Source organism: Talpa europaea (genome assembly GCF_964194135.1).
Source record: "Talpa europaea genome assembly, chromosome: 5".
NCBI classification, from domain to species: domain Eukaryota; kingdom Metazoa; phylum Chordata; class Mammalia; order Eulipotyphla; family Talpidae; genus Talpa; species Talpa europaea.
The window spans coordinates 17838370-17910458 of NC_140071.1; the positions used below are offsets into that span (position 1 = coordinate 17838370).

The 72089-nt window shown below is 37.5% G+C and overlaps 1 protein-coding gene across 1 annotated transcript; it reads right to left on the reverse strand.

The window, feature by feature from the left end:
- Nucleotides 1-315: 315 nt before the first annotated feature.
- RANBP3L (RAN binding protein 3 like) lies at nucleotides 316-43876 on the reverse strand (the record flags this gene model as incomplete). Its single annotated transcript, XM_084233061.1, has 15 exons — nucleotides 316-359; nucleotides 2256-2445; nucleotides 6074-6216; nucleotides 7844-7964; nucleotides 9767-9897; nucleotides 10273-10375; nucleotides 12714-12798; nucleotides 13890-13990; nucleotides 17754-17878; nucleotides 18122-18193; nucleotides 19237-19311; nucleotides 20131-20208; nucleotides 21026-21065; nucleotides 21892-21950; nucleotides 43789-43876. 15 exons carry the CDS (start codon nucleotides 43874-43876, stop codon nucleotides 316-318), a joined length of 1455 nt encoding a protein of 484 aa, XP_084089187.1.
- Between the last annotated feature and the right edge of the window lie 28213 nt (nucleotides 43877-72089).

Below are 72089 nucleotides of genomic sequence, written 5' to 3' on the forward strand. Positions count from 1 at the left end.
GTGATGAATAGTCCAAATTGGTTATCAAATCCTCTTCTAAATTAACTTCTTCAAAAATGGTAAGTTTTAAACCTTCAAAATTCATATATTTCTTAAATTGACATTTTCTTCACAATAATCAAAACATTTAACCTCACAATTATTAGCCCACATAAGAAGAAAATTTTACTTGCAACAAGTTATATTTCTTGAGCTTTTCTATAAAAACTCTTCAAGGAATGAATAGGATCTTCTCATTTATTTAGGTTGGCTTAGTATTGTCAGTAAGGCGACCAATCATTTTGTAGATTCTGTCATTTTATTAGTAGGTAGTGCTCATGAACAGGCAACCGATTGTCTGTGAGTCCACCTAGAGGGATCTGTGATATAAATTTAAAAATTGTATTAAACAATATTACATTTAATCTTGAATACAGCTGCACATGAATAGTCATGAATGGGGAGTGGGAGGAAATGAAGTACATGGAATCTATATTTTAGCAATAACATTTGGAAATGTTGCCAATTTTAAACATGACGTTTTCAGGTAATTAAATCCTTCCTTAATTCATTGACAACCGAGTTTTAAAAATTAGACTTTTCATTTTATTGCTTCCTGAATATTTTCTTATTTTTTGCAATACCTCCTGGAAAAGGTAAGTGAAAAGTCTGGGGGTAGGGAGGGTTGGGAGGCTTAGTGGGGACAAAAGCAAGAGGAATGACAAGAGTCAGGGAATCTATGTGATTGACATTTACTTTATATTATTTCCATTGTTTATCATTTTGTATTAAGATAATTACATATTAACATGTCCTAAAATACAATAATATATATATAACATTTGTTGATGAATTTTGTCATTTAATCCTTATTTCTAGTTAACCTTTTTAATGAGCACCAATTCATTTTCAGATAGGCTCCATTTTATTATTGTCCATATAAACATGGCAATATAAAATATAATTGTATTTGCACATTTCATACATTTCAAAGAACAATAAACCACTTGTTTAATCATAAGGGAAAGCAAGTTCATTGAAGGTTCTGGCTTCACTGCGTCAAGCAGTTTACAAATCCGATCTGTACGCTCTGTGCTTTTTTTCTTTATTACATTTTTTTTAATATTTATTTATTTATTTATACAAGCACTGGGTACAGTCAGAAGCGGGAGGGTGAGAGAATTCACCAGAGACAGAGTGGGGAATAGAACAGGCAGAGAGACAAAATACACTGCTGAGGGGAGCAGTGGGCGCAGCAGTAGAGATCTGCGCACCATGTGGGACCCTCACCTGGTGGCAGGGGATCGAACCGGTGCTACAGAGGCTGTGGGCAGCTTCGCAACCCAGCGCTCAACTGCTGCACCACCGGGGAGACCCTACTTGATTACACTTTTAGTATTAGGGTGAAGAAGATACTTCATCAAGTTCTACACATGTTCTTTTCCAGATAAATTACATATGACTAAAGTAGCTTTAATATATGAAAGGATTAAAAGTTAGGAAAATGCTTACTAACACAGAGTAAGTATATATTACTCCATCTGCTGTAGAACAGAAATCAAGGCTAAATGAAGCTATTTCTGAAAATACTTGGATAATTATCAGAATAGCTACATCTGTATTTACAAAACTGGGCTTAATAGTTCCTTGACAGTGTTTTTCTCCAGTCATAATGACGAACTATAGTTTTAAATCCACACATCAGGATAAGCTTTGAAACCTTAAAATCTGTTAACTACTCAACCACTCAAATATGTTTCACTTCAACTTTGCTCACTTTACAAATCCTGACACAATAAAAGAAATGGTACTTTTTGTTCAAGGAAAACAAGGTCCTTGAAAATGAAGCAATCAAATTCCAAAAAGGGAATAAACAATTTTTAGTGTTTCAAGATAGATATAACTGGTTACTCTATTACATGTATTTATAATTCTCCTATTAGAGTCAATAACGGGAAAATGAGAACAAGCCGAGAGAGACAAAAATAAATGGTCAGTTTCAGGGTAGCCATGTAATACTCCGACGTGTAAATATGGGCTTCTATGAAATTCAGTGCATGTGAATGCAGGTAACACAATGAGGCTGACTTTTGGTAAAACCCAAATGAAGGCCATATATATAAGACTGATTTTTGAGATCCAAACAACTAGGGCTCCCACCACCACCTACTTTAAACAGATTAGCTTCACTTTAAAAAAATCTATTCCATATAATAGGATTGTGTATAAGATTTCGTTCTTAAACCTCTGACCAAAATGGAAAAAAACTTACTTACCCGATCTGTTTTTAGTGACTTTGATAAAATCATCCTCGTCCTCATCACAGCTATCGCAATTTAATTGCTGGAGGACTGTTTCTGACTGGCATTCAACTTGACCTCCATCTTTCTGTTTGTCAAAGCTTCGAAGTGCAACAAGACGATGGTGTATGGCTGCATACAGATATCTTGTATCTTTGGCACTGGCCTGATGAGAAAAATTGTTAAGAAAAAGAACTTTATAATAGCCACGTTTTATAGATTTGTAGTATCTCATAAATCTAGACTGTAGATAACCCTGAAAACAAGGATGAAAGTCAATTCATCTCGAAGGAAATAAAATCCGAAAGCGAAAAATCTTATGAGAGAGCCCCATTTGTGCATTTTACACTGCAAAAAAAGAAATTTGGTGATTTAAAATTTGGATTTAAGCTCAACCTTCCTCCACCATATTTTGCACTGTACAAAATTAGAGGATTAGGGTGGGGGAGACCTCTCTATTTTTTAAAGGAAATTGGAAGGAAAGTAAGGCTTTGCCAGCACTGTGGAAAATAAAACTCACTGGAGCCATCTTGCTGGGGCACATATACATGTCAGAAGTCCCTGCTCCCCATACTTCCCGTACTCTGCTACTGGTATGGTTGCTTTTAATATAAAAAAAATGATAGCAACAATAACACTAGTGTAACATTTACATTATTCTCTTTTTATATAGTCCTTACAATAGAGCTATGAGTTAATTTTTTTTCTACTTATTTTAGCAAAAGTATATAGCACAGGTATTCAATATGCCCTTTTTTCCCTCTTCCGCTTGCACAAGAGGAAATGAAGGCTCAGAAAAGCACAATGACTTCACCTAGCTGGCTGGCAATTGGCTAGGACCTGAACTCCAGGCTTCTGTCATCCAAGTCAGTGCTCTTGAAGGTAACATTATAGTTGTTTACATTATACTTTTGTATCTTCTTTACAACTTCAAAGAAAATCTGGGAAAACTTCTCCATGCTAGACCTTCAGAGAGCTATTGAACATTTCTGAAACTAAAAACTGAAGGTTCAACTAACAACATAACAACTGTGGGGGAAGAAAATTAAATTATGTATTTTCATTTGCATGTCTTTTTTTTTTCATTTGAGGATTTTTTTTTTTTTTGTAGTAATGTTTTAGAACACTATATGATTTAGGGGAATTGCTTCACACCTCAGGTGCATGTCACCACACCACACCCAACATCAAAGCATCCATAATCCGCCCCCCCCCCCAACTTTGATTCCACTCCATTTCCCCCCTCCCTCTAGTAGTCTCATTCTGCAGTCATATTTCTAGGCTTTGTTTTGGTTTAGTTTTGTCTCTTCCTTTGTTTTACAGTTTCTCTATATTCCATAGATGACTGAAACATATATCGTTCCACACACGAGTGAAAGACAAAAACTGTCCAGTGTTTGTCTTTCTCCTTCTGACTTCCTTCACTTAACATATTCCCCTCTAGTATCCATGTGCATGTTTTTAAGTTGCTTTAATTACTTTTGTGGGGAAAAACTAATTACAAATTAAACACTTTTGTTTCTTAGATTGTGTTAGATATTACAGAATAGCTGTTTAGTAAATATTTGTTGATTCTTGAAAAATTTTTTTTATATTTTGTGCAAAGGTGTGATTTTATTTAGTGAGTTAATAAAAACTATTGAGAGTATTTGTAATTAAAATATAAATGCTATTGTGATGTCTTGGCTTTCTAACATTAAATTTTATTTTATTTATTTTTTTAAATAATAAATTTTATTTTTATATTCCCCCATACATTTGCAACCCCCCCATTCTGACCCCAATCCCTCCCCTCCCGCCCCCCACCCCCCAAAAAGTGTCTCTGGTTCATAGTTTTTTGTTGATTTTGATTTTCACTTTCTTATAGTTATTCATTTTCCTGGTCCCTTATTTAAGTTTTCTAGATTCCTGCTATGAGTGAGACCATCCAGTATTTTTCTTTTTCTTTTTGGCTTATTTCGCTGAGCATGATCCCTTCCAGTGCCATCCATGTTGCTGCAAATTGCATCTAACATTAAATTTTAAATATACCTTTCATAAGTCACTGTATTTCCTTTTGCCAAATTCATTCCATTGTTTACATTCAAGAAATTCAGAATAAGAAGTTCAGAAAATAAAAGCATAATACTAGATTTTTGAATAAAAAATTCACAAAGTATTTAAAAATTATAATTCCTGGGAAGTACTATAAGTAAGTGCTGGTGTGGATGAAAATTGGTTCAGTCTTCTGAAGAGAGATTTTTTAAGACAAGTCAAAACCCTTTCCCAGGAAAATTAACATGTATGTACACAGAGAATTTCTTCCCCTCCTTTGCAGAATTTATAATGAAGCATAGTAAATTGCCTAAGTATCTAACAAGGTTGGATTAATGGAATAAAGTATAGTCCATAATGAAATAGAATTCTTTTCACCCATTAAAATAATTTTTGAAGAGTAAATTACTATTTAATGATATGAGAACACTTTTTCTTTGATAAACATAAAGGAGGTTACATGTGTGTATTTCATAACTAAGTATCAGTTCTTTTACCTTCTTATCAGCTTTATAAAGTCTATGATTATTATCTTCCTTTGGCAGATGAGTAAGATCAGGTTAAGGAAGACTAAATAACTTGCCTGTCATACTATATATAGTATGTACAGGGTATGTACAGCATTATCTATATGATGACATACATGTACACACTAAAATGTAAAACCAGTACAGACTATCTCTGCAAGTGGAATTTTGGGTGATTTTTTATTATAGGTTGTTTTGTGTATTCTTTTTAATACCCTATAATTTTAAGAAGTCATCATGGATCAGTTATTGAGTAGCAGAACCTAATCCCAGTAAACAGTCTCAGCCTCAGTCTCAATGTCTGCTTTACCCACAGAAATCTGAGGGAGGAGGAGGGGTCTTGGTTGGCTGAGTCTCAAGAATTATCTCACTACATAGTGAACAGGGTTTGGGCATCATCTCATTCTACCTACTTAATATTCAACATCACTTACACCTAACAGGCAATTACTGGTAGTTAATAAAACCTTTGGCTTTTCATCAATGGGCACTTGCCAATTTTTTTTCCATTACTTTATAGGAGTTCATTTACTTGTATGGCCACCTTCTGCCAGAATCATTTCGGTACTTGGCTTTCTCCTGTCTTGTGGGTCTCAGCCCTTAGGGGAAACCCAGGACTTACTCTTACGGTATTATTCTTGCCAGCTCTTTCTCTTGTGCCTGGATCTTGGATTTGAGGTCAAGGATTCCTGCTGCCGGGAACAGCTGAGGCTGTGTGCTCCTATTCTGTTACCTTGGAGACTGACTCATGTCCAGAATTGGAATTTACCATTGGATGGATTACTTTAACTTGCTAGCTCTGTATTTTTCCATTTTGCACTGGTTCCTTTCCAGTGATCTCAAAGTCTTCTCAAGTTCAGCACACAGTATAAGCATCAGTTTGTGCATTCTGTAGGCCCCTCGGAGCCAATCCGGACAATAGACTCTTTAGCAACTTAATAAGATTATTGACATAATTTCAATAGCAAAGAAAAATGTAGAGGTGTGACGTTATCTATGAATGCAACATCTTGGGGAGAGTGCCAATGATTACTATAGATTTTGGTGTTAAGCTCAAAATTGCATGTAAAATTCAGGGCTTATTTTAGACTATGAACAATCATAATGAATGACACTTTGCCAGTGGTTCAGGTTTTGTAATAAAATGCAAAAAAAAAAGCCCAATAAATTAGCAATTTCAGAGATCTATAAATATATTAAGGTCATCCTCTGCCACTGAAATTTATCACTTACCTGAATTAAAAACACTTTGATGATACAGTCTTCTAAATCAGTAGCTGTTATTCGTAAATTTTTATGGTTTGCTCTTTGAATCTCCATTTGAGCCCAGAGTTTGCTATTTAGAATCAGCCTCAGACTGCCTTGATTGCGCATAACTAAAACAGGAAGGTCAAGACATCAGACTACAGAACAGCATTCCTTAGCCTTCAAGGGGAATTTATCATGTGTGAAAGCAAAGCAAATCTCGTAGCTGTTTGTCAGACCACATTTTCACTATTAAGTTATCATTTGATGAGGTTAAAATTTTGTTTTCAAGTTGGGCTTTATTATTCAAGAGGACATTTTCTGGCTGACATGCCAGATTGCATTTTTTGCTATAACATTTTAAATAAAGTTTAAAATTTTTCAAACTTCTTTGAGGACCTAGGAATCTGAAGAATATTTATCTAATTTTTTTTTTACAATGTTAAACACTGAAATAAAAACCATAAGCATTCAAACAATAGACGTAAGTAAACCATGGTGTAGCTATTGAAGATAATCCTATTAACCTATTAAGAATACTGAAGAAATATATTTATCGATGAGGAAAGGTGATCATGGTATACTATGGAAAAGAAACAAAAATCAGCCTATAAAGCAATGTAAATACCATGAACCACAAATTATACTGTAAGTGTGTACATTTATATCTTCAGAGAACAAAGCGTAAAAGAATATTCTGTTAACATAGGCTATGGTAGAAAGATAAGCCTATGAGTGATTTCAATTTATTTCTTTTTGTTGATCCATATATTTCTCTTTTATAATAAACATGTATTCCCTGTATAATAAAAAGAAAAGTTGTGAGTATTTTTTTGGGGGGGGGCAGGTGATAGAAGGAGAGGAATTAAAGCAGTAGAAAACAACTATTTGCAAGCCCCTGTCTTGGGAATAAGAGTAGTTAGTTAGGTTATTTAGAAACCTGTTTGCCAGCTGCAGAACTAAAGACACTCTTCCTCTTCTCTTAGTCTGAATTCTCTATTCCTTACCTGTTTCTTTGGCTTGCTATCTAAAACTCAACAAACACCCATATACCTGGGTCCAACTTTCTACCTGTGGTCACACCTAAGCTTTGAATGCCCAGTATTGATCCATCCTTCCTTCTCAGATCTGTGCCTGTGTTCACTTCCAGTTTAGGCCTCTGAACAATGCCCAGTGTGTGTCTTTGGACATCTAAACCTTCCTGGGTCTCTCAGTTTCACTAACTCCAGATTTCTAACCATAACTCTGCCTGCAGGAATTAATAATTTCACATCTTTTTCTCCTTGAAAACTTAACTTTCATCCTAACCTACACACCAAATATTATCTTTTAGGAAAAACTATTTTCACTTCAAAAATAATTTGCTTCATATACTTTCAAATAATAGGAATCCTTATTCATAATTTTTTAAAATAACAATAAGAGTACTATTTAGGGGTGTGCTGGGATCTGCATTATCACTTCATTCATACACTCACTCAGTAAGTCACAGACTACTCTTATCCCATTTAAATTAATGCATCTGGGACAGAGATTAAGTAACATGTCCAAAGTCACCAGTTAGTGATGCAGCCATAACTGTGACATCTGACAGCAGAGTCTGCTGTAAACAGGAAGCCCCTATCATCAGAAACAATGTTGTGCTCAGTAGTTTGGTTTATTGACATATTTCATAACACATCTCCAGAAAATGATAGGATCCATATTGGAAATTTTACCCTAAGAAATAGTGGCTTCCTTTACAAAATGATTACTTACTTAGTCTTGACTGGAATGTCCCACAGTCAGTGCTTGCTGTGTCATTCAGCCTCAAAGCTCCTCTGCCCCTTTCAATCCAGGACTGTGTTGTTTTGTTGAATATAAAAAGCTTGCAATTGATCTAAAGGACAATTTTTAAAATGTCAAATATATACAAATTTTTTTTCAAAGTAAATTCTTTCCGATGCGCTAACACTTTTATCTGATTTACTAGAATAATCTTTGTTTATGATTTAGAAACCAAATTGTAACATTTATTTAACTTTAAAAAAAAATTATTTATTTATGCATACAAGAACTAGGGTACAGGCCAGAGGTGTGGGTGGTGAGAGGATTCACCAGAGAGAGTGGGGAGCAGAACAGGCAGACTGACTGAAATACACTGCTGAGGGGAGCAGTGGGTGAGGCAAGAGAGGTCTGCTGCATCTATTTAACTTTTAAAAACATAGAAATCTTGAATAGTTCAAACATAAAAAAGGAAAACATGTTCACTGTAAAAAGTGTCCTCCCAAGTTTCCCTCTGCTAATTTCTGCCAAATGTACAGGTAACTGTTGTTAATATTTTATCATTCCAGGGAGATTTGTATGTATGTATGTATGTATGTATGTATATACATATATGTAAATATATATGTGTTCCCATTTTTATAATTATGGCAAAGTACTATGGTAAAATATCACAATACTTTCTTTCTGTAGCCTTTTTTTTTTTTTAGTTTAATTTTTTAAAGATTTATTTATTTATATAAGCACTGGGTACTGTCAGAAGTGTGGGAGGGTGAGAGAATTCACCAGAGCCAGAGTGAGGAGCAGAACAGGCAGACTGACGAAGTACACTGCTGAGGGGAGCAGCAGGTGGCAGGAAGGGTCTGCGTGCTATGTGGGACCCTCGCCAGGCAGCTGGGGATTGAACTGGTGCTGCAGAGGCTGCGGGCAGCTTTGCAACCCAGCGCTCAACTGCTGCGCCACTGGGGAGGCCCCTCTGTAGTCTTTTTTAAATCAAACTTAATGTTTGAGTTATTCATTTGAAAGAGAAGGAATCATGAAAGTAATTTTTGTATGCTTAAAAATTCCAAAGAATATGGCTGAAAACTAGGATTCAATTCTTTAGAGTAACCTATTATAATACTGTCTAGTGGTTCTAAAATATTACTCTGTGAAAGAATCACCTAAATGATGTCAAAAGCATAGTAAGCCAGACTTCCACCCCTAGCAATTACAATAAATCTAGGGTTAATCTGATCTAAGAGGCACATATAAGTTTGAGACAAAGTATGGAGGAAAAGGAGGCATGGAATGTTTGGGGGAAAGCAAATGTAGAAAGGCAAAGGGAAATCCATGCCTTTGCTGGAAATGGTTAAGTTGTAATTACATTACATATGCCTAGATTGAGAAGTGAGTGAGTCAACATTTAAATCCTGTGTAGGATGCTATAAATTATATCTGTGAAATTCTTGATTTAAGTGAAGTTCAAAACTTAATTTAATGAACTTTGCAAGGAGAACAACGTTGTTTTTATTATCTTGAACTGAAATCAATTCATTTTATCAGTGTTTGGGAATCTTCAGTGTATACAGAATTTCAAAAATCATATAATAACATTGAATAAAAAGTAGGCATGGAAAGTATAAAACAAAGGTCTTAATTTTTGTTTAAGACAGAGTCCACGGCTGTCTTCTTTTAGGGGACTAATGTGAATGGTTGTAGCACCAATAGCCCACTTTTTTGCAAATTATACACCAAATGTAAGAATACAACAAAACACTGGCTTAATCTTTGGACGTCTCTTAACATTTTTACTTGAGCCTCTCAGCCTTCGTTAAAACTATGCTCCCTTCTTTTTTTTTAGAGATGTCCCTCCTGATGGTACTTTATACGAGGTATGTAAGTGCTACCTGGGAGAATGATGCAGGACATACACACCTGTAGCACATTATGTTCTGCCTCCTCCCCTGTTATAGCCTCAATTTTCTCCAGCAAGCATTTTGATGATGGTTTAGAAGAGAAAGCAGCAGCTGATTCAATTAACGTTATATTTTTAATAGAGTCTGTTCCTAAGAGAAAATAGGAGGGAAAACACATAAAAAGCCACATTTTCTCTGCCATGAACGTTCTTTTTTTTTTTGTCCCTACTATATATGTTAACTTAGCTTTTATGACAATGAATGTTCCTCCCAAATCAAGATATTTAAATTCAAATAAGTCTCTTTAATGATTCTTTGTATCATTAGTCGAACATTTTTGAAAAGCTTACATATCATATAACCACATTTTTTTAATAAAGCCACATTCTTTAATCATTACCAAAAAAATAAATAAATAAACAGTTGCTGTTGTTGTAGTTTATAGATGTTAAACAAGTGACATGACATGGGAAATAAGGAATAAACTAATTGAATCAAATGTTTTACAAATGAAAGAATTCTTACGTGAGTTTGGAGAGTCCATAGGAAATTTTAAAGTGAATTTGAATGGCTTTTCCTTGGTGTACACATCATTTTCGAGTTGAGGCTGGGTAAGTTTTTGCGTACCCTAGATGGAGGGCAAAGATGAATTACCTAATTTTATACCTAAATATTTGCAGTAAGTAAGCCAAAAGTTACCTTTGTTCTGTTTCAACATGGCAAACAAACCCAACTGCTATGTTTTTGTTTCGGGCTCCAAACAACCTAATCAGGAAACTCCTTCCTATCTTTTGAGAACCTTGCTCTGTGCATCATCTAGTTATGGCCAGTTTGCTTCAGATGGATCTATATCTGGGGACACTGGCAGAAATTCCAGGGGCCCCAAAGGAGTTTATGGTTGTTCAGTGTTCCCATGAAAGGGGGTACAATTATTGTCTCTGTTTTTAAGGTATTCAGTCTTCCTAGCAATTCACTCTATCTACTTCATTAAAGAAACAAAAAAATTAACTAGAGAACTTACAGGCTATTTCAGAGGTCTGTATAGAAAGAATTCTGACTTTTCCTATAGGACAATTTTTGCTAATGATCATTTTTTTTGGGCTGCACATGTAGGGCTCAGCACAAGTGATGAAGTCAAGGCCTGCTTGCATAAAGACTGAGTAATTCCTCGGCTATGGAAGACACAGCTCTCCCTCTGGAGAACAGGGAGAATTAGAATACCATTCAGAATTTAGCTTTCTAGGTTTTCCTTATAATCTCAAGACACTTTTAAAAGATTTATTTATTTATGCATACAAGAGCTGGGGTGCAGGCCAGAGATGCGGGGGGTGAGAGGATTTGCCAGAGACAGAATGGGGAACAGAATAGGCAGATCGACTGAAATACACCGCTGAGGGGAGCAGAGGGGAGACAGGAAAGGGCTGCTGTGCCATGGGGATCAAACTCGTGCTGTGGGGACAGCACGGCAGTGCCGCGTCTTAACCCCTTGCATCACCAGGGAGGGCCTCTCAAGATATTTTTAGATTATTTAACTGGACATCAAGACATTTTGTTAAGCTTGATAGAGAAGGGTGTAATTCCTTCCATTTTTCAAAAATAGAAACTAAAACACAGAAAGTTTAATGATTTACTCTAAAAGCCTATGGTCAGCTAACAAAGAAGGAGGCATCCTGGCTCCCAAATCCCAAGGCCACAGAATTGATTACAGGATTAACTAGAGGACAAAAACAAGTTATTTTTATAGCTCCTGTTACCCTTAGGATGTTATTAATTAATAGCGATAATAACTCAGTTTTCTTTGTAAGCCAATTTTAAAGTGCGCGTAGAAATTGTATATAGACGTCTCTGCAAAGCAAATCCATAGTCCCAACTGTAGTTCATTTGTACAGTTATCTGTCTCCCTTACTAGATTATAACCACTTGCAGGCACAGAGTCACCTTTAGCTTTGCATAACACTTACCCAAGTATTTTTCTTTTTCTTTTTTTTTATATATATTTTTTTAAAGTTGATTTTTTTTAATAGAGGCATGTTTTTATTTATTTATTTATTTGTTTGTTTTGTTTATGCATGCACTGGGTACAGTCAGAAGCGCGGGAGGGTGAGAGAATTCACCAGAGCCAGAGCGGGGAGCAGAGCAGGCAGAAGGACCGAAGGACACTGCTGAGGGGAGCAGCGGGCGGCAGGAGAGGTCTGCGCGCCATGTGGGACGCCATGTGGGACCCTCCTCCGGTGGCCAGGGAGCAGCCGGGGATCAAACCGGCACTGCAGAGGCCGCGGGCAGCTTCGCAACCCAGCACTCAACCGCTGCGCCACCGGGGAGGCCCTAGTATTTTTCAATTCTGGTTGCACATTGGAAGCACTTGAGACCTGGACTCACCCACAGAAATTCTGATTCAATTGGTTTAGGGAGGTATCTAGTACAAGAAAGCCTTTAAAGGCTTTCTAATATATAGATGATTCTAATGATTCTAATATATAGTCAAATTTGAGAGCAATGCCAATGCTTTATATGTCTTAAGAACACAACATATGCTCATTAAACTGAGTCAAATGCTGAAGTGGAGCCAATGAGGTTTGGAAAATATTTAAATGCCTTTTTTAATGAAAACTGTCATTGAAAAATTATAGTAAAAGATTATTACCTGTTGAGTTGAACTAACTATTGCAGATAATTCTGGGATTTTCTTAGGTACCTTTGGTTTGACACAAGTCAAAGTATGGCTTAATGTTTCTTATTGGTAATAATGTTATAATTATACAATCCCTCCCCTCTGTGGGTTCCTATCCTTCTAACAACTGGAACTTGCTTTCCAGCACAATCATTCTAGTTAAAGACAGAAAATGTGCCTTTGAACCAGAGATTAAAAAGCATGTTCCAATTTAACATTGTTTTAATGAATTTGTCTTCAGAAATTTGAACTGACAACCCTTGAGAATAATAGAAACATTTGCCAAAAATCTTACCAAAACTCTTTCCACCATGTTTTCTCCAAATACGAAATCAGAACTACAGCTTTTAAAAGAATACTTATCTTCATTTGGTTGACATCTAAGGAAAACATAGAAGCATTTGCTACTTTAAATATATGGAAAAAGCCATGTGGTAAGGCCATAAATACATGTGATTTATAGATTTATGTAAAACACAAAGACATCTACAGATAACTTGTATTCATCAGAAGTCAATGAGATACAAAGGAAAAATTGAGAGATTGGTACTTGCAGGGATACATTCAAAATACAGCTATTATAGGACTAACCCAGACCTGTCCACACAGGTCTCATGCCCTGAACTGATTATTTGAAGTGGGATGTCTGCCTAGTTCTTATCTTTTGGCTTTTTCACCGCAGTCATTCCAATTTCTAATCTACACTCTCCTCTTACCCAAGTGATTAATGCTTTTAGCAATTGCAGGTCACCTGGGCAAATCCAAGGCAACCTCTCTTGTCAATTAAATGTGAGTATATATTTGTTTAGTTGGCTTTTTCTTCCCAGAGACTTCTTTTCAATGTTAAACATGTCTTTGCATGATGAGAAACTTGGAAGGCACCCAGCCCTCTCTCTGAGGACCTGAGGATGGGGTGCTCCAAGTTCCATGCCCCCAACCCCCCCAGGCACAGCACCTGCACAAACTCTCATCAAGTGAGTCTTTTTATGTCCTGAGCACTTTTAATCCTCTCTCAGATCAAACATCCACGCATCCATGGTGATTCTAGTAAATATTAACTTTTATTTTGTATATTTATATTATTTCTTTATTTTCTATCCAATTTATGTCAATAAACTATGAATAACGTCAAAAATAATTAAAAAGAGGGAAAAAAGAATGTCAGAGAAAGGGAAGAGAAGGCTAATCTAGTAGCCAGATAATTAATGCCTAACTAAATAAAAGTTTATAGTTCTTTGAAACATTCTCATCTACACCAACAAGATAATCCAGTATTTAATGTGAGAACATCTAAATATCAGAGATGTAGTGAAAAGCAATTTAAAACTTGTATTCTTTATAAAATCTCATGTCAAGCAGAAATCATAGCAATTTATCAACACACTGTCAAAAAATATTTTCTGTAAATTGTAATGATAAAAGAAAGCAAGAGGGAGGAGACAACACTTCTAGTTGCTTGTTATGAACTTACCCTACTGATGTAGCACCTAAAAAACTCTGGTTAGGAGAGAGCTGGACTGAAATTCTGGCACTTGGTAAATTTTCACTTAGAAAATAGGAATTCTCAGAAATCTGAAAGAAAATAAATCCATGAAAAAGGTCACTTTAAGTTGCTTTATTTCAGAAGTATCAGACAAGGAAACAATAGTTATATTTAAATATATTGGAAACCTACAATGTTTAAGTACTGTCCTAAGCATTTTATAGGCATTATCTCAAACATACGGTTCTATACACTTTGTACTTCTATTATCCACATTTTCCAGATGAGTAAACTGGTTTAAAAAGCTTAAATAACTTGGTCAGGCTTGTGCAAGGGCAACCAGGAACAGACTTGATATTTGAACCTGTTCTGACGCCAGTGACTATACACTTAGTCATAATATTCTGATATCCTACCTCCTCTTGTTTTTATCTTTTTCACCAAATGGAGAGTAATTTCTATTTCTAGATTAGAAAATCAGTCTTTCCAAACTATTTAATGCCTAGAGACACTTTAAGAGCTTCAGCATCAAAGCCACTTAGTATCAGAGGAAACTCCATTCATCTTCATGTGGAAACTTTTAACCCATAACTTAATCAATTAGTTACTCTAGCTGATGTGCATACACACATGCACATAATCTGTATGGATGTGGAACAGAAAGAGCGAGCAATTTTAGGACTGGCAGGAATCCTAAAAATGAGCTGATCTAGTGTCTCCAATGTTTTGTTGACACTTCCTTCCCCACCCAGAAATTTGTAAAGATGTTGCAGGGAGTTTATATGACTCTAGAAAGATCTGTTTTCACTTTAATTTTCATATTGAACAATAAAAGTAATGTTGGGAATTTTGCCTTTATAACAGAATCTGTAAGCTGACAAGTATATATCAGGTCACCATGTGCCTGGTTGACAGACCTCAGGGCCTGCTCCTGCTCAGTCACTCAAGTGATTTCTCTCTGTCCTCACTCTTATGTAGCAAACAATGGTTTTTAATGTATTTCTTAATTTAGATGCAATAAGTGACCATTGATTAATAGCAGAGTGAATAAAAAATTGTTCTAAAGTTGATATAAAGTTCAATAAAGAACGTAAAAATAGGTCTATAAAATTCACCTACAGGTAATTTTTGCTAAATCTGTAAATTACATTTATTTTCTCAGAACTCTTGCACAGTATAAAATTCAATGATGGGCATATCCAATTAGGCTTTCTGCTAATTAGGAGTAAGTTCTACTCATACCCTTAGTAACTGATGCAAGAAGAAATGCTGGCAAACATAGTCTGAAGTTTTCTCTTATGCATTATCTTTTAGTAAGAAAATACAAAAATCATTTCATATTTAAAATATGCAATATTTAAAAAAATCATGACAAAGAAGAAATACTAATTTACTTTAGACATCATAGCATGGAATAATAATTTAATCTATAATCTATAGCACAAGTTGTTCCAAAGTCAAATGCATTGTAATATTTTAGAAATTCATCAGCACATCATACTTTTTCTTACATATTTTAAAACAAATGAAACAACATTCATAATTTCTTAAGTAGATAAAAACACTAATGTAATATAGTGATGATTATTAGATTATATTTAATTGAAGACTTTTAATAATACACTGTTTGAAATTTAAAATGTTTTACTTAAAAATCATATCTTGGGCCTCCCTGGTGGTGCAAGGGGTTAAGTCTCAGCACTATGAGGCAATCTGCAGTCACTATAGCACAAGTTCAATTCCTGGCCAGGGAGCTAACACACATGGTGCAGCAGACCTCTCCAGTCTTGCCCGCTGCTCCCCTTAGCAGTGTATTTCAGCCAATCCTCCTGTTCTGCTCCCTACCCTATCTCTGGTGAACCCTCTCACCGCCCCCCCCACTTCTGGCCTACACCACAGCTCTTGTATACATAAATAAATAAATCTTTAAAAAATCATATCTTATACCATATATCACAGCATGAATAATGAAATGACTTATATATTCATAGTTGTTCTCATGAAGTCATACCTTACAAAGAAAAATATTTGGAAATATGAAATACTGGCAATTGCCGACCAAGTTTGATCAGTTTATGTCACCGATAAAACAAAGAAGATTGGGCAGTTTGTCCAAGAATGCAAACATAGTTAGATAGTGACAGGGATAGGATTAGTATCAATCTGATTTTTTTCATTGAATTAATGAAATGACTATTCCTTTAACACTTTCATCTGACCCTGTCCTTACAGTCAGTGTGGAAAAATAAAACAAAACTAGATGACCTAAATCTCAATAATTTAGCAGGAAACAAATGACTGATGGAATAACTGTCAAATTCCAAACTACTGACCTTGTGTACTATTCCACTCCAGTGTCTGCTTCTGGAAGACACAGCTAGACCCATAATAACAGAATATTCCTAAACCCATAAGGATGTGGCCTGAGAAAAGTGGATACCACCTTTGAAAGGCTCACAGTGAGTGATTCCCACTACAACAGCTGGAGTAAAGGATCTTATCTGTCTCCAGCGGCATCCCCAGCTCTCCAATTACCCTACGCGGCAGTTCCCTGCTCCTGTTATTCATCAAGATGGGTCTGGAGCTAAGTCAGGTGTGATCTAAACTGGCAGAGTCACACTAGGATGTCAAGCAGTTGGAGATGAGGGAAATTCCTGTGCTTTTTTTGACTTCGATCCCCCAGCCCAGGCTACCAAGAGGGGGCTAGGGAGGAAGAGAAAGGCACCATACCTAGTACAGGAATCTGTACATACACACCGAGCATGGTCTGCACGTCCACACTACGTGACTAATGATCTGTTTTCTTTAAAGCTTAGATTCCTGCCCCAGTGATGCTGGAAGGAGTGCTGGACATTGACACCATCAGATGTACCAGGGTCAAGAGAACTGAGAAGCTGATAACATACTCTGGGGGCTGGATGTGACAAGTACCAAGAGCAAGTGTGACAGGCTGTTCCGATAAACTGATTCAACTGTGACGGGCTGTTCTGATGGGCTGTTTGCTTATGACTATTTTGTTTAACTCATTAGAACAGGCTAGCTCAAGATGAGTTGGCAGGATGGTCTCTCCGTTCTCTCATATCAATGGCCATGAGAAAACAGTCTCTTCCGGGTGCTCTGCCCTGTCTTCTCTCAGATCAATTGGCCAGTGATCTGAAAAATGAAAGTGCTTATAGATTCAACTCCTGTCTCTGTTTATTGGCTTTTTAGTAATGACAGGCCTCCACGTATTCTCACAGTGAAACCCTTAACTGCACTAAGATCCCAAGGGTTTCCATGACCTGGGGGAACCCGTAGAACTTATGGTTTATACTCAGCATTCAAAAAAGATAAACACATGCAATTTGCAGCAACATGGATGGCGCTGGAAGGGATCATGCTCAGCGAAATAAGCCAGAAAGAAAAAGAAAAATACCGGATGGTCTCACTCATAGCAGGAATCTAGAAAACTTAAATAAGGGACCAGGAAAATGAATAACTATAAGAAAGTGAAAATCAAAATCAACAAAACACTATGAACCAGAGACACTTTTGGGGGAGGGGTGGGGGACAGGAGGGGAAGGATTGGGGTCAGAATGGGGGGTTTGCAATTGTATGGGGAATATAAAAATAAAATTTATTATTAAAAAAAATAATAAACTTAGAAAAAACCACAAGACTTGTTCAGGGAACAACTCTCCAATTTAAGAGGACACATTTTATAAGGTGTGGTTTTTTGCTATCTAGTCTGGCAGCGACATTAACAACAGAACAAAGATCAGGCAGTCCCTAATTCTGGATGTGGGGGCCACAAACAATCACAAAAGGGAGAAGGGGAGGTTGAGGTCTGCTCTACCAGGAAGATCTTCTTACCTTTTCTCTAGTCTTGCAGGATTCCAATGTTTCGTGTCTAAATGTTTTTATTTTTTCACCCCTTGGAGTGAGAGGGGCCTGCAATATAGCAGGTCTCAGAAAATGTTCAAAATGCTTCACAGGACCTTAAAACACCAGAAATAAGGGTCAATGTTTTTTTGCTGAAATACTTCTCCCTCCTTATTTTTGACTAATTTGATATTTTTTCCTAAAGTCACAATTAATGAGATTAGTGTTAATAAATCAAAATAATCTATAAAATACCCCCATGTTTAGTCACTTAGACTAATATACACATACACGGATTAAAATGTAGATGGTAAGATGTAAGATTTCTGAGAATCTTGTAACAGAGAGAAGCTACATACCTTGTTCTTCCCTATTCATATTAACATTCCTTTGCACAAGAGTTGATGTCATAAAAACATTGTTTTTCCTCACTACAAAAAAAAAAAATCAGAAATTTAAAAAACTGTCAGTAACAGTCCTGTACTAAAGTCGCCAGCAGATGTCGCTGTTGGCACTAACAATCCTCAGTGCACATGGGAGCAGCTGTTTCTTCTAAAACTGCATGGTGACAGGGTGAGTTCTGGTACGCAGTTCTGTTTACTCTCAAAAATGTAAGTGGAAATTAGGTCACCAACAGAACAGGAAGTCTCATTTATTTAAAATCATGAGTAGAGTACTCAGAGAAATTCTACAGATTATAATATTTGAATTAGTAATATAACTTCTGTGTGCATTAATACATATTTCTCAAAAAAAGTTATAAACTGTTAGCAGGTGATGTGCCACTCTTCACTCCTCAATGATTCTTAAAGTAAACATGACCATTATGCTGGTTCACTAGTTTGAAAACTGATTCCTCTGGGTAGAGAGGGATCATTTAGAAGGAAGTGAATAGTTTGAGTGAATAGTATTTTTTATTTCTTATTGGCAAGTCTAACTGGGAAAAGACAATGAGTTTTCCAGTAGAAACAAAAATACACAAGAATACAGATAATTTTAATATAGAGAATGTTCCAACCATTTCAAATATTTTATTATAAGGTAGTTTTGCAAATTTCAAATAAAATGATGTTAAGTTTTAATTATTAAAATGTTCAAAAAGAATCATATTCTAAATTTTAGAATAAAAATCTCAAGCTTACAAATTTTGAGTACAAATATATATACTATAAACTATATAGATGGACAATAATAAATTAAAGCAAGGTATTTTGAGGGTTGCCTCATACAAAATAACAAACTCTATGAAAAAACATGAAGTTCAGACTTTCCACCAAAAATAAACAGCTACAATGTCTGGAACTTGGAGTTGTAATTCACAAGGTATTTTTTCCATGCATACTTAGGCCCTCTCTTTCATTTGACACTAAAGTGTCAGCATTTTATGTTAGCTGAGAAAGCAAGCTCATTTTAATGAGAATGGTTCTTAAAAAGTCAGAGCATCAGACTTGAAGTTCTAGAACTTTTTTATTACCTGGCCCAGAATGGGGTAAGATGGGGAGATCAGTGAAGGACGAGGATCGCATTCGTTTCTGGGACAAGGTAGATGCTAAAAAGCAGATTGCAAACTGGAATCAATAAGGGGAAGGTTTTGCGTTTCTTTTGATTGGGATTTTTGTTGTTTTGGAAAATTTTCTGTCTCACTAGTTTAGAAAAATTGTATTTTCATAAATAAAGGGTGCTCTAGTGAAGATTTTAAATTCACTTTAATATTCACTGAATATTTCATTCAATAAATATTCGAGTATTTTTCACAGGTAAGACTGTCAATGAGGCATCAACACAACCTCAGAGAGCTGTTTGTGGAGGAGACAGACAGTCGAACACAAAGAGCTGTACCCAGACAGAAGGCAGTACAATCTGTTCCCAGAGGGCTCTGCAGAGCACCTTGAATGCAGAAGAAACTGAGTTTCTAATTTATTTAGAATGCACATATGAAAAAGTTATTAGAATAAAATGTATTTTTAAATGGAAGACATCTGTTTATTTAAGAAAATGGTTACTTTGGGGAAAATGGCAGTTTCCCTTAATTATAACCTCAGTACATACTCAATGCAGAAACTTTGGGAACACCACGAAATACAAAAGAGGAGGGGAAAAAACCCAAAACCCTTGTAGTCCGATAACGTCAGGAAACCACTAAACAATGTGGCTGATATCCTTCCATCTCTTTTCCAGTGTTGATAAAATGAGTTTTAAAATAGTGACTCATAGTACAATCTATTTCACAGACTGCTGCTTCGTAAAACAATGTATTATAAACACCACCCAGTGATTAGACTTTTAGACATTATCCATTTGAGTCTCTTAGTAACTTTATACTCAGAGTAAACATAACAGTGAACAGCCAAGTCAAGTCTATACCTACCTCTTCGAGACTGAGAATCTGTAGTATGCAAAGTAAAAGATGAAGACCGAACACGTTTTCTTGAAAAACCATTACATTCTGCAAGAAATTCAACGTGAAGGGTAAAATGGCTTGCAATAACAAATTATCCTCAACCCATGACATGGGAGGATAAATAGAATTTCCTTTTGTCTACATATCATCATTTGATAACACGCTAACTCCCAAAGCACAATTTAAAATAATGGGATTACCAGCGTAGTGATTATATACTGAGAGGCATATGATCCTGGTAGGAAATGATTGAAAATGAGTGGCTTTAGCAAGAAATTGCTTACTCATTCTGAGGTTGTACAGAGAATGTTTTCAGTAGGTTGAGAGACAGGCAGTGGAGACTATGGGGTGTTAGTGTTGCTGTTAACATGGGGTGCTCCGGGACCTACATGTCATCTTCCAAAGCAAAAGCTAATCTATTTTATGTTTTATTTTTCTCCGAAGGTTGGTTGGTTTGTTTGTTTATTTATTTATTTATTTATTTATTTATTTATTTATTTATTTATGCATAGAAGAACTGGGGTGCAGGCCAGAGGTGTGTGTGGGGTGAGAGGATTCACCAGAGACAGAGTGGAGAGCAGAACAGGCAGACTGACAGAAATACACTGCTGGGGGGAACAGCGGGGCGAGATAGGAGAGGTCTGCTGTGCCATGTGGGTCAGCTCCCTGGCTGGGGATGGAGCTCAGTGATAGCGTGATAGCACTGAGACTTAACCCCTAGGCCACCAGGGAGGTCCCTATTTGTGTGTTTTAAACAAGAAAAATGATCAAGTTTTACACAGTCCATGCCACATGTCAAAATGTTTGCACCTATTTATTTTCTTTTAAGATTGATTTTGAAATGCAGGATACAAATCATTACCATGTTCTGCTGCTTCATACAGGGTGTCTTCTGCGGGTCTCTGGAAGGAAACAAAGCTGCCAATGAGAGCTGAGTAGTGCCTGTGTTTATATCATATTTCCTCTCTGTCATTTCATAAGCAAGAAGACCAGAAGCTGGGTCTATTCATCCAGGCCAGGACACAGCAGCTCACTTTTACACGCTAGGATCGTATTCAGGAAAAAGCAAAGTCTAGCAGAGTGGTTTTATATTTCAGCAACTACAGAATCCCTTGTAGGAACTTGTTTAAAATGAAGATTTTGAAACACCTGGGGTGGGGCCAGGAATCTGCTTTTTCAAAAAGAGCTTGGGGGTTGAGTGTTTCCTGCAGTTAATTTTGTGGGTAGAAGGGTAAATTACCTGCATAGGCAAGAATGAATTACAAGAAAATACTGATTAAGCTAACATAAGAGCACTATGAATCTTATCATTTGTCTTTCAAAGCAGGTAATATAATGCTGAAAAACCAGACAGGGCCCCAAGATCCCTTTTAAATCAAATGTCAGTTTAGAGCTTATTTTGTAGCCAGTGTTAGGCTAGAGTGGTGGGGACACATGAGGCGCCTTAGCCCTGCTGAAGACTGTCAGCCCCTCCCCACTCAAGTGGTGGAGTATTAATTAATATCTTAATACTGGTGAAAATGGCATAGCTTCGAGACAAGGCCTCTGGCTTCCCATTTCAGTCAAATTGTCATCAGTAACCCCCTACAACATGAATATCCTGCTAGGTGAAGGACAAGAGGATAAACTTACACAGCAGTGATACCATTTAGTATAGATATGGCTTCTTGAAAGACAATTTTCCTTGACAGAGTAGAAATCATGCCAAGAAAGGTAGCTAGATCTTACCTTGGAAGTTTGTTCTCTCTTTTCAAAAACAAACATTGGTTGAGCAATGACAGGTTTTTCTAGAAGAAAAAAAGAACAGGTAGGAAATCAAACTATATTCTGACTTTTCTAACACCAACTAAAAGTATTTGAAGAGTTTTTGTTTGTATTTTTTCCCTGCTTTTGGGAAAAATCCAAATTGTTTTACATGTTTCATATTTACAAGTGCTTTTAAGAGCTAATTACAGAAATAAGAACATGGTGACAGTGATACTAAGACATGCCCATAAATACAGAGCTCATCCCATTAAAAAAAAGAAAAAAGAAAAAAAACATGGCTTAAATGTATAAGGAGGGGCCTCCTGGTGGCACAGAGGTTAAAATCTCAGTACTATCAAGCTATGCCAGCCACTGCAGCATGACTTCCATCCCTGGCCAGGGAGCTACACACATGGCACAACAGACCCCTCCTGTCTTACTTGCTGCTCCCCTCAGCAGTGTATTTCAGTAGATCGGCCTGTTCTGTTTCCCACTCTGTCTCTAGTGAATCTTCTCACCCCCCCACACCTCTGACCTACACCCTAGTTCTTATATGCATAAATAAATAAAATAAATCTTAAAAAAATAAAATAAATGTTTAAGGAAAACAAAGCGTAAGTATCTGCCTTTATATTCTCTCTCTTTTTTTTTTATAGAGACATGTTTTATTTGTTTGTTTGTTTGTTTGTTTGTTTTGTTTATACATGCACTGGGTACAGTCAGAAGCACGGGAGGGTGAGAGAATTCACCAGAGCCAGAGCAGGGAGCAGAGCAGGCAGAAGGACCGAAGTACACTGCTGAGGGGAGCAGCGGGCGGCAGGAGAGGTCTGCGCGCCATGTGGGACCCTCCTCCAGTGGCCGGGGAGCAGCCGAAGAGCAGCCTGGGATCGAACTGGCGCTGCAGAGGCTGCGGGCAGCTTTGCAACCCAGCGCTCAACCGCTGTGCCATCGGGGAGGCCCTTCATAATAAAGTTTTTAGGGTTGAAAAATCTCATCTGAGAATAGTACTTCTATATGGGCTGGATCTCAAACTATAGAATCTACAGATATACTACATTCTATCCTTAAAATGATCCGTAAATGATTCACATTTTCTTGACTAAAGCAGTCAGATACCAATTCAGGGTTTCAAGGTTTAGACTAAGAATCAGTCTTAAACAGTGTTGTAAAGTATATGAAATTTATTTTCAGCCCTGCCAACCTTATGAATAATTATATTTACCTATCTTAGGCAAGACAATAGAGAAAAGCTCACTCACTCTAGGGTATGAATGCATGATAACAACATTCCAGAAATCTTAGGGGAACATTTCATGGTTCTTAAGAGCTTAGACTCTGGAGTTCCGTAGGCATATGTGAAAATTTAAGTTTCATCACTAATTGACTATATATTTTGAGAAACTTAGTATGTCTGTATCTTAGTTTCATCATCTGAAAAAAAGTAGAATGTAACACTGCTTACCTGATAGAACTTATGTGAAGATTAAACAGATTTTTACAGAGCAGAGTCCATAACTCCAAAATAAGCTACTTTGGCAGGTGAATTATTTTGAACTGAAGACAATCGAGGCCTATCAGACTTAGGAAGAGATGTTTTTTCTTTTTCATTATTTTCTTTTTACTGCTCCCTTAACTGCCTAAAAGAATTTTTATAGGGAGCCATGATAGGATAAGGGTTATTACCAGAATTAGCTTTTTATATCAAAATGAGTATCTGAATGGCATGGCCTACATTGGTTTACCAACATTTGCTTTTCTGATTTTCTGTGAATTGTCTTTCTCCCCCTTGAAGCCCCAGGCCCCTACAGACTTTCTCCCTGGCTCACAGAGGCCCATAAGCCTCAACTGCCTGGCTGTCTTTGGCTCTCAAGTCTTTGGACTGCTGTACACATGAAATCAGTTTTTCTCCTATTAATTAGCCTGCTATATGTAAACTTAACTATTGGACATTCAAAGAAAATCAAACAGAAGAAGGGAAAATTTTTCTACCCCTATAATCACTAAGATTTTAATAAGACCAAAAAAAAGTCTTAAAGGATATTAAATATGTAGCATACTAAATCAAAATCCCCATTCTAAAACTCAGCTGACATTGCTAACTTATGCAACACTTTCAAAGTCATGCAAAGTAAGTGGCAAATCCTTTAATTTTACAAGAAAGTGCCCAACGATGACTTCAGCACATTTATCAAGGTCATTTCCAGTGGCCGTTACTGATGTATTGTCTTGGCGGACAAGTGGAGGTGACTTGCCATCCCTGGGCTGAGTAAATAAAACCTGAACTGAGGAATTTCAAGGAATTACCAAACAGTGCCATCTTCTGTATGCCAGAGGGGCTTCTCCAGTTTGCCTCAATCTTATTCCACAAGACAGTGTCATACACCCTACCAGACCACCCTCTGCCAAGCTCCTGGGGCCAAGTGAGCTTGGCCAGCTTTCACCCCAGGGAGGTAAATGGTTCACTTAACAACACAAGTGCTCACTGTGCTGTCTGCCTGAAGCCAAGTGAGCCAAGCAGAAAATGCTCAGTAACATATTGGCATTCCTGTCCATATTAAACCATAGCTCAAGTCTTTCTTTTTTTTTTTTTCTCAGAACAAACTTCTTTTCCAGCTATTACATTAGATTTAAGAAGTGAAATTTCCAGTGACTTTGAAAGGAAATCGTCTTTGTGATCATGCAGGGGAATGCTTATGAATTAGAATAATTAATGGGCCTCTTCCAAAGTGGACTTAGAATTTAGCTAATCCTAGACAACCCACATGCTGACTTTCCCTCTATTAAAACATACAACAAAAAATGAGCAAAAGCTGCCTTCAATGGTAGCAGTACGGGAGAAATCACAAAGGGTCACTTGCAGTTTGGAGGGCACATGGGATAGTAAGGAGGCCACTTTTAGTCATAAAGCCATCAAAAATTTATTGAATACCTTTTTTTGTGTGCCAGTCCCTGTGTTAGGATCTAGGCCTGCACTGTCTGGTAGAAGGTATAGTAGCCTCAGTACAGCCATCTTCTCTCTCTGATCCAGCACACTCATTAGAAAGCAGACAATCTCCCTCCTCTCCATCTAGAGCCTCTCCCCTCTCCTGAGCAATTCTGTTGACTCTAAGAACAAAACCAAACATAAGCATTATCAAGATAGTGAGTCCCTAGCAGTTTTCTTGCCTGCACCAGGAAGAAAACTAGAAAATAAAGCAATGTCCTTCAAATGGCCCTTTCTTTTCTCTTAATATAGTCATTAATCCATTTGTGCAACAAGTTTCGAGCAGTGACTAAGTACAAGTCACTTTGCAAGGAAACAGAAGGAAGACAGTGGCCCAAGATGATGCTGAAGATAAGGTAGGAGCTTGGCAGAGCCTAGTAGCTTGCGCCAAAGAGGTTTGTTTTTATTCCAGGAAAAATGGGAAGTTAATAAGAGATGTTAATTAGTGGAGTGATTCACTCTGATATGTAGGGTTTTTTGTTTATTTGTTTAGTTCACTCTGTTTACCACGTGGAAAATGGATTAGAAGGGGAAGGACTGAGGGAGAAGAAATAAAAACTCTAAGAGGCTACTCTAAATACTAGAGGAGCACTGATTAGGTTGTTCTTCTTTTCTTTGTTAATCTTAACATCTATGGTTTTTTTAGGCAAATGAGAAACTTAAAAAGTTCAAAATATACCTTCTGTTCAAAAGAATGGAGAGGGTAGAAAGAAAGAAATAAAAACTTAAGATAAATTTGGATGCTTTGTCTGTTTTAAGGTTCATATAGCACTTAATGAGTCCCTTATTCATTGTTGTTTTCTGAAATGCATATCAAGATATTCATTCATCCCATGAATATTTTATTACACAGTACTATCTTTATAATTCATTTCAGTGTGCCTGTTAATTCTGTTCCATATTGGGGGTACACTCCATCATCTTATCTAACTGAATAATTTAAGTCATTTAAATGTAATGTCAGTTAAATGAAATTTCTACAATATTAACAAATACTTACAGATGAGGAAAATAAGACTCTGCCAAGTTACTTACTCAAAGTCATGCCAAGAAAGTGGCAAAGGTTTTAATGAAATTCAGTTCTCCCTCCTATTAAAGCTGCTTATCTTGGCTTGTACATGTCATATCGACACACATCATGTACAACTCTCCTAGCACAATGTGATGTTCTAGATATATACTATACACAATCCTTCACCACACCCAGGAAAACAGTATAAAATATTGGCACTTAGATTTTTGCAAATTTGTCTAAGTTGATTGACTATACACACTGCCTCCTGAAATCAGAAAGCTAATTAACTAATCTAATCCCTCTGGAAATCATAAGTCACAATGAAACAATAACAATGGGTTGGATTTTGTTTGAGGGACTGCACAGGGGGGACTGCAGTGCCACTGTAATGACAAGGAAAACGAGAGATGATAGCATCAAAATTTCAGAGGCTGGAAAGTAAAGTTTGGATGGTAACTAACTTAGCCGACCTGCAAAGCTGGACCTTAAACCATCTTTGGGAATGCTCAAAAGCCACATGGTCTACCCCCCATAGATACAGTAAAAGTCTGGGATTTGGTACCACGAAGTACTTCTGGAAGCATAGGTGAAGTCTGGCTGGAAACAAGAAGTTTGGTCTTTCTAGCAGCAAAGCAACCATTCCCCTCCTATCCTGACAAAGACCAGAGGGTCATTCCCTGAAAAAGATACAACTTCAGGTACAGTTTAAAACAGAGGTTCTGTGATGAAAAAGGGTAATGTGTGAAGGTTTGCACACTATATTAGTCTCTTCTTGTTGCTATAACAAATTACCTCAAGATTAGGGACTTAAAACAATACAAATTTATTCTCTGGCATTTCTGGAGGTCAGACATATCAAATGGGTAGGGATATGATATGTCCCTTCTAGAGTCTCAGGAAAAATTACCCACCCCCATTTTCTATTTTCTCCAGAAAAGTCTCATAGAACAATTTTATTCTTAGAATCACATGAACATATGAAATTTTGAAAAAATAAAAACTAAATTTACAAATAATTCTTTTTCTACCATAGTGTTAGAAAGATAATCATGCTCCTTGCCAAGGACAGATTTCTCACTGAGTTACACTGCTTAACAAGCATCCACCATCTTATTTCCTGGGCCTAACTGTTCTTTGCAGAGAAATATGTGGAAATACAGGCATGAGCAAGAGGGATTCCCTGAGTTCAGAATGCACTAGACACCCTCCTCCCTGAGAAACTGAAGACCTGCTCTTTATAATGTCACTTAAACTTCTGAGAGCAATATATGTTCTTGTCCTTCATCTTTATTCAAATCACTCTCTGAATCTCTAGACAAGTACGCAGCTAGAATATTACACATGTATATACATGAGAGCTTTGTTCTTCAGGATTCTTCTTTTTTTTAGGATTTATTTATTTATGCATACAAGAGCTGGGGTACAGGCCAGAGATGGGGGGGTGAGAGGATTCACCAGAGACAGAGTGGGGAGCAGAACAGGCAGACTGATGGAAGTACACTGCTGAGGGAAGCAGCAGGCAAGTCAGGAGAGGTCTGCTGCACCATGTGGTAGCTCCCCGGCCGGGGATCAAACTCATGCTGCAGCAGCTGCAGATACCTTCACAGATTACATCATATCCTTGCGCCACCAGGGAGGCCCTGTTCTTTAGGATTCTGAAGTGCTGTGATGGTCTGGGTTGACAGTAAATATAAACTTCTCTTTTCCCCAATCTGATAAGTACCATAATTTTTCCCCTGAGATTTTGGGTGGGAGGCACTTTTGCTTCCGGATGTCTAATGGGCACTCCATCTCTGACAAACTTATTTTATCCAGGAAAGTAACAGGAGGATTTTCTTGACTCATCAAGAGGAGGAGGTTTGATGCAGATCCCAGAGAAGAGGAGGCTGAGAGTGGAGTACTTTGGCCCAGACTCCCCATGGGGACATCACTTCTGAGATTCTGCTAGACAGTGTCTTCCACCCAGAGTGCTGCAGTCACTTCTTACTGGTTGGTAGTTTAGGGAAGGTGGAAAAGCCATTCCCCACACTGGACAGAACCAGGCTGCTCTAGCCAGGGCCAGAAGGTGATGGAAATAGTCTTGGCAGAATGAGGTTGACAATCCTCCCCCTTCCTGCCCCTGCAGAGGGGGAGCTGCCAAATGGGTCTCCTCTAATTGCTACCAGAGCAGGAATTATCCACTTGGACTGCAGTCTTGGCAGCTCCTGCACTTCTCTTGCTTTTCTTCTTAGTCCTGTCCGTGTGTCTTGCCACATCCTCTTCTCTAATGTCCTCTCCCTGTGCATGCTCTCACCAGGGCGCCAATATGGCCCTGTGTGCCCCTCAACTCTTCATTCTTTTCTGCTTGTGTCTGACTCTTTGACTGGTCAAGGCGTGGATTTTGGAGCTCTGAATTCAGACAGTTCTAGAGCTGTGTTTTTAAAACCTACTCTGAGCTTTAGCATTTTCCTCTTTCTGTATATATTTTAAATGGGTTGTTATGAAAATTGAAGCAGCATGTACATGTGAGAGCACCTAGTATGACTTCCTCTTCAGGCCTTTTTGTAACAGAGAAGAATCTCTCTCTCTCTCTCTCTCTCTCTCTCTCTCCCCCCCCCACCTACCTACCTACCTACTTACCTACCTACCTACCTACCTACCTACTTACCTACCTACCTATCTTATCTACCTACCCACCCACCTTTCCACCTTTCCACCCATCCATCCATCCATCCATCCATCCATCCATCCATCCATCCATCCATCCATCCATCCATCCATCCATCTATCCATCCATCCATCTTTCCTATCTACCTACCTACTTACCTACCCATACATTCATTCATCCATCCATCCATCCGAATATACAGCAGTACGTTAGACTGCAGGTTGCACAGAAGACACTCACTGAAAGTCAGATTCCACCCCCTCCTCTCCAGCCCTATGTTACAGGCAGTCACAGGGGGAAATGCCTCATTGCTCCTCAAAGGTTTTTCTTTTTCCTTTTACTTATTACCATGTCATTACCCCTAGTTTTCACCTTACTTTTTCTTCTTGAATTCCTATCTTCTTTATTCTTTTTATTTTTTAATATCAGGAAGGTTTTTATTTAGGTTGTGGTCCCTAAATAATTTCAGAGATCTTTGCTCCACAAAGGGTGGTCAGACAGACCAGCAGCATTGACTGGGAACTTGTGAGAAAAGCAGACTCTTGAGATCCACCCCAGAACTACTGAGTCAGAATCAGGATTTCACACCTTCTGGTGATTTGTACATATGGTTGAGAAGTGGTCCTCTAATACCTCCAGGTTTCTGTCAATTGAGAGAAAATTTAGGAGATGACAGTGGGGGAGTTAGTGACTAAACCTCCGGGTGTTCTGAATAACCTGACAAATAATGAGAAAACAATTACAACTCAAACCTCAAGTCATGATTGTTATGATTCATTGTAAAGTGAAGTTGAGGGTTACTATGAAGACTTAAACAGTAATTGCTGTAGTGTGGATATTGAAATATTGATATTGCAAAAAAAATCATTCAGATAATCTGCTTGAAGCAATTAATGGCTTATTCTCTGATGCAAAAGTTTGTCCTCTCTTTTAATAATATATTTGAAATCTGACTTTTTCATGAAAAAAAATTTAGAAAATGTCTCTGTTGAGATTATTAAATGTTAATTAAAGTGCTCATTTCTATAAAGCAAACTTTTAACCTGGAGGCATAGACTGCATCCAAAACATTTGTCATAATTCTTGGATTTTTCAACAAGATTTTGAAACATCTGAAGTCTTAACTGTACAAAATGACATCTTCTGTGGAAAAATGCACTAAGCACAGCTGTGTGAGACCTAGAGGGCTGAACCACAATCTTGATTTTAAACAAACAAAACCTAAAAATTTTATTAAAATATTCTAAGACAGTTTTAAGAAAGGGCAAATCATAGCCCCAGAAGAAAAAGGGATCTGGGTCAATTCACAAAGGAGACAGAGGCATGCGATAATCTGCTTATTTCTAGCTATATATGGAGGAACTCTAAAAGTGCAAAAGAAATGAAATAAACAACAAAATATCCACCAAAAAAAGTCTTTGGAGAAGGAGGCAGCGGGGGTGGGGGTATGGGGGGGAGGTGTGTGTCCCAATGTGACCAAGGGCCCCAGAGGGAAACCAAGGCAGTTTACACAGGAAATTTCCAGGCTGCCTCACAAGCTCTGGTTCAATTTAAGAAACAAATGAACCAACCTGCTGGAACATTTCCAGCCTGGTCTTCCCTGTTGAAGTTAGAACCCATTTTATCTACTATAAATAAAATGGGTATTGTAATAAATACAATATATAAAGTCAAAGGAGAAAACCTCACCATTTTCAATCAATTTTGAATTTTAACTGAATTAAGTTTTTGTTTGAAATGAAGTTACAAAACAGATAACTTTAATAAATCTAGCATCTCTTAGTTTTCTTATGAAAAGCCTACACTAGAAGAAAAGAATCAACATTAGAATGAACCAAGGAAAGATATCCCTCTTTTCATCAATATCACACTGCTAGAGAAATCACCCATTTACAGAATGTGAATCATTTCCAACAGGCAATTGGACAGGATAAGAAGACTCTCTCAATTCATTAGATACAATCATCATCACCCAGAGTTTGTCTAATTCATCCCACTTTCTGAACTAATCTGCTTCCAATCCTGGTGATTTTTAAGGAGTCCTTTCCAATTCTAGACACAGACCAATTTTGAAAAACCATGACAGACATAATAAAAACTAACTGGTATGAGACAAAAGTAAGAAAAAAAAAAGGGTGTGTCAAACATAGGACCAAACCCTGAAAATTTTGTGTTGAATTCGTGCTCACTCCAACCTCAACTCCAACCATGCTCCTTAATTTATAATCAAATCATATAACAGGCTACAACCAGTGACATAATTTCTTTTCATTTGAGAATCTGAAGATTTGCAGTGGCAATAATTCAGCTGAAGAAAAATTCTTCTCATTTCTTGAAGTCATTTACTTCTACTTAGAAAGAAGAAAAGTTTACAGAATAAAAAAAATGAATTTTCATGAAATCATATAGATTTAAAACTATATAGATTACATTTATATAGAGATAGGACATCTGAAAAAATCTTTCCATTGATGAAAATAGAATGATGGCAGAAGAAACAGGCTTTATATTTCTGACAGTGTCCTGGAATGGTCCCATGCAGTGTGCTTGGTATTTGGGACTCATCAGTGACTAGGTCAATTTCATGAAAACCTTTCTGTTTGTCAACAGACCTTTTTCAACAGATCATTAGATTTTACTGTTGTTTCAGTGTCAAAATCCTACTCTTAGAATTCTTTTTCTTCCTTCTTAAAGACAACAGCTACCATGTGACATGCTTATCATGTTATGACTAGTCTACTCTTGTTTTTTGAAATGTTTAACTTAATATGACCTTAAGAAGTAGTACGAAGAGTTAGATCTTGTTGACCTCATGTTGCTTCTTTTATCTACTGGCATAATATAAAAAATTAAATTTGCATCGTATTTTGTCTTTATAAAATATTTACCTTAATCTTTGGAGACTAAATGAATGACTATAAGGAGCCAGAATGCATGATTTATAAAACCTAGTTTTGGTGCAAACAGACCTGGATTCAAATTCCATCTTCTTAGATTCCTACCTGCAAGCAAGGTAATATAGACAAAATGCTAAGAGAGCTTGGCACACAAGAAATGCTCAGTGAATTGCAGCTCTTATTATAGGATAGAATCCTCAAGGGTATGTTATTAAGCACTTACAACTCATGAGACAGCTAAGACTCTAGAATTAGAGGAAATGTGCAGGGTTGCAGGGTCGAGCAGCTGGTATGCAGAGCACTGGGGCTAAAACACCTGAGGGCTGACTCCAAATCTCATGCCTTTTCAGGAAGGAAATTCTTCCTGATTTCCATTGTGAGTTAAATGACTATTTTACAGCTTCTTCACTCTTATCTCTTGATATCCTTGGCTATGACAGCTTTCCTGCTTCCATGGTTTGCACAAATCTGGTAGAGATGTGATCCCAGACTGTGTGAGCCTTCCTGTACTTTCGTTTTGCCATCTGTAAACACTGCAAGATGCTTTGCTTATTCTAACCTCCAACCCCAAAGACGTTTGTTTGAGAATGTTGGCAGGCAAATGGCATGGAAATTCACAATTTAAAATCTCCATGTCAATATTTATTTCCAGCCACTGGCAACAATAACTCAGGAGAATGTATTACTTTCAACAGACCATGGCCATTTCTCCACAATTTGAAGGCGTTATTATTAAATAAAACTACTATGTGCTTTTGTGATAAGGTTATTTATAACCTTTGATTACTTGATATGTTTATCAGCAGCTGGACTGATAATACCAGAAAAAGCTGGCACCCTCCTTGTTCTCTAAGTATGGGCTACCTATTAAGCTCAAAATGTGCTGGCTTTCTGCTGGGCCCTATAAGTTCCAACTCTCTGCTGGCTTCTGTAGGGTTTAACACCCTGCTGGGCACTGTAATTGCAGGCTCTCTGCTGTGCCCTCTAATTGCAGTCTCTGCTGGGCCCTAAAGGTGCCAGCTCCCTGCTGAAAGCTACAGGTGCTGCTCCCTGCCAAGAGCTACAGGTGCAGGCTCCCTGCTGGGTTTTTAGATACTAAGTCAACAGAGGCCTATACTAACTGGATCCCCACTGACCCCTACAGGTGCCAGTTCCCTGCTTAGAGCTATAGGTTCTGCCTCCCAGCTTGATGCTGTAGGTGCTGGTTCCCTGCTGCACTTTATAGGTGCAGGCTCCCTGCTGAGTCCTATAGTTACCGGCTCCCTGCTAGGCCCTAGTTTTGCCAGCTACCTTCTGGGTTTTTTAGGTGCCAGCTCAGCTGAACCCTATATAGAAATTAACTGGTAACCATCATAACACTGCAATTTAAGAGAACTGAACCACAAATTGAATCCAAGGGCCAGTCATCACTCAAGAACTACACAGGTGCTTAGCTGAACATCTATTTTGTGCCCCCATAAGAAGTAATGAACTTGGATTAAAGTACAGGCTCTGAATTTAGGCTTTCTTGGATTAGCAGCTTGGTGTAAAATTCCAGCTCTGAAGTCATGATACTACCTACCTGGTGGGGTTTTTGTAAATAAAATAGCTAACACATGCAAAAAAGTGCTTAAAACAGTGTTTGGCATATGATAAACATCTCATAAGTATGATTTGTTTAAAAATGAAATGTTAGCACTATAGTGTGGCCCATGGTTTATTATTCTCAAAGTATTTGTATAACATAGCTGAGGGGACGATATTGATATAAATGAAATAATTATGGGCAACTCATAGAATCTTAGTTTTGAAAAGGATCTTATAGGTCCCCTAATGGAACTTGCCATCTAAAGTATCTCGAGCACCCTCAATCGATGATCTTGCAAAACACTGCATATTATTATGGGTTAAGATGTTACTCACTAGCCCATGTGCACTCTGGTATGTGTGTTTTCTGTATGTCATAGTCTTCATCCCACAGGGTCATCCTCTTGTTAGCCTCCCCAAATTGTGGGGATACACAGTGTGTGACACATTTAAATCATTTTTTAGGTGTACCTTGAAGTGAAAAATGTGGAGAAGCACTGTTTCTAGAGTTCTTCTTCCGGAAGTACTTTATTTAAGGGCAGGTTTGAATACCAATGGTATGATCATGTAGCTGACTTTAGAAAATACCAGCAAAAACAACATGATTTGTATGAGAATATTAGACTAAAATCATATCATCTTAGGCAGAATCTTTTGACCTACTAGAGAATTTGGACTCTAGGGAGGTCTCCAACATTCTAATCAGGATATTCAGATCTCAAAAGCTTCTCATTAAAACTCTTCAGCTTCATATAAGCTCTCCATCTCAATCAATGTCACAAACATAACCAATTTCAGAAATTAATTTTCATTGGTGAAGTTGGTAGCATTTTAGACCCAGGTTTTCCTAACATGTGTTAGGTACATTTCATCATCTTCCATAACCTGAACAGAAGAATCTGGAAAGACCAGTAGCCTATACTCTTAAGTAAGGTGCCCAAAGCTTGTAACTGAAAAGTCCAGTGACCACTAATGGCAGGAGAATTCCTGGTTACTGGCCGACTATACAGAACACTGCCTGTGGAATGTTGTTTCATTTGAACAAATCTTTTATACAAGATTTAATCAGATTACCTGAAAAACAGAGACCTTGGGATCATGTGAACTGTTTTATGCTTGTCTGTTAATAAATGTTTAATAAGTTGCTGTCTGTGGGAAAGAATTTTGCCTAAGACTTGATTTCATTTTAATATGGTGATGAAGTCCTGGAGGAGTAACTTTCCTACCTCTGACATTTTGGAAGCTATTACTATGTCCCCAAAAAGAATCTAAAAGTTGTACATGAACAAATAAGCTCAAGGTGGTTTGTAACATTAACCATGTCATGCACAGTCATAAGCTGGAAATATTTACCATGACCAACAAGACTTTACATAATCCTCCTTCCTTTTTTTTCTCCCCCCCATCTCTAAATAATTTCTTTTTTTTTAAAATATTTATACCATTTATACAAGAACTGGGGTACAGGCCAGAAGCACAGGAGAGTGACAGAATTCGCCAGAGACAGAACGGGGAGCAGAACAGGCAGACTGACTGAAGACACTGCTGAGGGGAGCAGCGGGCGAGACAGAAGAAGTCTGCTGTGCCATGTGGGTCTCTCCCTGCCCTGCCAGAAATCAAACCCACACTGCAGAGACTGCGGACAGCTTCATAGTGCTGCGCTCAACCCGCTGTACCACCGGGGAGGCCCTCTAAATAATTTCTTAACACTCAAGCTAACTCATACATATTAACCTCCATTTGTCCCTCCAACACAGCAGTTCTCAAACTGTGATCTCAAAGCAACAGCAATGGCATCACCTGGGAACATATTAGAAATGAAAATTCTCAGCTCTCTTCACCAGTCCTTTTGAAAGTCAGGATGAAGCCCAGCAACTGTGTTCTAGTAAACCATCCAGGTGATTCTCCAGGTGAAGCTACAGTTTCAGATCATTGGCCATTTTAGTAATTTGCACTAATTCAAATGAATCAAGAACAACATCAAAACAAATTTATGCCGGGCCTCCCCTGGTGGCACAGCGGTTGAGCGCTGGGTTGCAAGGCTGCCCACAGCCTCTACAGTGCCAGTTTGATCCCCAGCCACCAGCGAGGGTCCCACAAAAAACAAAACAAAACAAAACAAAAAAACCCACAAATTTATGCCAAGTATGAGTTCTAAAACTCATGCTTTCCCTGAATTGCTTCTCCTCCAATGTTATTAGACTCACTCCCTTCACTTCTTACAGATTTTTGCTTGAATTTCACCTTCCGCAAGGATACTCTCTATTTTCATACTCTATTTTTCTCCATATTCACTATTTCCTTCACCATCCTTTACACTACATAGTCTGCTTACTTATCCTTTCCCCTTCTCCCTCTAAGAAAATAAATTCCAACTGGACAGGACTTTTTGCCAGCTTTGGTCACTAAAGCCTAGGAAGGTAGCTTAAAAACATGACAGGCACTAAATATTTGTTGAATACAATGAGTGAAGTGCTGTGTAAGTTCAAATAAGAGTAAAAGAGGTTGGGTAAGACAAATCTTCATGAAGTAAACCATCCAGATGGTTGTTTTTAAGGTAAATATTCAAACTGGATAAATCACTAATCAGATATGATCTAAAAATAATAACATTGAATTTTGAATAAATATAAAACAAAACATTTATCCTAAAATATGTTTTAAAAAAAATACCTGGAACAAAAGAGAAACTGAGGTCACACCTTCAGCTATAAGATAGTTTCTTTTCATTATTGCTCATTTATCCTGTGCTAATCTCATTGATTTGCTAATTTTTGACTTACTATATTATTAATAGAGAAGTTCTAAGTTTTAGGGATGAAGGAGCAAATAAAATACTACTAATCATCAAACCTCTCTGGGATAATGACAACTGTTTCATTGTGAAGGCTTGATATTTCTGTGTACTCTGCCAACATTACCTGTTATGTTCTTGGGCACCTTTTAAAAATCACTGAAACATTCCAGTGTCTTCATCTATTCAGTAGAGTTGCCAGTGGAGGCCTAAAGGAAACTGGAATATGTGGCCTCCCAGGCAACCTCAAGTTTTTAAAAATGAGGTATAATATATATAGAATAAAATGCACAGATGAATTTCAACTACGGAATACATTCATATAACTCATGTAAGAAATACCACTCCCACTACCCCCGGATTTCCTTAATGTCCTATTCTTCTTCTTTCAACTTGGGGTAACAATTGTTCTGATTTCTATGACTATAGCCCAGTTTTGCCTATTCTGGAAATTCATATCAATGGAATTATATGTTTCATACTTTTTTGTGCATAACTTTTTTTCACTCATATAATGCATTTGAGATTCATCATCTGTGTGATTACATGTATCAGTAACCTGTTCCTTTCTGCTACTGAGCAGTATTCCAGTGTATAGATTTACAATAATGTGTTCATCCATTTACCTGCATATATGCATTTAGGCTGTTCATACATTGGAGCCCACACAAAGAAAATCTGCTAGGAATATTTTGTGCAATCTTTTTGTGGACATATTTTCATTTCTTGTGGGAAAAATATCTTAGAATAGAATTTCTAAAACTGGTTAACAACTGTCACAATTTTTTGCAAAGTTACACCTCCTTATAGCCATGAATGGGGATTCTGGGTTTTTCTACATTCTCTACAACTCATGGTATCATCAATATTTTTAATTTTAGCCTTTCTAGTATATGTAAAATGATGTCTCACTTTGGTATTAATTTATATTTCTTGATGAATAATTATGTTGAACATTTTTGATGTCTAATTGGCATTTGTATATCTTCTTTTCAAAGTGTCTACCAGATCATTTGCCCAATTTTTAAATCAAATTGTTTATAATGAGTTCTTAACATATTCTGATTCTAAGTCCTTTTTCAGATCTATATATTACAAATATTACCTCCCACTCTTTCCTTAATGCTATCATTTAAAAAACAGATAATTTTAATGTTGATAGTCTATTCTAAAACTAAAACTGCCCATTCGAACTTTGTGAAGATATTTTCCTATGTTTTCTTCAAGAAGTTTTATAGACTTAGTTTTTGGATATTAGTCATACACTATCTCAAATTAACTTTCATGACATATAGGTATTGAAGTTCATTTTTAGTAACATGCCATTTGTTCCAGGATAATTACAGAAAAAATCTTCCTCCCACCCTTGAATTATCTTGGAATCTTTGCTAAAAATCAAATGACATAAGAATGGGTCAATTTCTGGGCTATCATAGAAAGTTTGTTCAATAAATGGTGCTGGGAAAACTGGGTTGCTACATGCAAAAGAATGAAGCTTGACTACTACCTCACACCATGCACAAAAGCCAACTCAAAATGGATTAAAGAACTAGACACAAGACCTGAAACAATAAAATATATAGAAGGAAATATAGATGAAACACTACATGACATGCACCTCAAGACATCTTTACAGACACATCACCCAAAGCACCCAAAGCACCCATAGTGAAGGCAAAGATAAACAGCTGGGACTACATCAAATTAAAGAGTTTCTGCACAGCAAAAGAGACAATAACCAAAACAAAGAGAAACCCAACCGACTGGGAGAAAATTTTTGCATCCAACACTAATGATAAAGGACTGATCACAAAAATCTACAAAGAGCTGATGAGACTCAACGAAAACAAAGAAAATAATCCAGTCAAAAAATGGGCAGATGAGCTAAAAAGAAACTTCTCCGAAAAGGAAATACAAATGGCCACCAGGCATATGAAAAAATGTTCAATGTCACTTGCAATCAGGGAAATGCAAATCAAAACTACAATGAGATACCATCTCATACCAGTGAGAATGGCACATATTAAAAAAACCAGCAACAACAAATGTTGGTGAGGATGTGGAAAGAAAGGAACTCTCCAGCACTGTGGGTGGGAGTGCAAAATAGTCCAACCACTATGGAGAGCTGTGTGGAGATTCCTCAACCTACTAAAGATAGAGCTTCCATATGATCCAGCAATTCCACTCCTAGGTATTTACCCAAAGGACACAGAAACATCAATTCCAAAGAACACCTGCACCCCTATGTGTATAGCAGCACTATTTACAATAGTTAAGCTTTGGAAACAACCCAAATGCCCAAAAATAGATGACTGGATCAAGAAGATGTGGTACATATACACCATGTAATATTACTCAGCATTCAAAAAAGATAAACACACGCCATTTGCAGCAACATGGATGGAGCTGGAAGGGATCATGCTCAGCAAAATAAGCCAGAAAGAAAAAGAAAAATACCGGATGGCCTCAGTCATAACAGGAATCTAGAAAACCTAAATAAGGGACCAGGAAAAAGAATAACTATAAGAAAGAAAAAAATCAAAATCAACAAACAACTATGAACCAGAGACACACCTTGGGGGGGTGGGCAGGGAAAGGAGGGGTAGGGGTTAAAATCAGGGGGTTGCAATTATATGGGGAATACAAAAAAAATTTCTGGCTGTCACTCCTGTTTTGAAGATAGATTTTCTATTCTTACATCAATTTTATATCATCTTCATTATTATAGTTTAAAATCCAAAAGTACAAGTTGTCAACTTTATTTTTCTTTTTTCAAGATTGATTTAGCTTCTCTAGGTCATTCGAATTTCCTTACAAATTTTAATCAGCTTGTCACATAAACAAAAGTCTTCTGGAATTTTGATTAGAATGGCTTTGACCTCCAGATCAATGTGGAGTGACATCTTAACAATGTAGAGTTTTCCAATTCATGTATTTGGTTCAGCCTTTAGTTTCATCTACAATGCTTGTTGGTTTTTAATGTACATCTTTTGTCCATATCTTGATACATTCATTTTCCTCTTTCTCTATTAAAAATAGTTTAAAATTTCAAATTCCAGTTATTCATTGGGAAAAATCATCCTTGCATTCCCAGTGTCTAATACAGCATGTGGTACCTGCAAGTATACAATAAACGTGTGTGAATAAAATGAATGGCTACGGGCATTAATTTGTGCCCCCTGACTTGCAAGTTTCTTGACAGCAGGAAACCATACTGAAGAGAACACACAGAAAATCATGCTCAAGTGTGATATAATAGTGAATACATTTGCTTTTGTCAACCGACCATTCTACACTCAGAGCTTCAAAAACTGCTTTGAATTTCCTGATTGAGCGTTGTCTTTGTTATGCTAATGGGGTGATTCAGGGTGGGCTTTTAACTTTCAGGGAGGGCCTGGCCACCCAGAAAGATGAAGCACATTTAAAGGGTTAGAACTTCAAGCTATTTCCAAATTCTAATCTGCAGGGAGGGAAGGAAGGACTGGAAACTGAGTTGAATTATGACCAACAATTCAATTATGCCTACATCATGATTACAGATGTCCATGGAGCTTCCTGGCTATTGAACTTACTGATATACTGGGTAAGAGAATCCCCTGACTCCAAGGGGACATAAGCTTCTGTGCTCAGAGACCTCCCAGACCCTGCCCTATGTATCTCTTCTGCTAATTATTTATTTGTTGCCTTTATAATAAAACAGTAATTATTAGTATAAAAGTATAGAATTTTCTTGAGTTGTGCAAGCTGTTCTAGTAAATTATCAAACCTGAAGGATTTGTGGGAACACTTGAATTTGTAATTACCCAGGAAGAAGAGCAGATGGCTTGAGGACAACTGAAATGTGTAGTTGGTATTTGAAATGGACAGTTTTGTGAGACTGAGCCTTAACTTTAGGAGTCTTTGCTAACTCTGGCTAACACTTCAGAATCAAATTAATATTAGGATACCCAGTTGGTATCGAGAGTTGGTATCAGAACCCGCAAATAAATGCAGGGTGAATCCTAAATGCACCTTGAATGTCTACAGAGAAGTTTCTCTGATATGAATCAATGAAAAAAATTAACATTATAACACTAGGAATTATGGATTTTATGGGACAGCTATATATAGGAGAAAGAGCATTGAAAGTGGCCCTTATTAACTATGTAACATTAGACAAATCACTTGATGTTAAGAATTCTAGTTTCAACATCTTTAAAAATGGAGATAATGATGTCATTGATTAACTGTACGAGTAAGCATAACTGTGCCTTAGTGTTAGATATTTGATCAAACATTATTCCTCATGTTTATGGATAAGATTTACCTTTAAATTAAAAGATCTAGAGTAAAACAGATTGCCCTCCATGATGTTAATGGGACTCATCTAATCAGTTGAAGGTATGAATAGAACAAAAGATTAACTTCTGAGCGAGCGTGAATTCTACCAGCAAACAGCCTTTTGACTTTAACTGTGCCATCAGACAAATCTTTGCCCAGAGCCCCAGGCTACTGGGCCACATAGAAGATTTCGTACTGGCCAGTCTCCAAAATCATGTCATTTCCGTAAAATAAATTTCTCTCTCTCATAAACGCACATGCATGAACACACACACACACAAACACACACAGGAATTCTCTTGGTTCTGGATCCAGAATATATAATCTCACCTGGTTATTAAGAGAATTAAATGTGATAATGTATGTGAAACTACATACATTGGTAAATTTTAAACCATTATAAAACACAAAGATTGTTAAATCTGATTAGTACATGTAATATGATCTGAACTTTGTTGAGGTTTTATAAACATAAATTAGTGTTGACAAATGTGATCACAGAAGCAATATTATAAGTAAATGGATTTGAATTATCACAGGAAAAGCTACAAGACGGCAACAAATAGGAAGGGAGCCTCCTAGACTTCTGTTCTGGACCAGCAAAAACATCTGTGCCACAGAGTGTAAACTCCAGAGTGTAAATTCCACAGCTAGGCTGACTGAGTTCAAATAACACAGCTAACATCTGGCACAGTGCTTAGCACAGTCATTGTCCAGATAATTGCTGAATAATAAGTGACATTCACCTATGTGGTTGGCCCCAAAGTGCATTTTTAAAAAAAAATTTTAAAAAGATTTATTTATTTATCCATACAAGAACTGGGGTACAGGACAGAGGTACAGGGGTGAGAGGAGTCACCAGAGACAGAGCGGGGAACAGAACAGGCAGATTAACTGAAATACACTGCTGAGGGGAGCAGCAGGAGAGTCAGGAGAAGTCTGCTGCACCATGTGGGTAGCTCCCAGGCGGGGATCAAACTCGTGCTGCAATGGCTGCAGATACCTTTATAGGCTGTGTCTAAACCCCTTGCGCCACCAGGGAGGCCCCCAAAGTGCATTTTTGTGGCTGACTAGGTGGAAAGAATTAAATATCTCGGAGTTAAGCATAAGGCACTTCAGCATGTAACGTGGAAGGTTAGAGAGTACTTATGTGTTAAATCTGGTCATGTCCTCCGAAAAGTTAAATGTCAGTCAGTCATGGTGTGTATGTTAACTAGAAGCTGGAACCTTAGTCTGTCTGGGGGTAGTCCAAAGCCACTAATGCAGAGTTCCTCATGAATAAATTCACAGGTGAACTTCACTCTCTAAAACAAATGGTTTTGCTTCCTTCGACTTTTGCTGAACTTTGCCTCATAGCAAGGTGCATAGCCTGGAGGAAAAATCAGCTTTTAAACATTAGGACAGTAACTGCAAGCTGTTTGCCAGCATAGCCAACTGTCCACAAAAGCCTGCTTATGAAGTCACTATGAAGTCAGGACTCTAGGTGATACTTCTTGTAGCAGCCAATGGCCGTCTGGCTTATACTAGTATGCTTCACAACTTTATGGATTGTGGTTTACGTGGGCAGATATTTTGAGACTCGGCTAGGGAAGAATATGGTTGCTTTCAAAACATTCTAGGCAAAAGCTTCTATCTGAGAAAGGAGACCAGACTTCAAGTCTTATTGGTATTTTGGGAAATATGTTACAATATTTCCAGAACTGAGATAGGTTACTTTAAAGTAAAACAACAGTAAGATACTATTTTCCACATATAAAATTGGGAAACAATTGGTTTTTTCCAAACATTACTAAGACTATTTCCCTATTGGAAAATCATTTGGCCAACGAAAAAAAATTTCAAAAACATGCGTGTCTTTTGACTCCCTGTTGTACTTCTAAGTATGTATACCAAAAAAAATCTTATCTCTGCAATACTTTATCTATTAGTTTATGTTAAACAGTGTTGTTTATAGTAGTGAAAGATCAGACATAAATGAAACATCTAACATCTTCCTAAAGGAATTTTGTTACATTCATATGAAGGAATAGTATGCCTCTGTTAAAAACAGGTTTACAGAAGAATATATAATGACATGAAAATTTGTTCATATTCTTGTTAAATCAAAAACCAATTTTACAAACCATTATGTACAAAATAAGACTATTTTTTACTTAAAATCAAGCAAAAGAATAATCTGTACATGCGCACAGAAGAGGCTGGAAGACTATACACTAAATGTCAGTAGCAACTATCTTTGGTTAGTAGGGTTACAGGTGATTTTTACTTTCTCCTTTATGCTCCCCCCAATATATCTATAATAAATATGACATCAACAATTGGGGGTGGGAGGAGGTAGCTTTAAACATTTCAAACAAAATGAGCAGCAAACAAAAAAAACCTATATAAATTAGGATTGCCTTCCAATAGGGGAACATGTGCATGGGTGCACACACACACACACAAACACTCAGACAGCCTATTGGTTTTATCCTATTTTACAGTGCTTATGATTAAACCCTGGCAAATTCTTGGACTTTACATTCTTTGATTGTTAGTTCAAAATAATTTAAACCCTGATGGCACAGAATGATCTCAAAAGTTTACACTCTTTTCAGTTAACATGAAGCATTTTCTACCCATACTTTGCTAAATCTGGTACAGCATGAAGTCACCTTGTATAGCTCTGGGAACTTATGCAAGGGGTGTAATGACAGTCACATGTTAGCACACAGATGCCACTTTGATAATGGGAGGTTTCAGCCCTTTAGCCAACATTCCCCACGCCACTGAAACCTAAAACTGTCTCTACAGAAAAATAGAGTTTTCCGCCAAAATCTATCCATAGGCAGATCTGTCACAGGTTATTGAGGAAAAGTTAGATACATCTGGGTAAATCTTTGCTCTGGGGAGTGACAATGTCATCTATGATAGCACAAAGCCTTTCCTTACTAGTGTCCTTTGCTGTCCCTGACAGAATGGATTGGAGGGATCGTTTTGTTTATTCATGTCAACCATCTGCTACTGGTTAATGCAGCTGGCTGATTAGTGCCTATGAAATTTTAAAAGGCTGATGGTAAAAATGACTGCAAGGTAGATAGTTCAGTCAAAATGAGTGTCCATCTTGTGAAATGTGACACTATTCCCTGACTGTGTCCAACTGTTCCTGGACCATAGAAGGAAAATAACCAAAAATATATTTATTTTTCCTATACTGAATGAGCCAGGGATCCAGACAAAATTAGACTTAAACTTTAAGCGCAAAAATTTCCATAAAGTAGTGGTAGGACAGGGTGGATAGTTCTAGGCTAACTAGAAGCTACTCTCCAGCTGAATTCACCCTGTAGTTGATCCAACCTTACCCAGATGGGTGTTTTGAATTACACAAAATCTCGCACAGTCTAGAAAGATGACACTGGCTAGAAGTTCAAGCACAGAAGCTTCAGAATGACACCTCCAAGGAATATGCATTTGTAATAATCTTCCAAAGTCCTTTTAAAACTAATAGTGAATCCAAGTTAACCCATTCTTAAGCACAGCTTTATGTCTATTCTCAGAAATTAAAAACAGAAGATTGCAAAGAATTTGACAGACAGAACTTCCCCAGCTCACCATTCTTCTGGGAATATAAGTGGGCAGGAAATCACAGAACATACCACCTATTACTGACTGACTTACCTTGTTGTGGCTGATCCCCGGGGAGCTTCAGCTTACAGGTGTGCAAACTAAACAGGTGGCTGCTGCTGTTTCTTTGTATAGTAGACATGGTACTAGCAGTCTAGCTATGGCTCCAGGGTCGCCAGGGCATTTCCTTCCCGTGGCCAGTCACTTAAAATGGTCTTCACAAGACACCCAGAACCACAGAGGAACATGCAGACCCCATCCTTGGATGGAAAACATTTACTTCTCTAATAAACTTCCAAGTTTTTCCTAGCCATGGTTCTTGAAATAAATATTTAACAATGTAACTTCTCCTACAGAGAAAGATGCCAATTCATCTGGATAAAAACAAACTTAGTTCTTCTTTCATTTCAAAATGCATCGAATCTTTCCCTCTTCTAGAATAACATCCCACAAAGTAACTATTTCTAACAGATTACAGTTTTGGCAATTCTTTATCCTGCTGACATGAAATCCAACACCTCAAGTAGAGAGGACTGCTAGAGTAATGCCTACACAAAGAAAAAGTGCTACTGACTTCAATTAAGTGATTTCCAAGTCTGGTCTGAGTCCTTCCGTGACAGCTGAAAGTGAACAGTTCTTAAAGGAGCCTGGAAGGAGGAGGCGCCAAGTGGGTTAAGCTCATTAGCATAAAGAGGCCGGCAAGAAATTGCATTGCAGTTCCTTTGACCAAAGCAGAGATTCTAAAAGATACCCTAATGTCACGGTCACTTCTGCTACTTGTAATTAAAACAAAAACTCAAAGCGTGGATTTATCCGACACGGGTATTCATTTGTACATGCAGAAATCTAAAGGGTATAACTGGAGCTGGTAATGAGCTCATGGAAATGTACTGCTGGAACTTTCAATTTCTGTAAACACCTCTGAGTCTTCAGAAGGGAGCAGTTACAGAGCAGCCTGCCTGCCAAGGCAACTATTTGGAGTTCTGGAAGAAAAATAAACACACAAAACAATCTCTTTCCAGAGATCTACCTCTGTTTCCCTTAGATTCCCTATTGCTACTGTTAGGTCAAAAGACATGCCTATTTGCCATGTTTTCTTGTGCTGAAGTACCATATTTCATCAAAATATTGAAAATAGATCACATTTCATTGACATGCTCTTTGAATAATAGTGTATATCATTATTATTTAAAAACATTAATCACAAACACCTTTCATTTAACTTGGGAGCCTGCTACAACTGAAGTCTTAATGAATGCTGGTAGAGTCTGCCCTTCAAATTTTACAACTTTGTAGAATCAGAGAGATGGAGGGCATGGACAATGAAGAAAGGCAGAGCTTTATAGCCTCAAAGTTCGAGCCCACTCCTCTCTGTGCATATTTGGAAATGGGTGCTAAAGGACACCCTAACTAGAAGGTGACCTCTTGGATCTGGGTCTGTGTCATTTTACTTTGAGGCAATTAACAATTCTCCAAGCAAACTCATATAAGGCCTGGGGAAGGAAGTCATATATGGCTTATTAAAATAATTAAACATGATTCCTTAATGTAATTAAAAATCCGGGTAAGTCTTCATATTCAACAAATTGGTGAAATAATTCAGTATTTATCTCTCCTGATTTATTTCACTTAGGATAATTTCCTTCAGTTCCATCTATATTGTCACAAATGACAAGATTATCTTTCTTTTTCATAGCTGAATAGGACTCCACTCTGTGTTATATCACATCTTTTTTTTTTTTAAAGATTTATTTTTTTTATTTATACAAGAACCAGGGTACAGGCCAGATGCGCAGGAAGGTGAGAGGATTCACCAGAGACAGAGCTGGGAACAGAACAGGCAGACTGATGAAATACACTGCTGAGGGGAGCAGCGGGCGAGAAAGGAGAGGTCTGCAGCTCTATGTGGGACCCTCGCCAGCTGGCCGGGATCAAACTGGCGCTGCAGAGGCTGCAGACAGCTTCACAGAGCTGCGCTCAACCGCCTGCGCCACCAGAGGAGGCCCAATATATATCACATCTTTTTCATCCACTCATTTGTCATTGGGCACTTAGATTTTTTTCCCCATAACTTGGTTTTTGTAAATAGTGCTGCAATGAGCATATATCCCTCCAAATTGGTTTTTGTTTTTAATTCTTTGGGTGGATACTTAGGAGTGTAATTGCTGGATCATATGGTAGATCTATTTTTAATATTTTGAGAAAACTCCATATTTGGAGGTTTTCTATAGGGACTCAACTAGCCTATATTCCCACCAACAGTGTAGAGTATTCCTTTTCCCTACACCCTTGACAATACTTGTTGTTTCTGGTCTTTTTGATATGAGTCATTCTCACAGGTATGAACCTTGCACTCTCAAGGGTGTGCTGTGTGACCCTGTGTCAGATACTTAATATCTCTGGGTTTTTCCTTCATTTGACAAATGAAATAAATATTTAGTAAACAATGTAAAGAGCATTGAGAAAGTACTGCTTTAGCCTTAGCTACAGGCTGAAGAGAAAGAAATAGAACTAAAACTACAAGTTTGAGTAGACTTGGGGGTATATTTGAAAATTTTGGCCTATGATCCTCAAACCTGGCTGACTACAGTAATTACCCTTAGAATGTCATAAAGAGAATGATTTCCTGCACCTCAACTGCAGTCTGAAGTATGGGGTGTAATCTAGAACCTATATAATATATATTTTTCTTTCTTAACTTCACCCCATTTCATTGAGATAAAACTGACAGTAACATTGCAGAAATTTAATGTGCACAATGTATTGATTTAATACATTTATATGTTGCATAATGATTGCCACCACTGCATTAGCTATCAACTCATCCCATCACATGGGTACTATTTCTTTTTTTATGGTGTAAACTCAGATTTCCTCTCTTAGCTACCTTCAAATATATAATATATTATTACCTTAAATTCCCATCCTACATATTAAATCCCCCAAATTATTACTCTTATAAATTGGAAGTTAGTACCATTTTACTAGTAATTCCTCATTTCTCCTTGGCAGTCACCATCCTACTCTGTTTCTCTGAGTTTGACTTTTTTGGATAGAATCTACATACTGTTAGAGTTTTCTTGGCAAGGTAAACAGGCATCATCTGCTTAAACAGAGCTGGTTTGCTCTACTATTTCCTTCATTATATCTTTCCTGAGGACTGTAAAACCAACAAAGACTCTTTAAACATAGTGGTTTCTAGTGCCACAGTAAAAGGGGGTAGGCAGGATATTGCTGTCTGGTTTCTCTTATGTAACATGATTGGGCATCATTGAGTTAGCCCTGGTTGATTACCTGAGTTGGGAAAACTCCTGGCTCTTACACTGCATGTTGAATTACACATCTCCTGTCAGAGAAGTCTCTCTTTGACGCACAAGTTTCCACCAGAAATAAGCCAGTGTATTGAAAGCAGTAAATTATGGGAATGTATCACATAAAATCAGATGTATCAGTCATAGTATTAGCCATAGAAGCAAGGCCATCAACCTTTTCAGAAATACCACCAAGTTTGTAGTTCACAGTGGGCATAGTCTACTTTGCTACTTTGCTTTGAAATAAAATGAAGAAGTCAGAATGCAGAAGGTGAAGTCTGAAGGAAGGTTTGAGTAATAGTTGGCATTTTTTACTTACAATTTTAGTAAAATAAATTAAAGTTCTTGAAAATCAAGGTTTTCCCTTATCAGCTTTCTGGAATTTCAAAGAAATGCCTTAGGTTTTCCTTATCTGGGCTCTTCCCCTCTCCCAAATGTTCTTGGCTTAACCTGTGTCTTCATACATAGAAGAGTAGACTGGAATGACATGGCATGGGTAAACAATTGATCTTATCAGCTGGTATATTTCGAGTGGATACTTAGAAATGGATATTTTATGATTAAAATTCATAGCTTGAAATATTTGGTACTGAATTATTAGGAGGCTTTTCTTTATCTGGTGAACCAAATTTTAAATGCAGGAACACATTCACTGTATATTGGTCCATAGGTCAGTTGTCTGTTTAATAATCTGTCTTTTTCAAAAGTATTGTACCTACTCTATAAGAATATCCACTCTTTGATGGTCTTTGGTCTGCTTTATGTGACAAGTACATAAATATGAGTCAATAGTATAGAATTTGTCATGTTATTAAAGAATTCTCATTAAAGAATTCTTATTCTTATTAAAGAATAAGATAGAAGACTCCTAGTAGAATGTAAATATGAAAGTTATAAGATTCTGGCCTGGACTTCACTATGATCCCAAGTACTGTAGGAATTATTAAGTAGTCTCTGTAACTCAAGACTGATAAACTAGTGTTAAGACTATTTTAGATTTTCTATTGATTTAAAATAATAGAACCCTGCTTTCTTACCTTAATCAATGTTTGATTTTTTTCTAGGTCATTCTTCCTTCCACCAAAGACACTGTGGATGAGAACTTTGAGTTGTAGGCTCTTGCAATGGCTTATATAACATATATATCATCAAGCACCATCAAGGCAGACTTTAGTGGCTATCCAGATTTGTGTTTCTCTAAATTACTGAATGTGTTCAGTTCAAAGAGTTTCCCAGATAGCACAACTGACTGAGTTCTCATATTTTCAACTTGTAAAACCATAGGAGATGTTAGAGATTGCATTGCTCCTATTCACGGTTTCAAGAGGTTACACTGGCACAGCACCAAATTGCTTATTTATCAAAGGTGTTCTGTATTCTGAAATTGCTGCCATTGATATTTAATCAAATGAAAGTCAACATTTGGATCTTAGTTATCAGAACTATTGCTTCATTCCATAAACATTGCTTTGGCAGTTCAAATTAATTTTGGCTTTTTCTCAAATGAGTTTCAGATTCAACTACTGAAGAGCTCCCTCTGGAGCTCAAGGTCAGTAACATAACCTTGGCATCAGCACAACATAAACTCACATTTTCTCATACAGCACCCAGAAGAATGGAGTCTTCTATTTTCTAATGATTATTGTACCTAAGGTTGTAGGATATTGCCTGATTATTTTATGATGTGTGAATTTGATCACTGCTCTGTATTGACATTTAATCTGTGTAGCTTAGCATTATCTATTAAAGGCTTTAAGTGAAGTGTGAATTAGACAAAGTAAAACCAAAGGTCAGAAAAGTTTTATATTGTTTGTTTATTTTTAAGTGGCAAGGAACCCCAGAACGAGGTGGTTTTGCTACCATAATATCTACCATCTGGTTTGGGTCAAATGATTCTACAGAGTCTGAATTCTGTGTGTAAAATACACAGGTATTGGAGTCATCGGGTTTGCATCAGAACTGAATTCTTTGAAGGAAAAAACTCAATAACTGGCATCTTTTCCAAAAAGAGTAACTTACATCACATCAAACTTTTGTTACTTCATTTGAATTTACATTTACAGGAAAAAAATAATAACCAACATTTGTTCCTCCCTCTTTCCTTCCTCACCTCTCTTTTTCTTCTCTATTTCTTATTTTATTCATTATGTAAATTAGATGGAGTATAACTTTGATAGACTAAAATTAAATTATTCTTTATCTAGAAAAGTAAATTAGGAAGATTATAAATTTGATACATTAAAATTGAAACTATTCTTTATTTGTTTTCAAAATAATTTGGATAAGGAAACTATGGAGGTACAGATGAAATAAGATTGGGCATAAATTGATAATTTTTAAGCCTGAGTGATACATATGACTGATGCTTTCCTGTCCATTATTATATATTTTAAGTTTTTTTATGATAAAATCTATAAGTATATAATTATTCTCAATATGACTGAAAGGGTACGTGTGTGTGTGTGTGTGTGTGTGTGTGTGTGTGTCTTCCTAGCATTTGCAATTGGCATGTGAGCATGAGATGCTGTAGCTCAGATATCAATCTTCAACTTCAAATAATAGCAGCACCTTGTGAACTGCAGGTCCCAGAGCAGAACAGGGGCTCCCTGAACAGTTACAACAGTAGCAGGGCCAATGAAGTCACTAACTCATTGTTCATTGAGGACCCAGGAAGACTGGGCTTGATGATGTTACAGTCAAATGCAAAAATCTCTCACTGTCTCAGAGGCCCAGTGAGGTAACAATGTGGTGGAGCACAAATCAAGAAAGAATCAACCTCCCACTTCTGACCCTTTAACTTGCTTCTCAACTAGTGGGAACTTGAAGCTCTTTTAAAACTCTGAAACCTAGATTTAAGTACTATAGTAACAGGTAAATAAAATTACTATGTTTTTCTACCCCCCAATTTCCTGTATATTACACATGTCAGGTACATCAGTAAGTATCTTTATTGTTAGCTCTTCAATGTAAACCTGTATTGATAGTTAATCCTAAATAGAAACTTGAAGAAGACAATAGAGAAAAGATAATTTAAAATTACTAATGGTGGGCCTCCCTGGTGGCACAAGGGGTTAAGCACTGCACTATGAAGCGATCTGCAGCACGAGTTCGATTCCTGGCCTGCCAAAGAGCCACCCACATGGCGCAGCAGACCTCTCCTGACTTGCCTGCTGCTCCCCTCAACAGTGTATTTCAGTCAATCTGCCTGTTCTGTTCCCCACTCTGTCTCTGGTGAATCCTCTCTCACTCCCACCCCCGCAACTCTGGCCTGTACCCCAGCTCTTGCATGCACAAGTAAATAAATCTTTAAAAAGTAAATAAATAAAAATAAAATTACTTATAGGATAGACTAGCCCAAACAACAGGCTGAACACACATTTCTAAGTTCATTCAAATGATATGAAAATTTATAAAGGTGATGTCATACGTTAAAAAGTTATCTTATGTTTCCACTATCTTGGACTGAAAATTATGAGGTTTTGCATGATAAAAAAAAAAAGAGATAGGATCTGAACAATAGAGTAGAATAAACCATGGTAAGAGAAAACACTTGAGGTTAATAATCATGGATAATATGGCTAATCATCACAATGCCTATGTTTGCATAGGCAGGGATATAGAGATATTGGCAAGGAAAGTAAATCTGCTCAGGACAAAAAAAATGCTAAAGTCTTCCATAGCCAAAATCAAGTTCTCCTTTGCAGTAATAGAAGGATGTCTTTAGGCAGCCTGTCTATATCCCTATATCTGGGAAATCATGAATCTAAAAGTGACGGCGGTCCACAAAACCAATACACAAAGCATGTGGTCTGCCTGTAGGAGAAGTCTGCTGGGAGAAAAGATCTGAACAGCTGCAGAGGAAAATGATGCTAACTCCTCACCCAAATCCATCTTACTTTTTACTCATAATAGGAATGGTCAAAGTGAGACCAGATATTTGAGTAACATCAATACAGGAAAGGAAAAAGACCATGATGAGTAAGCAAAATGAAGAATCTGAAGAAAACAGAATTAATGTAGGAAGCCAAGGAGAACTTTTAAAATAATTTAAATTAGTGTCCTAAGAGAGAGAAAGAATACTGCATCCATGATATTAATAACAGCTTGTCATTTGAAAATAAGATATTGGGGGCACTGAAAAAATTCTTGGAAATTTAAAATAAAACTTGCAAAATTTTAAAAAAATCACTAAAAATTGAACTAAATAGTGAACATGGTTAAAGATAGAATTAGTCATATAGAAAGTAAAATCAAGGAAATGACAAAGAATGCAAAGTAAATGTGTGAAAAAGTTGAAGCATGGAAGGTCGGTGTAGGAGGTCCATCTCGTCATCCACTTAGTAGCTGTGAATTTGGGTAAGTTGCATAACACTAATATCCAACCTTAAGTGTGGGTTTCCTGTTTGCCAGTACTGTTGTGAGTCCTTACATACATTAACTCATCAAATACATATGGCCGTTCTCTATCTGCAGAGCATATTTCTATCTGCCATGATCTACTACTCATTTGAGAAGCTGGCTGCTCTGTAATACCTTCACCTGATAAATTAGTCTCTTTATAAAGAACCAAAAAAGTGACATAGAGTCCATCTCTTACCTTTCATCCCTCCTTTCAAATGTTGGTCAATATCCTTTCTCTGGCATTGTGCAAGTGCAGCTGACCCCTGAAAAACAAGAATTTGAATTGCACAGATCCACTTATATGTAGATTTCTATTTCAATATTACTTTTAGAGTAGAGCTTTTTGGGAGTATCAGCCCAAATCCTGAGCTGTTTGCTCAAGCTCCGCTCAAAATTTATCACTATATACCCTATTCCTAGAACTTAGCCCAGCATTTCAGCTTATTTGCTATTTAACTACACCAAATATTTGGCTCATTCCTTTGGTTTTATCTCCTCCCTGAGATTTTGACCCCTTAAGTCCTAGTTTTGATAGCTCTCGGATGCCTCCTGAATTGTATCTTAAGTTTCATTGAGTTTCCTGGATAATGTTGGTGAAGGGATTATTCTGGAACAAGTTAATCCACTATTACCAGAAGATTTAAGTGATTATAGATTAAAGAATATAAAAACATGTTATCTTCTGTATGTATAGTCACTTGCTATAATTTTGGAATCCGATTACTTAAAAAATTGATTTGAATCAGCCTAGAAAATGGAGACCTGTATCTAAAAAAATCATTAAAAATACAAACTACATGAGGAATGAGAATAGTAACATAAAGTACCTTTTACATCTTCATTTGAAATGTCAGCTACAAAAAGAAAATTATTTGTGAGAGCATAAATTCTCTCTGCAACACAGTCTTGCCCTAATTTGTACCATGTCAATGGCTTTTATAATAAGCAATGTGGTACTGATAAAAATTGAACAGTATTTGAGCCTCCACTGGTGGCGCAGACGGTTGAGTGCCAAGCTGTGAAGCTGTCCGCAGCCTCTGCAGCGCCAGTTCGATCCTGGCCAGCCAGCGAGGGTCCCACATGGCGCTGCCGACCTCTCCTGTCATGTCCACTGCTCCCTCAGCAGTGTATTTTGTCAGTCTGCCTATTCTGTTCCCCGCTCTGTCTCTGGTGAATCCTCTCACCCTCCCATGCATCTGGCCTGTACCCTGGTTCTTGTATAAAATAAATAAATAAATCTTTAAAAAATAAAATTGAACAGTATTATATGTGAGAGATAAGTCATTCTATCAATATGGGATGGCTTGATGCCATACCTACAGCTGCCTCAAATTTCATTCTAACAATGCTTAGAATAGCAGGCTGCTTATTTTTGGAAACTGCACACATTTTGCCAATATTAATACAGTATTTGTTCAGCTTTACATCTCTACTCCTCTTCCTAATATTGAATAGTGACTGGAGTAGAAGTCTGTAGCCCTGAACTCTTTAATACTCTCTGATCTCTCCCTGGGTTACATTATCTTTCTTATTTATCCTTCAGTACACACATCAAGCAAGAGTCTTTGTGTAAGACTCTCTGGTCCTGCCCTCTTCAAGATCTAGCTAATTATATTCTTTTCCGGGTTAGAATTATATTTTTAGCAAGCTTCTATTATTGTACATTTTATATTTCCTGGCAATTATCTATATTCCTTCCCACTAAGATATGAGTACACTGAGCCAAATATATGGCGCTTATTAAATTAGGAATGGAAGGAAGAAAGTAAAGCAGATAATAGCAAGAAAAAAAAAGGTTGAAGAGAGGACAGGATTAAAAGAAAATGTTATGGTTGCTTTTTTTTTTTTTCTGATTAGACCATGGTGAATAAGTGAACTTGTGGCATGTTTAGCAGATTGTGACTCAAGTTGGAAAATTTCTGCTCCATCCATCATTAAGAAACCAAATGGAAGAAATTTTACCACTTGTTTTTGAAAAATTGTTTAAGATAGACTAAATAAGTGGTTGACATATGGAATAAATAGAATAAAATGCTACCTACTTATGAAGCAAAGATGGCATTTAATATTAAAATGGGATCAAGATCATTGAGCTGGAATGGCTCTGAATTTAGACAAACTAACTGGCATATGGACTTTACTCCTTGCTAGTGTATGAACTTCAGTGACTGACGGTCTGCCTATCTGCCAATTTCACATTTCTGCATCACACATGAGTACAATAATACCTGTTTTTTTAAGATTAATATATAATCTATATTTGATGGGATAATTGTATCTAACCAAATCTGCTGCTCCCAATGTATTTAGATATTAAGATATTAGTGTCCCTCCATGCATAACAATGACTCGTTTAGAAAAAAAAGTATATATATATATCGCCTCACTAATATATATAATTAGTATATATACTTAGTATATATACTTAGTATATATACTTATGTACAATATGTGTACATATACACACAAACTTACACATAATATATTTATATACATAAATATGTGTGTGTGTATATATAAACTTAGAAAAAATACATATACACAGATACACACATGCACACACACACACAAAGTTGAGGGAAACCAATGACAGAACAGGAGATTCTAGGCAAGAGTAAGAGGAATTGTTCTGGTGGTAAATAGAAAAGATGTTGTTAAGAGTGTCACAGTAGCTCAAATATTCTGATTTATAAATCTGTTGTAATTTTGTTTTGGATGAGACAACTTTTCACAGAGTAAACATTCCTGGGAAAATTGGTAAGTCTGAGTTTCTAATCTACCTAATCTGAGAACTGTGGCTGCAGAGGGCTTAGCAAGAACACATGTAAATTCTCTGAGGACCGGGACCACATCTAATTCAGCTCTAGATACCAAGTACAGAGCAGACACCGGCCCATTATAAGTGCCAATGAGACTCAGTGGAAGAATGAATTCACGAAATCACATTCAAAGTCCTGTCTGAGCCAAATTTCTAGAATTTATAATGATAACAAAGCCCGAACTCCTTGTAGATATTTTTTAATGACATCCTTTAAAAGCAGGAAAATTAATAACTATAAGAAAGTGAAAATCAAAATCAACAAAAAACTATGAACCAGAGACACTTTTTGGGGGATGGGGGCCGGGAGGGGAGGGATTGGGGTCAGAATGGGGCATGTGCAGTTGTATGGGGGAATATAAAAATAAAATTTATTATTTAAAAAAAATAAAAAATAAATAAAAGCAGGAAAAAAGTAGGGCTTCATTCTTCTCACCTTTGCTCACATTCCCATTTTCTCTCAGTGCAAGGAACCTTTAGTCAGCTCTGTGACCGACACAACCAGTCCTTCAGCTGTGGGAATTTTCCAGTTGCATGAGAGAGCTTCATTAGAAACCCTATCCACTTTCACCCACCATTAAAAAAAAAGAAGAGAGAAGAGAAAGAGAAATGATGACTCCTCAAAAAAAAATGATAGAACGAAACCCACATATTTTTGCTTCTCTTTTCCTGATTCTATTTTTATGGATATTAACTCCCTGTTTAAAATGATGTCCTATTTATGATTTATAAAGTTCTAAATAAAATAACTATTTACAATCACACAAAGCACAAAAGATGTCAATTAAATTCAATGGAAAGATGGAGAGAGCTGCCCAGTCTGAATTCCAGGGGAGAATCCCCACCGGGCAACGGCCTCCCTGAGTAGCAGAGTCAGCACTTGGCAGCCTTGATGAAACACAAATCTAGCAGATAACCAGTGGGATCACCAGCAATACATTTCAGGAAGCCAGTCATGCTCGCTATGAGAAGTAACATTTTTATTTAGGAGCACTAGAATTATGAAATTGAGTTAAGTATATGAAAATGAAATGAAAAATGTCTAAAAACTATTCAATAAAAATGTTTTCTCTCTTTGAAGCTCACTTGAAATGAACTTTATGAACTTCATTTGGAGTTTAGAATTAGTCAAGCATTTTGTACTTGAGGTCTGTACTTCAGTTACAAAAGGTAGGCAAAAAATTAAGATACCTAAATTGTCTAGTAGGAAATGGCAGCCATTTATTCTCATAACTTTTTCAAGTGAGCTCTTATCTGAAAAAGTCTGTGTGGTATATGAAGGTGACTCACTGGATTTAGAGTTACCCTATGTTATGCTCTAGGACAAAATCTGTCATTAAAATAAATAATTCCTGTATATCTTAATGCGATACAAGGCTGGGTGCATTCCAGCCAACTGGTGAACAGTCTTGGCACATAAGAGTTACTGCACACCTCAAGTGGCAGAAAGAACTCACCAAGCAAACAGCCCTGCAAGAGTCTATCCAAATTATTTAGGCAATTGCACCCCCCTCTTATTTTGACCCTAAATTCAGTGTAATTTCTCACCCAACAACTGAGTAGTTCTTATCCCTGGCTGAACATTAGAATCCCGGGCAAATTTTAAAGTATTCTGATGCTTGGGCCTCACCCCAAGATAATTTGAACATATTGGATGGACTAGAGCATGAGAACAAGTATTTTTAAAAGTCTTCCCCAAATGATTCTCATTCACAGGTAGGATTGAGAAACACTGCTCCAGGCTGTAACCCCTTTGAGAGGCATTTACCCAACACTGCTTACCCCAGCATTAACTGTAATGCAGGTGATAATATTATCGGAGGGGATGAAGTAGAATAAAAACAAGGGGTGACCTTCTAAGCCAAGATCAGCAATGTGGGTTGCCATTCTTCCTTTATGTATTTCTCTCATCTTAGCCACCGAAGTATACTTTATTTAACAAGGTTCCATGGCATTAGAATCGTACCTCACCTAGACCTGGTCAAATGGGGTCTGTGATATGCAGTGCCATCCTCAAAAATTTCTAACGCTCTTCCAGTACCGGTGACCCACTGAGAATAGCAATGCCCTCCAAATGTGATGCCTGTGCCTAGAATAAAATCTTTGTTTCTGCTCTCTTCACCTTGCATGTGGGCTCAACCAGGTCACTCTAGGCGCTTCTAGACTTAGGGCTCTTGCTCCTGGAGGGTGGCCGAGCCAGTGGACTACTGCTATCCAGCTTCTTTCATGTGAAAATGTGAGATTGGGCTGCTAGAATGGTGCTGACATGCCAATTTTGGGTGACTCAAATTTTTTAGATGGAGAGAGTCCATACAAAAAAATATTTGTCTGGGCATTGCTTACCCTTGGGGTGGCTGGCCTCCAGGATATTGATTCTTAAGTTTCTTGGAAATGGAATTGTATGCTACCCTACACTGAAAAGAATACCACATAATGAACCTTCTTTCTTGGGAAAAAATCCAAAAGAATTTATGAGGCCAAATCAGCTAAAAGCAGTTGACCACATTTTGTAGAGGGATAACTTTGTTTAGACAGGCATTTCTGCTGGAGTATTTGCAAATGCATTATGAGAAACTTTCCAAGTATCTAAAATGGACTCCCAAAAATGGAAATTGAAGGAGCCCTTGCCATTCTATATCTCTGTCTTCTCAAGTAACTATATTTTTTTAAAAAAATTTATTTATGCATACAAGAACTGGGGTACAGGCCAGGGGTGTGGGGAGTGAGAGGACTCACCAGAGACAGAGTGGGGAACAGAATAGGCAGACTGACTGAAATATACTGCTGAGGGGAGCAGCGGGCGAGCAGAAGTCTGCGGCACCATGTGGGCATCACCCTGGCCCGGGGTTGAACTCATGCTGTAGTGGCCACAGTTAGCCTCATAGGTTGTGTCTTAACTCCTTGCATCACCAGGGAGGCCTTCAAGTAAATCATATTTTAACTTTTAAGAACCTAGTATGTTTTTTAAAAATTTTTTTAAAGGCATGGAGAAACAAAGACTAATCTTCCTTGGGAAATTTATCCTCATTGATAATTTTTGATATTGAAAAATGTTGAAATATGTTGGATATTTGAATTAAATAATGTATTTTTACATTAAATATATACTGTTATGGCATTAAATTTTATATTCTAGAAATATAACTAAACTATCTTATATGACATGAATATATTACATCATAATAATATTAAGTAATTATTAAAATTACTTTTACCTGCTTTATATATATTTTTAATATGGCAACTAGAAACTACAAAATTACATATTTCATTTGTTTTTGTGCCTCACACTGCATTTCTTTGGACAGCACCAGAAGTTGTTAAAGGAACCTGTGACCTTAAAAGTTCATAAACTATAAATGGGGACATGAAGCTTCCTTAAAACTGGCAGGAAACTTCAATTTAGACTGGAGAGTATAGCAATGGTTAAAGGGATAGAAGAAGTAGAGAAAACAACCTGAAGTCTAAGGGAGGGATTTAGGGGCAGAAAGGACATCTCAAAGGTTAGGAAGGTGCTTAGCAAACACCAAGAGAGAGGTTTTGGGGCAGGACCCAGAGATAATGGAATATCCGAAACAGGGCAACAATATGAGTGCCTCACACAGAAAGAAGATAAGAAAGTGCAGATGAGATATGCCCCCACTAACTCTACCTTGAGTTGAAGAGGAGGTTCCTCATTCCTAAACCTAATCTCTAGAGACTTGATTGGAGTTGACATCTAGTACATGGTATAAAACTCTGGACTGAACTGCAATTAAGGAGGGATAATTGTTCAAAATTAACCCATCAGGGATTAGATATGAAACTCAAACATGGCCATACCTTTTAACTAAAAGCTTATTATATGCAGTTTTGCAGACAAGAAAGGATTATATTATATTATATTATATTATATTATATTATATTATATTATATTATATGCAGACAAGAAAGGATTCTGCAGGGAGGAATAGATTCATCTAGGGAATTCAGAACATCCAGAGATGTTCTTGAGCGATTTTTAAATTTTCCAATATGTACAATATGTACATCACCTAACTCCTTTCAGATGCTGGGTGGCGCTGAAATGAGCTTCTCCATGTAAGAAGGTGATGATATTTGGGGAGTGGGGGGTGCAATCTTAAAATGAGGCTTGGAATCTTGCCTTGTTGGACACTGTAGGTTTATTTTCCTCTCAACAAGCAGGACCCTAATTTAGTTGTGCCTTACATCAAAACAGAAAAAAAAGGAGAGAGGGATTTGATAAACAGTAATTCCTCCAACCCTAATGCCCCCCAGGTATTGAAGCAGATTTTGCATTTGAAAAGTACAATTTCTTAACTTTGTGTTTTAATTAATTTATCTAATTGGTTATTTTCTTATTTCTCCACCATCACCATCCTGTATAGCTCCTTGTCTCTTCCCCTCTCCCTCTCCTCTTAACCTCAGAGAACTCAGGATACTTGTTGATAACCAGTAGTTTTTGAAAGCATTTTACATTGCTGAATTGTCTGTTATATGAATGTCTCACATTTGCTTTCATTGTTCCGACTTGCTTTGCTCCACATAATTTTTCAGATTCCCTACATTTTGTTGAAAATGGCTACATTTTATCCTTTCTTGTGGCTGGTATTCCATGGTATGTATGTACCACATCTTTTTAATCCATTTGTCCATTGGAGGAGATATATAGGTTGCTTTCATGGCCTAGCTATTATAAATAATGCTGCTGTGAATACTGTAAAACATAGCGATTTATAGAGCGATTTTTGAGAAAGACTAGGTAGACGTCCTAAAGAGATCTTGGAGTGTTAAGAGATGGTAACTTAGTTATTTCATGCCCTTATGCTCTTGAGAAAATGGAGCACTTGCCATGGTTCTCTAGGAAAAGATTATCCAGAGATTATCCCATGAAGCTCAAGGGTACATAGGAAGGTGCCCAGAGGAGTAGCAGAACCCCTTGGCATATCTAGCGTTGTCAGGGCACAGACAGACAACATCAGAGGGTTTTGGAAACAGGTAGAGGGCATCAGGAAGAGGGCAGAACAACTCAGGAGAGGTCACAAGTTACCTCCCAGTTTTGCATGGAACCATGGTGTTGATATTGAGGAGTCCAAGTTTCTTGGAACCCACAGATCCCAGAAGACTGGAAGTACAGGACAGCTTGCAAAGCAAATCTCTATTCCTCAGATAAACAAGAAACAAAGGGACAATACCAGTCTTAGTCTTTGGCAAGAGGGGTCTGGTCCTGAACCCCACACTCAAAGGGTGCTGCACTGCCAACAAATACATTTGCTAAAATCACGTAGTGCAGCTGCCACTCAGGATCTGAGATCAGAGTTGGCCCAGACTGACTTACAAAGCTGAACATTTGCTCTTCAGCTGACACTAGTCAGTCCCCAGGGAAAGCTTCTCTGGCCTCTTAGATCCTCAAAACAAGAGGCAATTGTATCTGAAGCCCTGAAGGTTTGCATGCCAGCTGTGCTTCTGCAGAAGCTACTTGTGGGTGTGGGGAGGATTTCAGCAGTGCAGTCTATGAAATCACATGGGTCAGAAAAAAGGAAAATTAACTTGGAAATCCTTCCTATGCCATGGTGTGAATGCAGAAGCATTCTCAATGCATGCATTTTATAATGAAATATTATAATGAAATATTTTATAATGAAATATTAGTTCCTGCGTAGTGCCAAAAGTCTTTTTTTGTCTTCCACTTTGTGTTTTGGCTTTTACACACTAAGGTTCTCATAAATTGGAGCACACTTTCTAATAGTTAATGTGATAGGTGAGACATAATTGCAATATTGTTCACATAGCCCTTAAATGTATACAAATAAATGTATGTGTAGGTCTAATTATAATATGCATGAAGCATGACTTCTGTCCTTTACCCTGGCAATGTCATGGATACTAGAATTGGATATAGGTTTTTTTTGTTTTTTGTTTTTTAAGATTTATTTATTTATTTATTTTATTTGTACAAGCACTGGGTACAGTCAGAAGCGCAGGAGGGTGAGAGAATTCACCAGAGCCAGAACAGGAGCAGAGCAGGCAGAAGGACCAAAGTACACTGCTGAGGGGAGCAGCGGGCGGCAGGAGAGGTCTGCGCGCCATGCGGGAACCTCCTTCGGTGGCCGGGGAGCAGCCGGGGATCGAACCGGCGCTGCAGAGGCTGCGGGCAGCTTCTCAACCCAGCGCTCAACCGCTGCGCCACTGGGAAGGCCCCGGATATAGTTTATTTTTACAAAATGCTTCATGAGATTTAATTAAAGTTTTGAGAAAGTAAAATTTTCAATTTTAATAAAATAATTTTATTTAAAGTGTGACTTAAAATAATTGATATCATTGTGATTTGTAGTTTGCCTTCTATGTTTAATTAATGATTTAAAATAATTTAGGAGAAATTTTACATATTTAAAAATTTTGGAAACTTTTTTAGTTTTACTTATTTATATTTATTTCAAATGATCTTGAAAATACATCCAAAGCTTATATACTTGGATAAAATTACATTTTATTTTTAATCTATTTTATTATTACTGATACAAAAATGTAAGATAAATGTATATAGTTTAAAAAATTAACTATATCAACATAATTTGTGAATTGACTTGAAATAATAACCCAAAAATTTAGATTATAGGAAAAATATGCACTAATATCTGATTTAGTATTTATTCAAACATGGCCAGCTCATCAAGCAAAAGCCTAAGGACGTGCAATACAAACAAAATTCAATCTTATTATTTGATATTTTGCTACTCTCAGCTTTATATGAACTTTTCCAATTTGTCCTCCCAAAGCTATATTTTTCAAAAGAGGAGGCAAGAACATATTTTATTCAGCAATTTTTAAACTTGAAGTGTAACTCTTAAATATAAAGACTAGAGGTACGTGGGCCTCCGCTGGTCCCAGGCCTTGTAACGCTTGGGTGGGCGTGAAGGATCCCACTAGCAGAGGCTCCAGTAAACCACACTCCAGGGACAAAGCAGAAATGAACCAGATGCCAGCAGCATACAGGAGGGAGATCCCCATAACCAGCTGGGGTATTGACTGTGGCAACTGGAATCAGCTCTGAAGCACCTTAACCAGCCTCTTGCCTCATTGGTCTGCACCAAACAATTTGCTCTTCCTTATCTTTCCATCTCCACACTGTCTTCACAAAAGTTAAGCTTGAAATTCCTTCCCTGGAAATTCAAGTGTTGGAAATGAAGGCAGTGTGGAACAAGAATTTTGAACTGGATAGACTAAATTCGATGGATGCTTACTTGAAAGCACTACATTTTATTTTCCTGTTGTAGAACAGTAATGAAGGCTTGTAACGATGGAAAATGGGCACCAATATAAAAATAGTTTTACATTTGATTGTGTTTCTCCAGTGCTTACCTATTACTTGTATTATAGGAGAATAAGATACCTTTTCAATGGGAAAGATCAGCAAAGGCAGAAGGAAGGTAATTATTTCTTGGCTGAAAATAATAATGTGTAACCCGACCTGTATAATAGAATTATCTAAGAACTTAAAAAATATTCCCATTTCCTTGCCACACCTCAACTAACTGAGTCAGAATATCTAGGTATAGGGCTTAGTATCTACATGTCTTAAGAGCAACTCAAGTGATTTTAACAAGCAACCAGGACTATACCCCACAGGGAAGATGTCTTTCTCGTCAATTCTCTGCCAGTTTTGTGTCTGTCTTTTCACATCCTAGCAAATCCATCAATTAATGTTTCGCTCTTTCTCTCTCCAATCTCTGTGGTTATGGCCCAAGATCCTGCCAACTGATTAGGTCCTTTGCTTCAGGTGCCTCACAACAGCTGATTTACTGAGAGTTGTGTGACAGCCGCCACATCAGTGACTGGGGAAATTAGCCTGTGTAAAAGCCAATTAATCTTACTGTTTCCACTTTAATGAAGCAGGTCAATGAAGAGGACTGCACTGGAAATTTCCTGAATCTACCAGACCAGCAGTCCTAGGGTATTACATGGTTAGGTACTTCAAATTCATTCATTCATTCACTCATTCAACAACCATATATTAAGCTCCAACTATGTGCTGGATACCAGTGATAAAATGATCAATAAATAAACAATCCCAACTCAAAGAGCTCATAGATATTAATTTGCCATCTCAGGAATTGTTATTTTTCAGCCACTTGGAGTCCACATGTTCTTAGCCCCCAAATTTACTACTCTTTACCAGACCTTGAAATTTGATAGGCCAGTATTTTTGTAAATTGGAAAAGGTACCAATTTTTTATTTTGTAGGGTAAAAAGCAGAATCAACGAAAGTCTTTTGCGCACACAAAAAGTAATAAGTGTAACATTCAGTATAAAGAATTGTCATCTTTTGGGCCTCCCCTGGTGGCGCAGCGGTTGAGTGCTGGGCTGCAGAGCTGCCCGCAGCCTCTGCAGCGCCGGTTCGATCCCCAGCCACTGGCAAGGGTCCCAAATGGCGCGCAGACCTCTCCTGCCGCCTGCTGCTCCCCTCAGCAGTGTATTTCGTCAGTCTGCCTGTTCTGTTCCCCGCTCTGGCTCTAGTGAATCCTCTCACCCTCCCGCACTTCTGACGGTACCCAACGCTTGTATAAATAAATAAAGAAATCTTTAAAAAAAAAAAAAAAAGAATTGTCATCTTTTTAAGTTCCAGAAGCAAAGTCTAGGGTAACTTTTAGCTTTTGGCTAATTTGTATGGCAAAACCATAGTAAATCCATGAAAGAATCTACATTTTCAATTCTACTGGAAAGGATACTTTTTAAAGCTTTTTTTGTTTTCATATATATTTTAATATATTTCCTAAAGTAATATTACATTATTAACATTATATAAGTTTTAGATGTGCATCATTATAAATCAACATCTATATATACTATAAAGTTAGATATCTTAAAATATTAAGTTCTTTCCCCCCTTTAAAAAAAATGTGTTTATACCTAATGTCACCTGCTAAATTTTGACAACCAATAGGTTTTTATTTGATATATATATATTTTTTAAGATTTATTTATTTATTAATACAAGCACTGGGTACAGTCAGAAGCATGGGAGGGTGAGAGGATTCACCAGAGCCAAAGCGGGGAGCAGAACAGGCAGACCGACGAAATACACTGCTGAGGGGAGCAGCGGGTGGCAGGAGAGGTCTGCGCGCCATGTGGGACCCTCAGCCGGCGGCCGGGGATTGAACCGGTGCTGCAGAGGCTGCGGGCAGCTTCGGTACCCAGCGCTCAACCACTGCACCACCGGGGAGGCCCGATATCTATATTTTTTAGACATCTTAAGTACACATTAGGTATTTTCTTTTCCTGGAAAAATAAGCACTTTGTTTTGCCATTGTTTTATTTTAATAAGATTAATTGTAAGTTGTGTGATAGACCAGTTTTTCTGTTAGCAGCAAAGTATATTGAACTGGATTCTAAATGATGAATTATGAGAAACTGTAAGACAGTTTGGGGTCATGCTTTACCCCCCTTCTCGTACCAACCCAAACTAGGAAATATAGTGATATATGAAAATTTTTAATTAATTAATTTTTAGTGCTAATGAAGAAGGCCACCCAAATGGTGTCTTCAGGCGTTAAAAAATATGTTGACTTGAGAGGGTCCACTGGCCCTTTGCAAAGGACTGTGGGTGCTTGGTGGTGGGTGTGGTATGGTGACATCACTGAGGAGGTGGCAACCCATCCCCTAAATTATATATAGTGTAGTAAACCAAAGTCGGCTCAATTTTTTTAAAAAGTACATTACATTTTTCTTTAAAAGAATATGCTGACCAGGGCCTCCCCGGTGGCGCAGCGGTTGAGCGCTGGGTTGCGAAGCTGCCCGCAGCCTCTGCAGCGCGGGTTCGATCCCCGGCTGCTCCCCAGCCACCGAAGGAGGTTCCCGCATGGCGCGCAGACCTCTCCTGCCGCCCGCTGCTCCCCTCAGCAGTGTACTTCGGTCCTTCTGCCTGCTCTGCTCCCTGCTCTGGCTCTGGTGAATTCTCTCACCCTCCTGCGCTTCTGACTGTACCCAGTGCTTGTATAAATAAATAAATAAATATTTAAAAAAAAAAAATCTTACCTCCTGAAAAATGACTTAAAAAAAAAACTGTACAAATTATTAAAAAAAAAAAAAAGAATATGCTGACCAAATATGTTCTCATTTCATTTGAAAAGGTTTCCCTCACAACTTCTCAAAGAAAAATAAAAAACTCAACCTAGGATAGGTAATAATTGGTAAAGATGAAGTATTATGTTTTTGTTACTTATTTACCAGATTTACTGAAGTGCAATTGATAAATAAAATTGTGAAATAAAATTGTAAAATATTTACAGTGTACAACATATACACACATGTATGTGTGGTGTGTATACGTGTGTATATATAGTGAAAATATTGCCACCAATAAATGAATTAAAGCATTCATCACCTCTGATATTTAACCTCCCTTTTGGTGAGAAGGAAATGAAGCATTTGGATAAATCATCACTACACCTTTTGTTTTATGAAATTCACTTTCAGATATTATTATTTTGATGCATACCTTGCCCAAATTCAAATGTCATAAAGACATTTAAATAAGGTATTTGTTATTTTCCTTTACCCCTTAGCATATACTGCAACAAACTTTGTACTTTTAAACTTGCACATGCATTTAATTTACTTATAGATATCACAATTCAGTTTTTATCAAGTAAGTGTGCTTATACCAGAATTTAAAAAAATAAAGCTTATCAGAAGACTGTGGTCTTCTTACAGTTTTTCCAGCTGTCCCTCTCAGAACTTACTGCCTGTTGCTTGGAACAACATTTTCCTTCCTGCCTGTGAAATCCTGATATGGTGTTTGTTTATATATTCTTTTATTCAAAACATCAAGAGCTACATCTTTGGGCTATTAAAAAATGTTGAGGAGGCAGCAGTGAGAAGAACAAAGTCCCTGCTCTTTTGAAACTATGCTAGATGAGAAGTGTGAAGTGAAAGTATAAATAAAGCAGAGGCTAGGAAGTGTCCCTATGTGCTGGCATCCTACCGTGGGGACCCATGTGACATGAGAGGATCCAGGTCTCTTAGGTGCCTGGCACATCAGCTCTGAGTGAGTTGGCTTGGACTAGAGTCCTAACTTCCTCCATGTTTTCTTCTCAGGAGCTAAGATGAAAACATGCACAACTTGGGCTTCTACTCTCATCATTCAGGCAGATTCCTTTTAATCTTGTTTCAACTTCCTTTCTACCACCCCTTATATAGTATTGGGAGAAAAATTCCCTTTTATCCTTTACTCCCCTCTTCATTTCATTTCATTGAATCTATTAATGATGTTTGAACATAATGGTCATATGAAAAAGACCATTTTTAGAGCCCTGTGTTTTGAAATAAAAGATCTAAAATTAATGAACAGTGATGGCAACCTCTCTACAAAGTCTTTTAGGGAGTAAGAATTTCATGCACTTTAGGAAGCCTCCTTCTGCCTCCTCACCCAATTTCCACTAACACTTCTTCTCTGAGCCTCCTTCCCCCTAAGTCGGGCCACTTAGTTAAACCTGTGGATAGAGTTTCCACTCTCCAGTTTAGAAAGTGACCAGTTGAGACAGAGGGTGGACAGGATTTAAGGAATTCCAGACATGCTCCTCCCCAAAGTCATGTTTTATTGGTCAGCAAGACTAAACATCACTAGGCGGGGGTCAGGGGGTGGGGGGCATGTTGGGGGTGGGGCAGAGAATGCACATTATTATTGTTGTTGTTCTTGTAGATATTTGTAGAAGTCTTCCAATAGCTCCCAGGTCCCTACCTCAGTTCATAGGCTTTGGTAACAAAGAATGCTTCTCAAAATCAGATTCCAAATGAGCTGTCTCAGAATCACATGGTGTGTTTCTTTAAAATGCCAATTTCCCAGGTCTCACATCATAATACTCAAGATCTCTGGGGTTGGGTCCTGGAACCCTATTTTAATACTTCTCCACGCATTTCTATCACACACTCAAGTTTGAGATCCATATTTGGTGCCACATACAATTAAAATACTCGTGCAGGTATATACTAAGCTTTTTAGAATTGTGTTGATTTCTCTGAATAGGTGGTACCAGAGGAACTAAATTAAAAGGGGGCCCCTTTCTGAAAATCACTCTCTAAAGAATTAGTACTATGAAACTTCCTGTTTCTGGAATGTGAATGATGCATGTTGTCCATAACTAAGTCAAATCTTCTTTATACCTCAGCCTGAATTTGGATGATGTCATTTCACTTCTACTTGATTCTATTGAAGAATCATTCATGTGTTTATTCAGCAAACAACTACTGAGGTTCCTTTCAGGGTCAGAAACTATACTGGAAATGGGGATGCCTGTAATTACCTTACAGATTAAGAAACTGTGGAGTATTGGAGACATGTAAGTAGCTAGTCACTGACCGCAATAAGCAAGTGTCAAGATGAGAAGGGCACAAATCACCAGCAAAATAAACTACAGAAGAGAACCATGTCCTAATCTCTGGACTCCTTCTGCAGCTATAGAGCAGCTTGGTCATGGGCAAGTGGTTTTCCGCTGCCAGGGGAATGCTCAACTCAGTATCTTACTAGCAAGTCTTCAGGAAAAAGAATGTTACAGTTACACAGAAGGAAGACCTTTAAACATGATTGTAACTGGAATAAAATAGCCCCAACCTTAAGGGACCTTTTCTGAACAGGGGAAGAATAAATGTTTCTACTGCTCCTCTCACTCTTATGAAAGTGGGAGGCATATTGATTGGTAGGCATAAGGATATGCTAAACAAAGAGTTGAGAATTTTTAAAATGTCTGCTGATTGTTTATATTGCTAGAGGCAGAAACTTGGAGTAAATAGCCCATTGTTGAGCAGAACACCTTAATCGTGTCTGGATTTACAGATTTATGCCCTGATCCTAGTTGAGTTGGGATGAGTTGGGGTTGTTCAAGGTCCATGCTACTGGCATTTTAGGTTAAATAATTCTATGTTATGAGAGGCTGCACTGTACACTGTGGGTTGTTTAACAGCACCCCTGGCTTCTACCCACTGGATGCAGCAGCAACTCCCTTCTCAATTATCACAATCAAAAATGTCTCCAGACATAAAGACCCTAAGAAGTACTATAGAAATAAACAGTTTATCTTCACTTAGCCCAAAATATTCCAAGTTTACTTCTCATTCTATGGGATATTCCTTGAAAATCACCACTGTAGAATAATCAATGGTTTTAAGATCTGAAGAAAAAATGAGTAAATTGAAATATGTATGTGGGAAGGGAGATGTTGGTGTAGAATTAAGGGGAAAAACGCCAAGATCAAAACTGTGCCAGATACTTTTAACACCAGGTATAGGAGACTTTGACGGATAAACATGAGTATTGTGATTTAAGTGGTAGTCATGGCTCCAAGGAGGGGCACGGATATGCCAAGCCTTTCTAGTTTGATACAATTGTCACTACGATCATTCTCTGATTCCATGCTCATCATGCAGCCTTCTGGCTATGATTTGGCTTTTCATATAGCTTTATCTGTAAGAGAAAAAGCAATATGATTTTCAGAGAACTTGATAATTCCTGTTTATAAATTATTAAATTAGCCTCTGGCATGAGTCTCTTGTGAGCTTCATCAGCTAAATCAGTCCAGCTAATCCTGACCACTCGAGGAACTCTGGAAAAAAATTGTCTTTGCACCTGAAAGTTCAGGACTAATGTTAAATTAATGATTCTTCCCTGGTGCTCACCCTTCACTTTCAAAGGCTTAACTCTAATCACCTTCTTTAAAAATAGCTCCTCTTGGGCCTCCCCTGGTGGTGCGGCAGTTGAGCGCTGGGCTGCGAAGCTGCCCGCAGCCCCTGCAGTGCCGGTTCAATCCCTGGCCACTGGCAAGGGTCCCACATGGTGCGCAGACCTCTCCTGCCGCCCGCTGCTCCCCTCAGCAGTGTACTTCAGTCCTTCTGCCTGCTCTGCTCCCCGCTCTGGCTCTGGTGAATTCTCTCACCCTCCCGCGCTTCTGACTGTACCCAGTGCTTGTATAAACAAAACAAACAAACAAACCAGCAAACAAATAAATAAAAAGCATGCCTCTATAAAAAAAAAATAAAATAAAAAAATAAATAAATAAATCTTTAAAAAAATAAAAAAAAAATAGCTCCTCTTCACTCCTACTCAACCACAATCAAATAACAAAGGTGGGTTCTGGAAAAAAGAGATCTTAAAACAAAGACAATAACAACAACAAATCTCATTGCCTAAAACTGTGCTTCTCAAACTGGGAAATGTCAACCAAAGGCAGTAAATAAGGAGGTAAGCAAAGCCCTACAACAAACATGGCAGATCTTCCAGGAGTATCATTTTGTTCAATCTAAAAATTACCATTATATAGTTACAAACAGGGATATGCTTTGGAATAGAATCAAAAGTTCCCTTGAATTTCTAAGACAAAGTATGTATCACCAAAAAGTTTTGTGTTTGTAGAAAGTCACTTTGGACTTTGCCTTGAAGATGCCCTGGGAAGGGGGAGGTGGCAAAATAGTTATTATCACTGACCTTAATAGAGAAGAGTGAGGGTCATGGCCACAAGGAAAGAGAGGAAAGCTAACATTGTCAGGCACCTAGAATGGTCCAAATATTTCACATAAATGATCACACCTGTGGGTGTTGCATCTGTTTTATAAATGCAAAGGTAGTAGTAATGTTGGAGACAGAATTTCGTCTGGATCTTCCATCACTGTTTTCCTGTCATTCTGTCCCAAGTGTTTCTTATAGTGAACATTTTAGCGCAATCTGCAAACTGTTTTGGTGAAGGGCCACACGAGAAATACTTCATGCTTCGCGGCCTTATGGTCTCTGCCAGTTACTCAAATCTGTCCTTGCAGCACAAAAGCAGCCCTGGACAATATATAAGCAAATTGGTGACTGGGTTCCGAGAAAAATGTTTGACACTGAAAGTTGAATTTGTTAATTGTTGCAAATCACAAAATAGTCCTCTTGTTTTTCATACGTATTTTAAAATGTAAAAATCATCCTTAACTGATAGGTCATACAAAAACATGACCACAGTTTGTCAACAGTGGTCTTTTTTTCTTAAGATCTTAAGATTGAATGAAGTCCATTCACATTATGAAGGATGATTTACTTTATTCAACATCTACTGTTAACTAATATCTAAATATCTTCACAGTAACATCTAGACTAGTGTTTAGCCAGTTATAAGGGTACCACAACCTGGCCAAGTTGACACATAAAGTTAACCACCCACCATACCTTCTTACTAATAAACCACAATTGTTTCCTTTTCTAGACCTCCGCTAACAGGAGAGGCTGTTGAGCTTCCTAAGTATATATTTTTTACTTCTACCAGTCAAATTAAGATATTCCAAAAAAGGAAATAAAGCAGTCAGAAAAATTCTTTGAAATTAATATTTTTTTCTTGAAAAGAGATTGGAAATAATCAGTGCAAAAGCATTGCTTAAAATATTTCATACTATAATTCTAATCATGTGTTTGTAGGTTGCATTGAAATAGTTGGGAAATCTTTCCTTCTGCTTAAAATGCTCCAGAACTTCTGGCACTAAGGAACAAGTTAAAGGAGAAAATAATTTTTTTTTTGCATGCACATAGATTTCAATTTCTTCACCTATGAATTAAGGGAATTGGATGAAGTTATCTCTAAAATCTTTTTAACCTGGTATTTTGTGAGTTTATAACCATGATGAACATAGTAACCATCAGTCTTGTGGAAAGAGAGAGGGCAGGTGTGGGGGATGAAAGGACACACTAAGTATTTGCCTCTGTCAATGACTCAGGACAACATACGGGTTCTGCTCTTTTCCTTCACTGTCCTCTCACCAGCCCCTCCACCTCCATTCCATCATGACTGTCAAGAACAAAGAAACTAGCACCTCCCTGGTGGTGCAAGGGGTTAAGTATCAGCACTGTGAAGCAATCTGTAGCTATTGCAGCATGAGTTCGACCCCCAGCCAGGGAGATGACCCACATGGCACAATAGACCTCTCCTGTCTCGTCTGCTGCTCCCCTCAGCAGTGTATTTCAGTCAGTCTGCCTGTTTTGCTCCCCACTCTGTTTCTGGTGGATCCTCTCACCTCCCGCACTTCTGGCCTATACCCCAACTCTTGTATGCGTAAATAAATAAAAATTAAAAAAATAGAATGAGATTCATAGCAACATCCTTCAGAGGTTATGTGTAAACACAGCAAGTGTTTGCAGTGTCTGTTTATGCCACATAGTTCTAGATGAGTTCATTTAAGTCTGCCTGAACTTAAACTTACTTTTGATAATACCAGTGGAGAAGGAGCTGAGGTGGCCGGAGATGGCTTAGGGAAAAGAGAAAAGGATTGGAATGTTCATTAGTAATGTTATCTTAACACTATTGACTTTTGTTATTTTTTCACAGGAGCTAAAAAGTGCCCAGCACACAGCTGGTACTGGAAATGGCAATACCTCTGTTCCTTGAGGATGCATAGTTTCTCCTTGTACCTGATTGCAATAAAGCGACACAGTGGACTTCATACTTGAGTTTCTGAAAAAAGTTGGGCAGTAAGGTGCGTGGGAGAACTTCTGGTGTGCAAAAACTTGCTCCGGGCATCTGGGTAGATACCTAATACCGCTGACTCACTGTCTGTCCAGTTGTACCGCCTACATGTCTCCGGCCAGCAGGCCTATTTCCTCCTCTGCCCTATCTTCTTTTTACATAGCAGTCATCATCACACAACATACTATGTAATATACTTTAATTCATTAATTGTTTATTACTTCTCTCCCTCTGCAAACACTAGGGAATCAAGGATTTTTGCATCCAAGCACCTGGAACAGTTCCTGACAATAGATATTTGTTGACTAAATGGTGGGACGGGGTGTGACAGTCTGAGCTCAGGTTCTGCTGGGACCCAGTTGAGCAACTTTGGGCAAATCATTTAATCACTCTGGTTCCCAGTTTCCTCTTGGGATGTGTATATATCTCAAAAAAATAATCGCATGGTTTTAATAAAATTCAGTTGGGTGCTTTGTTGTTTGTTTCTTAAAGATCTACCAAATAATTTCAAATGAGCACCAATACAAATATAAGGAATATACCAGTCATGCCTTTTGCTCTTTGTGTAGTTCAGCTCTAACCTGAGCCTTTTTCACACCCAGATTCTTTGTTGTTCTCAGAGCCATTTATTATTGGAAACACACCATTGAGACATAAATCTATTGCCAGGGAATGTTTACCACAGTTCCTCTATGAACCCTCATGCTGGGGATTTTCCACTGCTAGGTTACTGATTAGGGGAAAATTTTAGAGCAGGAGGTAAAAACATTGATGGTGTGTTCCTGTTACAGTGTAATTCATCTTGATTGACCTCTCTAAGAACACTGGGGATATATCAACTAGTACTAATTGTTTGATTTTTTTTTAATTCATACAAATTTTCTATTTTGCTATTTTTTTTCAGATATTCTTTGAAGGGTTCATAGTAAACATGGGGGAAGCATATTATATGTGCTATATGAAAGTACATAGATTTGAAATAACCATAGCTGACATATATACTGAATTGAATGTAATACATATACAACAAACTGAGGCTGTGTTTTCCCATAGGATTGAAAGTCACAAGATATAGAAATAAAGGGCAAAATAATTTCAAAACAGGTAGAAGGGAAGCTATTCTACAGTTAAGAGCAGAAATCAACAAAAAATGAAAACAGAAAAACAACAGAGAAAATCAATGAACAAAAAAGTTGGTCCTTTGAGACTAATCAATACAAAGTAAAAATCAAAATCAACAAGCAACTATAAACCAGAGACACACTACGGGGTGGGGGGAGAGGGTAGTGGTGGCGGGGGATGGAAGGGCGGGGAGAGGAAGGACTAGAGTCAAAGTCAAAATAA